The sequence below is a fragment of the Hemitrygon akajei genome, chromosome 18 (assembly GCF_048418815.1).
Source record: "Hemitrygon akajei chromosome 18, sHemAka1.3, whole genome shotgun sequence".
Classification (NCBI taxonomy): domain Eukaryota; kingdom Metazoa; phylum Chordata; class Chondrichthyes; order Myliobatiformes; family Dasyatidae; genus Hemitrygon; species Hemitrygon akajei.
This window is the reverse complement of record NC_133141.1, coordinates 66,822,657-66,894,745: the sequence shown is the minus strand read 5'-3', so window position 1 is coordinate 66,894,745 and position 72,089 is coordinate 66,822,657. Positions and strand designations below refer to the sequence as shown.

At 41.8% G+C, this 72,089-nt stretch overlaps 1 long non-coding RNA gene across 2 annotated transcripts; it reads left to right on the top strand.

Moving 5' to 3' along the window:
• The first annotated feature begins 27,668 nt into the window (after positions 1 to 27,668).
• LOC140741620 (uncharacterized) lies at positions 27,669 to 54,714 on the top strand. 2 transcript variants are annotated; one of them, XR_012102098.1, is made up of 3 exons: positions 27,669 to 27,791; positions 50,844 to 50,919; positions 54,576 to 54,714. It is a non-coding gene; the product is annotated as an uncharacterized lncRNA (long non-coding RNA). The 2 variants fall into 2 exon arrangements; XR_012102099.1 differs by lacking the exon at positions 27,669 to 27,791 and adding an exon at positions 50,206 to 50,569.
• The last annotated feature ends 17,375 nt before the right edge of the window (positions 54,715 to 72,089 follow it).

The following is a 72,089-nucleotide window of genomic DNA, read 5'->3' as shown; positions in this document are numbered from 1 at the left end:
AGTCTTGCACTTCACCTCATTGCCTGATGCCAGGGTATGGCAGTTGTGTGACTCACAGAGGTAGATGTCTTGGTGCGGGGGGGGGGGGGGGGAAGGGAGAGGAGGCTTGTTAGGGACAGGGAAGGAAGTGAATGAGGGGACCCAACACCTCTCAACATCCCCTCTTAAAATATGAGTTGGACCTGCCTTTTGCTGCCTGATAGCATCCTGCATTCCTCCTTATCTTCTCCAGCCCTCCCAGTACAGGACAAGGCATGTCATTCTCTCTTCTCCCCACCTCCCTTCAAGTAGAAGATAAAAAATCCTGATAACACACATACTAGGCTCAAGACAGCTACTACATTATTATAACACTTATGGTAAGATGGAGGACCTCACAATTGTTATGGCCCTTGCACCTTATTGCATGTTGAAATAATCAGTATGGCTGGTATGCAAATCATTGAGTTTCACTACGGTCTGTCTTCTACAGTCTGTGGTTTATGCTCTCTGGCTTAAGCTCTGCAGTTTGTGCATTACATGTAACAATAGTAAACCATTTTATGTGGAAATTGTGCAAGTAGAAGGCAGTTAATAAGTTCATCACAACATCATGGGCTGAGTAGCCTGTTCCTGCACTGCACAGTGTTCTGTAATTTGTTATATTTACTTGTGAGTGCTGCATTTCTGATGCTATGTGCCTGTGATGCTGATGCAAGTAATAAATGGATTCAACAAGTTGTTTGTCATGCCACGTCTCTTCCTCTGCAGTCACTCTGTAAGGTTGAAGGTTCTGGGTGTGAGGGGTGGGGGTGGATGGGCAGGGAGGTGAGAATGATTGATAAGGAGGTGAAAAGCGGGTGGTACTGGCAAATGATAGACAAGTGGAAAGAAATGGCAGGTTGTAGGTCAAATAGGTGGAGAAGGATGACTATGAATGATAATTGACTGGTTTTGGAGGATTTGAGAATATTATCAACAGGGTGGGAGTGGATTTGGTGAGTGGCAGACAGGTGCATCAGAAGGGGAGGGAATTATACATTGTAATGATAGGAAGGGGTGGGACCCAGGATTGATTGACAAGGGGAAGAGAAAAGCCTGGGGTTTGTCACGAATGTGCAGAATGAGGGGTGGGGTGTATTATTGATTGATAGGATGAGGGGTATGGCTTGGTGTTAACCCAAAAAGTGTGAGTTGAGCAGACATATCTTCAACTGACAAATAGGGTGAGGAGGGCTGCACCATAATGCATAGGAGCTGAATTAGGCAATTTGGCCCGTCAACACTGCTCCACCATTCCATCATGGTTGATTTATTATCCCTCGTAATCCCATTCTCCTGCCTTCTTCCCATAAACTTTAACTGGCCAAGAACATAACAGACTCTGCTTTAAGTATACTCAAAGACTTGTTCTCCACAGTGGTCCATGGCAATGAATTCCACAGATTCACCACCCTCTGGCAAAAGAAATTCCTCCTCATTTCTGTTCTTCTGAGGCTGTGATTTCTGGTTCAAGATTCACCCACCGTAGGAAACATCCACTCCATCTTGGCCTTTCAATTTTTGATAGTTTTCAATGAGATCTACCTCATTCTTCTACACTCCAGCAAGTACAGGCCCAGAGCCATCATACGTTTACACTTTCATTCCTGGAATCATTCTCATGAACCTCATCTGGACCATCTCCAATGCCATCACATCTTTTCTTAGATAAGGGGCTGAAAACTGTTCACAATACTCCAAGTATGATCTGACCAATACCTTATAAAGCCTCAGCTCTTTTATTCTAGTCCTCTCAAAATGATTGCAAACATTGCATTTACCTTCCTTGCCACTGATTCAACCTGCAAGTTAATCTTCAGGGAATCCTGCACAAGGACTCCCAAGTCCCTTTGCACCTCTGATTTTTCAATTTTCTCCCCTTTTAGAAATAGAATACACATTTGTTCCTTCAACCAAAGCTCATGACCATACACTTCACTATGCTATATTCCATCTGCCACTTCTTTCCCCATCTCCCAATCTGTCCAAGTCCTCCACAGACTCCCTGCTTTCTTAATACCACCTGCCCCTCAACCTATCTTTGTATCATCTGCAAACTTGTCCACAAAGCCATCAATCCAGTCATTCAAAATATAATGTAAAATAAGCGTTCCAATACTGACTCCAAACAGAATAGACCCCCTTTATTCATAACCTTTGCCTCCTGCTAGTCAGCCATTCTTCTATCCATGTTGGTATCTCTCCTGTAATATAATGGGCTCTTGTTAAGCAGCTTCGAGCGAGGCGCCTTGTCAACAGCCTTCTGAAAATCCAAGTAAACAACATCCACTGACTCTCCTTTAAGCAACATTTCCACTTAAAGAAACCAAGTTGACTTTGGCCTAATTTATCATGAACTTCCAAGAACCCCAAATCCTTGTCCTTAATAATGGACTCCCAATATCTTCCACTGAAGTCAGGATTACTAGCTATAATTTACTTTTTTCTTCCTCCCTCCGTTAAAGAGTGGAGTGACATTTGCAATTTTCCAGTCTTCCAACCATTCCAGAGTCTAGTGATTCTTTAAGATCATCACTAATGCCCGCCTAATCTCTTCAGCTACCTCTTTCAGACCCCTGGGGTGTAATTAATGTGTGGCTGAAGACTTTCTGGAAGAAGTGTTTGGTGTGTTTGAATGATCGTAGAAATACAAGGATAAATCTCTTTAATAACACTGTTTCTTATACAGACCTTACACTGGTATCTGAGGATCTCACAAGTGTGTGCAACTTCCTGGAAAATAACAGTCGTTATCCCTCTATTGAAACCTGGTAAGGATCAAATCAGATCCTTCCAGTTAGAGACAAGAGAAAATCTGCAGATGCTGGAAATCCAACCAACGCACACAAAGTGCTGGAGGACCTCAGCAGCCAAGCAGTATCTATGGAAAATAGTACAGTCAACATTTCAGGCCGAGACCCTTCAACAGCCTTCCAATTATAGACATAATTTCCTAATTTCACATGCATGTAATATAACGGAATGAATGGTGAGAGCAAGGCTTTCTTATTTTGAGGAGAATAGTGGAAAATTAGCTGTATACCAGTCTGGGTTTTGTTTAGGGAGAATGGCCATGGACGGTGTTAAATTTGGAATCTGATATTCATAAAGCCCAAGTTAATAAAGTACAGTGATAGCAATATTCATTGATGCAGAGAAAGTTTATCATATGTACACAAGGGTTGTTACCTACAAGGGGTGATTGATAAGATTGTGGCCTAAGGTAGAAGGAGTCAATCTTAGAAAACCTATTACATTTATTTTTCAACATTGACACACTTAGTCCAGCGGTCATGGAGCATACGGACCTTGGACCTCCAGAAAGTGTCCACAGATGGGTGATTGATAAGTTCGTGGCCTAAGCCAGAAGGACATGAGTTATACAGCTCTCGTTACATGCACATACAGGTCAACTCTTTGAGTGATTATGCAGGAAGTTTGTAGTTAATAACTCATTCTCTTCTACCTTAGGCCACAAACGTCAAACACCCCCCCCCCCCACACACACTGGAAAAGACAGAAGCAGGTGGTAGAATGTTGAATTTGATTCAAAATTTTTTACGTGATAGGAAGATACAAGTTAGGTTGGGAACACATTCCCTAAGGAATATGAGGTTGAGAATCAGACTCCATAGGGGACTCTGTTTAGTCCACTACTTTTTAATATTATGATTAATGATATTTTCTTAAATGATAGCTCAGATATTTCCACACCATAATATGCTGACAATGGTGCAGTGTGGAAGAGAGGTAGGAATATAAATTACATAGTTTGAAAAATGCAGGCAGCTACAAATGAAGAAGAGGAATGGGGGATGTCAGTGGGGGTTAAAATTTTGTGTTGCAAAGACTTGCATTAATTTTTCCCTAAAAGGAACATGACACGCACAATTGATCTCAATTTACGTATATGGTAAATTTCATAAACTAGTCAGTGATAAAATTTCTTGGTATGTGGATGGGCACAAGGCTAGCGTGGAAGGTACATGTGAATAAAATTCTAAAGATGTGTAAATAATGTCCTTAATGTACTCGGGTGCATAGTTGGGTGTGATGAGGGAGCGAATAGGAGGTCACTTTAACAAATGTATATTGCTTTAATCACATCTGTCTTTGATTATGGGTATACTGCTTATGGGTCAGCCTCACCAGCAGTCTTAAAGCCCCCGAGATAAAGTTCAAACTCAGTTATGTTATGGTGCTGTTAAATCATCTCCAATTTCCACATTACTGGTGGAAATGGGTGAAGTACCTTTACCTCTATGCAGGTTACAGTTAGCAATGGTTTATTGGTTTAATATATGAGGACATAAAGTTGGTCCTCCAATATTGCCAACATTAGTGGAGTGTTGGATGCACTACTTTCATCAGTTCTTCAGTTTTGGGTGGCTGGGAAATGAATGGGCATAAAATCTTGGGTTGTTTAATGTGAAGTATGGTCGCAGTGTACCCCTTTCTGTCACTCCTCCATGGTTTGTCCCTTTTCCTGTAGCTGATTTAAGCCTTCAAGAAAATTTCAAGTTGAAGAATGATGCAACAATATATACAAGACAGATACTATAGCTTCTTATGGAACTAAAGATTGGCTCAAAAGATCCAGTGACAAGTAGTTCAAGTGCTTCTGTTGTATGTTCTGAAATTTCAGGTGATTATTGAGAAAAGATTATCACGCAAATATCAGTATTGATGTCTGAGATGGTTGCTATCATTTTAACCTTGGATTGGTCGAAGAAGTATGTCCTGATTTTGAACTTCTCTGCTCTAATATGTTCACAGTTTTGACATCTATTAGAATAGGTATTTTAATTTAAAGGCCAGACATTCTTCTTGAGACTGGACAGCATCTGTTGAGACTGCAGGGTCTTGGCTTGAGTATTACATTTCTTATGGGTCCCTGCCCTTGTTGTGGTTGAAGGAAAATGAGGTGGCAGACATTCTAGCCAAGCAGTCACTTTAAGTTAAGCATGTAAATGTAGTGGTGCCTTTGCTTAAAGGAGAGGTAAAAGTCATAATTGAAAGTCTGTTTGATCACTGTAGCAATAAAATTGGGAAAAGGAAAAAAAGGGTGGCATTTGTATAAAGTTGAATGGATGGTAGGAACTCAACTTTGAGATGGTTATAAAAGAAGGGAAGAAGTTATACTAAAATGTTTACTATTCTGCCCTTTGGGCAATTCGTTTGTGTTTTTACAACGTGATTAAGCACATTCAGCTTTTATTTTGAAATGTCAGTTTTAAGTCTGGAATCCCTTTTTACCAGGTGTCTCCAGAGATGTGGCTCATTAGCCCCTCACTAACAGCCACCTGACTCAGCGGTGAAAAAAACCACATTTGTCAGACTCTGTACATCTCGGGTCGATATGACTTGGGTCCCACCAAACCCGGGAAGTTGGGATGTTTCACACATCCGAACCCGGATCTGTGTGAATACTGTGTTAGTACTGCTCCCATGCAGTTGACCATTGGCAAGAGATAACAGACCGTACACTGAATACAATTAGAAAGTGTATTTATGAATGTTAATATAACCTAACCATTATAAAGAAGAATGAAGAAAAGGAAAAAAACAAAAGGACTCATCATAATTGAAACAGTCAGATGTGCACAAGTTTGGAGCTCAAATCTTCCAAAAGCTGATGTGTCCGAAGTACCCAAAACGCCAGCTCCTATTCACTGTTCACCGGTATAATTTCCCCTCTTGGAACCCTTCAAATTGCACATTCCCATTTGATAGAATCCTATGGCCAATTCTCTCGAGCTTCTCTCTCTATCTCGCGCCAAATAGTGTTCGACCCACCAAAATGCCCGTTACCAAAAATGTCTCCACCCAGTGTTTTCTAGAACCTTCTCACAATTCCATCATTCTGATTGGATGACACTACATTCCTAAGCATGAACAGCACGACCCCTTACCTTTAACGGTAACCCAAACACTATCAGCAGAACATACTGCTTCTACAGAACACCATTGAATGAAATGCTCTACAACATGAGCAATAAAATCTCAACCAGGGTGCTACATTCTCCCCCCACCAGAAATAGTCATGTCCTCATGACATTGAAATTTACCAACCCATTAATAATAACAGTTTTCACAAGAATTTTGTGATGTCATGACCTCCAATCCATTTGTAAATGGTAGTGACTTATCTCACGAGGGGCATAGAAACAACAGTCAGTTCCCACAGTGTGTCATAGGCCAGCCTATCTGTGGAGTTTCCTGACTCTTTGAGACCTCATTATCCCACCTTCTGCTTCTTCAGTTTCAGCAACTCCTTGGGATTTTCCCTGTCTACTTGGAGATGCCTCCCCCTATCCATTACTCTTGCTTTCTGGCAACTCAGGTCCCCCTGCCACTTGACTGAGAGCTTCATCCCCAATTACATTGGAGCCCAGCCTCCCTTCATTGTCCAGCTGCAGGTCTGTCTGTCCACTGCTAGTTCCCCCGACTACATCCGAGTCAGCGGGGATAGGTTCAGGAATCTCTTCATCAATTATTGGGGAATTTGCATAACCCTGTTTCCTCATCCTCTCGTTCTGTACAGTATTCAATAGTTAGGTCCCTTTTAGGTCTCTCCACTGATTGTCTTTTGGTTCTCTCACTTCGGCACAGTGTCCTCCTGCTAGGTATAGAGACCACGTCAGGCTCTGGGTCAACATGTACCTCTTGTCCTAGAAGTAAAAGGAGGTTCAGATGGAGAATTCTGTCAGGCCCATTCTCATCTTTTGGCTTCACCCGGAAAACTGGCACATTTGGCAACTGACGCTCCACTGCATAAGATGTAGCCACCCAGCTGTCAGCCAACTTATGCTTCTCTGGTGGCCCCAAATTCCTTATTAGAACTCTGTCTCCAGGCATCAGTTGGGACAACCTCATCTTTTGATCATATCTCCACTTGTTTCCTTGATCCTGCTTGGTAGCAGAGACTTCTGATTGTTCGTAAGCCTTTTGCAATTCCTTCCTCATGTCAGACACATCGTTAAGATAGGTCTTCTGTGGCAAGTCTTCCCCACCAGTTCCAAAACGGAGTTCTTCAGGCAATCTCGTTTTGCATCCAAACATCAAATAATAAGGCGAGTATCCAGTAGCTTCAGTCTGTGTAGAGTTGTAGCAGTGGACCAGATGCCCAATATGCTGACTCCATTTGTTCTTCTCACTGATATCCAGGGTTCTGAGCATGTCTATCAATGTCCAGTTGAACCTCTTAAGCTGGGCATCTCCCTGAGGGTGTTAAGGCGTAGTCCTTGACTCCTCGTTACTGGCAAGCATGCCCAGTAACTCACGTATGAGCCTACTCTCAAAATCCCTTCCTTGATCGCTGTGTATCCATCTTGGAAGGCCATAATGAATTAGATACTTTTCCCACGATGGACACTCTCTGATCCTTTGAACGGAAGGCTTGAGTATATCTGGTGTCGTGATCAGTAATAACCAAGACGTTCACTCTATGGAGAGGAAATCCACATATACTAGATCAAGTGGCCCTGAACTCTGTAAATGGGGTGATAAGGGAGCAACCCTCATAGGCAGCATCTTCCTCCGTATACATCAAATGCACGACTTATGTACTGTTGAGGAGTACTTCCTCAACCTCAGGCTTCATTCGGGCCAGTAGAACTGATCTCAGACCAATCCATAGGTCTTATCAAACCCCAAATGACCTGAATCATCATGAAGTGACTTCAACACAATCCCCTGATGCTTCTCAGGCAAAACCAACTGGGACCACCCATGCCCGTCTGACCCTGTATAGAATCTGGTTCCTCAACTCCAGTTTGTTCCATTCTCTCAGCAGTAGAGGTATGGCAGGGTGTTTACAACTTGTTGTGATATCCCCTTCCACAACAAGATGACCAAACAGGTCTTATACAAGGGTCGTCTCGTTGAGCTGCTGCCCAGGGCTCAATGCAGGCAATTGTTTCATATTCAGAGCGGTCAAATTGTAGTAAGCCTATGGAATGGCTCAACCAGAAGCTCCCAAATGATCCACAGCTCGATATTGCCCCAGCTTTGCCTTTGATTTCCCCATGGCATAACACTGGTACATTGCTTTAACTCCAGATGCATGAACGCTCTCCCACTCTCTGTCCATTTCCGGCCCTTCATGTGAACGTAGGGACAATGAATCCGCATCACTGTTCCGGCTCCATAAGACATAGGGACAGAATTAGGCCATTCATCTCATCGAGTCTGCTCTACCATTCCATCATGGCTGATCCTGGATCTCACTCAAACCCCATGCACCTGCTTTCTCGCCATATCCTTTCATGCCCTGGCTGATCAGGAAACAATCAACTTCTGCCTTAAATATACGCATGGACTTGACTTCCACCACAGTCTGTGGCAGAGTATTCCACAGATTTACTACTCACTGGCTAAAATAATTCCTCCTTACCTCTGTTCTAAAGGGTCACCCCTGAATTTTGAGGCTGTGCCCTCTTGTTCTGGATACCCCCACCATAGGAAACATCCTCTCCACATCCACCCTATCTGGTCCTTTCAACATTCAGTAGGTTTCAATGAGATCCACCTGCATTCTTCTAAATTCCAGTGAGTACAGGCCCAAAGCTGCCAAATACTCCTCATATGTTAACCCCTTCATTCTCAGAATCATCCTTATGAACCTCCTCTGGACTCTCTCCACGACAACACGTCCTTTCTGAGAAATGGAGCACAAAACTGTTGACAATACTCTAAGTGCAGCCTGACAAGAATCTTCTAAAGGCTCAGCATTATCTCCCTGGTCCCTCTGCACCTCTGATGTTTGAACCTTCTCCCCATTTAAGTGATAGTCCACACTGGTGTTCCTTTTACCAAAATGCATTATATATTTCCCAACACTGTATTCCACCTGCCACTTTTTGCCCATTCTTCTAATTTGTCTAAGTCCTGCTGCAAATGCATTGCTTCCTCAGCACTACTTACCCCTCCACCTATCATTGTGTCATCAGAATCAGACTTTAATCGCCAAGTACCTATGCACATACAAAGAATTTACTTCCGGCAGATGTTGTCTCTCTGCTCATAACAATAATTATGATAAATATAAATGAAAATATAGATTATACATACAGGTAGTGCAATCCAAGTAATAGTTAGCCGACAGTTAACCGGCAGTTAACTGTTCAGCAAAGTGACCGCAGTAGGGAAAAAACTTCTCCAGTGCCTATTAGTCTTAGTCTGGAGGGATCTGAAGCGCCTACCAGACGGAAGCAGATCCACAAACTTTGCCACAGAGCCATTAATTCCATTATCTAAATGATCGACAAATTATGTGAGAAGCAGCAGTCCCATACTGACCCCTAAGGAACACCACCAGTCACTGGCAGCCAACCAGAAAAGGCCCTTCTTATTCCCACTCACTGCCTCCTGCCTGTCAGCCATTCCGCTATCCATGCCAGTATCCTTCTTGTAATGCCATAGGATTTTATCTTGTTAAGCAGCCTCATGTGTGACACCTTGTCTAACGCCTTCTGAAAATCCAAGTAAATAACATCCACTGCCTCTCCTTTATCCACCCTGCTTCTTACTTCCACGATGAACTTCACAGATTTCTCAAGCAAGATTTCCCTTCACAGAAACCACAATGATTTTGACTAATTTTATCATTAGTCTCCAAGTACCTCTCAACCTCATCCTTAATAATACACTCCAACACTTTCTCAGCCACTGAGGTTAGACTAACTGACCTATAAATTTCCTTTCTTTTGTCTTCCTCTCTTCTTAAAGAGTGGAGTGAAATTTGCAATCTTCCAGTCTTCCGGGTCCATGCTAGAATCAAGTGATTCTTGAAAATTCATTACCAAAGCATTGGTTATCTCGACAGCAACCTCTCCCAGGACTCGAATGCAGTCTATCTGGCCCAGGTGAGTTATTCACCTTAAGACCTTTGAGTTTGTCTCACACTTTTCCCTTTGTAATAGCAGGACCATCCGAAGGGCTTTTGCCCGAAATGTCAACTGTACACTTTTCCAGAGATGCTGCCTGGCCTGCTGAGTTCTGTCCAGGATTTTGTGTATGCTGGCTGACAGGTTTAAACCCTGTGCCCCGATCCTGAAATGGAACACCCCTGAAACCCTCTTGGCTAGCATCTGTGTGCAATACATATGGCAATCGGGGGTTTGCAAAGGCCAGCAGCTCCTTTAGCAACTGGAAGACCTCTTCACATTTTGCATCCCATCTTACTCCAAAAGGCTCGAAAGGGCTAAAATAAACTTTACCATCTTCTCCTTTCGTCTTCCTCCTTTTCTTCTCCAAGGGAGGGTAACCGGACAGAAGCTGATTCAATGGGTGGTTTACTTTGGAGTAGTGCTTCATGAATCTTCAGTCGTACCCACAGAATCCAAGGAATGAGCATAGAGCACTCACATTATTGAGCCTTGGCCATGTGGTCACTGTCTCTATCTTGGACGGATCTGTAACTACTCCACCCATGAGACTACACACCCAACCTAGTTGACAGATGTCTTGCAGAACTGGAACTTGTCCAGTGACAGTTTTAACCCTTCAACTTTCAGGCAGTCCAACACCCTCAGTAGACTCATCTCATGGACCCGAACACTATAAGATCATCCAGGTGCACCAGTACCTCAAGCAAGCTCATGTCCCCAGCAATCTTCTCCATGACACGTTGGAAAGTAGCTGGTGCTCCTGATATGTCCTGGGCATTCTTTCAAACTGAAAGAAAACAAGTGGACATATGAATGCCGCCTTCCCCTTGTCAGCATCACTCATGGGTATGTGTATATTATATTATCAGTATCTGATAATACCTTCCCATTCGTCTTCCTCAGCACCACTATGGGTGACGCATAGGGACTCCGTGACTCAGTGATAATCCTTGCTTCCTTCAGATTCTGCAGAAGGTGCTGAACATCCACCACCTCTGTTGGTGCTAATCACTGAAGGGGGTGTCCTCTGTCACTCAGATGCAGTGGCGAGTACTCTTGGAACAACCCAAATCAAACTTGTCAGTGGAAAAGAAAAGTTGACCTTTAACATCTTCTCTGTCATTCTTTTCCAACCCCCAGGTATGGGGAAGTCACCAAAGTTGAATGACTTGGCTATCAACTTTCCTGATACAGAAGTATGTCTCCTTCCTGATTTTCTCACAGGAGAACTAGACATTGATGTCACTGGAAAAAGATGTGCCAACGGTATCCCCTGTCTGAGGGTCACTTCTCTCTCCAAGGTGTTCCTGACAGTCACTGTCATCCTGTTTACCTGTACAGCTGATGACTTTTGTAGTTCAGGCCTCACCAGTACCCCAGCAAGTAAGTGTGACTCCTCTTCATGGCCTTGCAGAACATCCACCAGGAGGGCCTTGGCATCAGGCATTCTGGGAAATTTGGGGTTTCCCGTCACTCTAATGACGTCCTCAGGCCATAACACGATGGGTTTGGACTGGGAGTATCCCACCGTTCCTCATCTGTGGTTAACATCTGGCCTAGGATGGGCTTGCAGTTTCTCACAAACAGCTCTGAATACAGGGTGAATGGACAAGGTTCTCAGCAAACTCTCCAATTCTCTACTTTCAGGCTCTCGCTAGCCTTCTCACGATAGAAGTATTTGTTCCCACAAGAGTTGAAGCTTTACCCTTCTCAACTGAGTCCAGACAGACCAACACTAACATATTAGCAGCCTTCGCTATGTCAATATCTGCCTCCAGCTTCATTGACAAGTAGCCATCCTATGGGTAGTCATCAGTACTAAGGCCCCAAAGCTCCAGGGTACTGAGTGGTGTTAATGATAAATGCGTCAAATACCGGTTGTAGGAGCATCTGTACAGCATAGTAACCTGGGAACCTGTGCCAAGTATGGCTCAAGCACTGTGGAGTGTTCCTTGAAGCATTGATTGGAATGTGTTCCACCTGAGACATCAGGTTGTTCCCTTACTGGGTCTCTCTGGTGTTTCCCGACTTCCCTTTCTGTTTAAGTAACTATTGGTTCACTTTCTGAAGGTTTTCCCATCCTTCACACTCATGCTGAAAATGTCCCTCCTCACCACAGTTGTAACAGACAATGCTGGTCGCTCCCTTCTTCAAGGGATCCCATTCAGTAGCAGCCTGCTGTTTAACATGTCCCATCAGCCTGTCCGGCTCCCTATCTGCTTTGTCTTGCCTGGTGGCAGCACTAACCAATATCAACCTTGGCTCTCGAATCTTTTGTGAAATCCTTTAAAACACCTGTCTGTGTGACATCAGGGGTCATTTCAGCAACAGAGGCTACTACCGAGGATTGTGTCCTGCTGACGGAGGCCTTCTGCTCTTCCATCGTGTTTTCCTCCTCTCGTACTTCTCTGATCAGCTCAATAAACAAGGGAGGGGTAGTGTCCTCTGAGACGTTTGGAGGCTAAAAGCAATCATGTCATGTGACTGTGTGCCCTTCGCCACTTGATCCATCCTTAATTGATTCACATCAGCCAGTGGAATGGCCCCTTTGCACCACAAACCAGCTGTCTCTCTCGTTGAAAAATGTAGGCACAAAGTTGCTTATTTTGCTCCTGAAACATGTGCCTAAACCCATTCTTAAGCTCCATTGGTCTTCCTGCCGAGCCAAAAACGTTTTCTAACGCTTGCATGTAGCCCACTGAATTGGCAAATGGGTTCTCTGCCTTTAAGGAGCTCACCACCTTAGCAGCCAGACCTTTTAGACTCTCCACTAGTCAGTGTCTTTTCACATTATCGGAGTACTGTCACTCATTCAGCATCTGAGATGTTCTCTCCACTCGTCTCATATTCCCCCTCCCCCTGGGGGTGAGCTGCACTCCCGAAGGGTTGTTATCCCTTCGCTAACAGCCACTGGACTCATCAGCAATAAAACCACCTTTCTCATACTCTGTATGTCCAGGGTCTATATGACTTGGGTCCCACCAAACCCGGGAAGTTGGGATGTTTCGCTGACCCGAACCCTGATCTGTGTGAATACGGTGTAACTACTGCTGCCATGCAATTGCACATCATCAAGAAATAACAGATCGTACACCGCATACAAATATAAAGAAAATATATTTATGAATGTTAACTTCACCAAACGATTATTAAAGAAGAAAGAAAAAAGGATTAAAAAAAGGGCCCATCATAATTAAAACAGTCCATTGTGCACAAGGTTGGAGCTCAAATCTTCCAAAGGTTGATGTGTCCAATGTACTTGTATATGACCACGCACTTCCCTGCATACTGCTCCATCTGTCACTTTGCCCATTCCCCAATCCAAGTCCTTCTGCAGACACCCAGCTTCCTCTTCATAACCTGCCTCTACATCTATCTTTGTATTGTCTACAGACTTGGTCACAAAACCATCAATTCCTTCATCCAAAGCATTGATATACAACATGAAAAGAAGTGGTCCCAACACCAACTCCTGTGGCACAACTCTAGTCACCAGTAGTCAACCAGAAAAAAACCCACTTTATTCCCACTCTTTGCCTCCTGGTCATCAGCCAGTCCTCTATCCATGCTAGTATCTTTCCTCTCATACCATGGGCTCTATTCTGCTTGTTATTTCCAAAAAGAATTCCAATAAATTTGTCAGGCAAGAGTTTCCCTTCAGGAAGCCATGCTGACTTTGGCCTTCAAATATAACACCTTCAGTCCTGTATCATCATTTTTTTTGATTTTGGCCCCCTGTCACTCTGTACAATTGTCCTATCTTTGACTGCAATTTTTCCTTATCATCTGCCCGACCTTCCTCACAGTCTCACTACAAACTGCATCTAGTTGCACATCATGCGCCCTATCCTCAGCCCTATCACTCCAGTTCCCATACCCCTGCCAAAATAGCATAAACCTTCCCAAAAGCTCTCGCAAACCTGCCCACAAGGATATCGGTCCCCTTCAGATTCAGGGGTAACCTATCCTTTTTGCAGAACTCATGCTTTCCCCAGAAGAGATCGCAAAGATCTACAAATCTGAAACCCTGTCCCCTGCACCAATTCCTCAGTCACACATTCATCTGCCAAATCATCCTATTCTTACCATCACTGGCACCTGGCTCAAACAGCAGTCCAGAGGAGGTCCTACTTTTCATCGTACTGCCTAACTCCCGATATTCTCTCCTCACAACCTCCCTCCTTTCCCTACCTATGTCATTGGTGCCAATCTGTACCATGACATCCTGCTGTTTACCCTTCCTCATTAGAATGCCATGCACCTTATCCGAGATTACCCCGACCCTGACACCTGGGAGGCAACATACCATCCGGGTGTCTCTGTCACATCCACAGGATCTGCTTTCTTCTCCTCTAATTGTGGAATCTCTTCCCCTCTGAGCCACAGAGCCAGACTCGGTGCCAGAAACCTGAACGCTGTGGCTTCCCCCTGCTAGGTCACCCCACCCAACAGTAACCAGTGTACTTTTTAATTGAGGGGAAGACCAGATGGACACTCTGCACTGGCTGCCTATTCCCTTTCCCTCTCCCTCTCCACACAGTCAATCAGTTGTCTGCTTCCTGCAACTTAGGGGTGACTATCCTGTAGCTCCTATCTATCACCTGCTTAATCTCCCGTGTGAGCCGAATGTCATCGAGCTGCAGCTCCAGTTACTTCACACAGCCTCGAAAAAGCTGCAGCTTTGTGCACTTCATGGGGATGTAGTTATCAGGGAGATTAGAGGTCTTTCAATTTATCCACATCTTGGACAGGAACATACCACTACCTCTGGATTCATTCTCAGCACACTAGCTGGATACGAACAAAAAGAAAACTTACCAGAAACTTTCTCACCTAAGCCTGTTGAGCCAAAGCAGGACCACTCTAACACTCGCCCACTCCAACAATAGCCTGCACATCTATTGGCCATGCACTAATTTCAACCCACTGAGTGAAAGCTTAAGAATAGAAACTGATAAAATCCTGGGAGTTATAGAATGGTACACTCAACATCTGTGGTCGGTAAGTTGCCAGAGAGACAGTGAGCAAAGGGTAGTAGAGGTCGTTTATATTGACTTCAGTAAGTCCTTTCATAAGGTTACACATGGTACACATTTTACACATAGTAGGCCAAAGTCACCATGGTTTGTGGCCGAGTTTGTGGATGATACAAAGATAAGTGGAGGGGCTGGAAGTGTTGATGAAGCAGAGAGTCTGCAGAAGGACTTTGACAGATTGGGAGAATGAGCAACGAATTGGGAGGTGGAATGTAGTGTGGGGACGTGTGTGGCCATGCACTTTGGTAAAAGGAATAAAGGTGTAGACTATTATTAATCAGTGAGAAAATTCAAAAATGAGAGGTACAATGGGACTTGGGAGCCCGTGTGCTGGATTCCCAAAAGGTTAAATTTCAGGTTGAGCCAATGTTCTGTCCATTCTCCAATCTTTCCTCGAATACCATGGGCTCTTATCTTGTTAAACAGTCTCATGTGCAGCATCTTGTCAAAAGCCTTCTGAAAATCAATGTAAGCAACATCCATTGACTCTCCTTGTTCTCTTCTGCCTGTTATTTCCTCAAAGAATTCCAACAGATTTGTCAGACAAGATTTCCCCTGAAGGAAACCATACTGACTTTGACCTACTTTATCATGTGGCTCCAATTACACCAAAACTTCATCATTAATAACGGACTCCAACATCTTCCCAACCAGTGAAGTCAGGCTACCTGGCCAATAATGTCCCTTCTGCCCCTTTCCCTTCTTAAAGTATGGAGTGACATTTGCAACTTTCCAGTCTTCAGAACTATTTCAATATGTAGTGAATCTTGAAAGATTATTACTAGTGCCTCCACAACCTCTTCAGCTACCAATTTCAGAACCCTTGGGTGCAGTCCATCTGGTCTGGGTGACTTAGCTACATCAAACCTTTCTGCTTCCTAAGTAACATCACCTTAGTTATAACAACTATTTTCACTTCTTTTCCCTGACACTCTCAAATTACTAGCATACAGTTAAGTGCCTTCCACAGTGAAGACTGAGCAAAATATTTATTGTTTGTCTGCCATTTTGGTCCCCCAATACTATCTCTCCAGTGTTATATTCAGTGGTTCAATATCCACTCTCACCTCTCTTTTATGCTTTACAAATCTGAAAAAGCTTTTGGTATCTTCCTTTATACTATTGGCGAGCTTACCCTCATATTTTATCTTTTCTCTTCTTATGGTTTATCGAGTTGCCTTCTGTTTGTTTTAAAGGCTTTCTAGTTCTGTAACTACTCACTAATTTTTGCTATATTGTATGACTTCTCTTGTCACCACGTTGCCTCATCCTCCCTTTAGAATACTTCTTTTCTCTGAGATGTATCCATGCTACTCCTTCTGAATTGCCCCCAGAAACTCCTGGATTTAGGATCCGAGAGGTAATGTTGCAGCTATATAGGGCCCTGGTCAGACCCCACTTCGAGTACTGTGCTCAGTTCTGGTTGTCTCACTACAGGAAGGATGTGGAAACTGTGGAAAGGGTGCAGAGGAGATTTACAAGGATGTTGCCTGGACTGGTGACCCTTTCTATGGTTTCCACATCCTTCCTGAAGTGAGGCAACCAGAACTGAGCACAGTATTACAAGTGGGTCTGGCCAGGGTCCTCACATTACCTCTCGGCTCCTAAACCCAAGCCCATGATTGATGAAGGCCAATGCACCGCATGCCTTCTTAACCATAGAGTCAACCTGTGCAGCAGCTTTGAGCATCCTATGGACTCAGCACCAAAGATCCTTCTGATCCTCCACACTGCCAAAAGTCTTACCATGAATGCTATATTCTGCCATCATATTTGACCTACCAAAATGAACTACTTCAGACTTATCTGGGTTGAACTCCATCTGCCACTTCTCAGCCCTGTTTGCATCCTGTCAATGTCCCGCTGTAACCTCTGACAGCCCACAACACCTCCAACCTTTGTCATCAGCAAATTTACTAACCCATCCCTCCACTGTACAGCAAACAGTTCCTATAATTTAAATCTTAAAAAAATCATAGATTTGAGTTCAGAAGGGTCAGAATATGTAGGAATGTGGTTAATGTGAGGATTTCAACCTTTAAACTTGTTGAATCTTGTTTATATGTGCATGATAAATAATTTCAAACATTTATTTGTTTTAAGTCTTAAAGTAACACATTTTCTTAATGGTGTTGAATTGTAACTGAATATTGTGGTAACAGTTTTACCCTTAGGAACAAGAAGTTTTCTGAAATGGTTTAAACTGTGAATGCTTTGCATGCTTCAAGTGTGAAGTGTGGCCACATGTGAGTTCACTTAAGGGAGCAAGAGAGAGAGAGAGAGAGAGAGAGAGAGAGAGAGAGAGAGAGAGAGAGAGAGAGAGAGAGAGAGTGTGTGTGTGTGTGTGTGTGTGTGTGTGTGTGTGTGTGTGTGTGTGTGTGTGTGTGTGTCTGAGAGAGAAAGTGCAAAGGCTGTGCCTTTAAGAGGTTACATCGTGTTAATGTGTTGGGGCCCCCACACAGCAGCTTTAACTCTTTTCCTTGGTTCTTTGTAAACTGTGAGAAAGCTTTTCATACAACACACACAAAATGCTGGTGGAACACAGCAGGCCAGGCAGCATCTATAAGGAGAAGCAATGTCGACGTTTTGGGCCGAGACCCTTCTCCTTATAGATGCTGCCTGGCCTGCTGTGTTCCACCAGCATTTTGTGTGTGTTGTTTGAATTTCCAGCATCTGCAGATTTCCTCGAGAAAGCTTTTCACGGTGGGAATTGACTATTTATTTTAAGTTGTGCAGTTACTTGCAAGGAAGAAGAGGAGAAGTATGGATTTTTTTGTTTTGTCTGGTCTGTGTTTTTGGTCTCTGTTTCTCTTTTCTGTGGAATTGATTTTGGAGAAACTCAGATTCCATACTGGCCAGGCATACTCTGGGTTGAGATGGAAATTTGTGCATCTGTGTTCCAGGTATGAGATGCCCACATTTCTGAGGGAAATGGGCATTTGGGGGAAATTGTTCATTGGTAGATAATTAAATTGGAAATTTGGAATTAACAACTTTGGAAAGATTCCAGTATTTTGGGAGCAATTCTATAAGTTGCTGTACTAAGAAGACTGCTTTCTTTTATAGAACAAAAAAGATGTTACCTGAGACTTCTGACATATTGATTTAGAGTTTCAGATTCCTTGGAAAACAGTTTTGATGCAATCATTGTTTTGAATGCAGATTGCAAATGGAAGAAGGTAAGGAGTTTCCCCAGGGGATTGACTCTAATGCAATACGTGGATGCATTCCAGTTGACTTTCCCAAGCAAGGAAGCTTATGAGCAGGACTCCCCTGCCTTTTACAAAGACGAACTACGAAAGGTCAGAAAGTATTTAAGCAGAAGCTACAGTTTGCACAACCATTAGTTACTTACCCCCCCCCCCCCCCCAGGATACCAACCATTGAGTAAGACTGGGATTGAAGCAATAGTGAAAGCTCCACAGCCAACGGTTCACAGGTAACTGAAGCATTTCCTGTGGATGACTGGCTATTGTAGACAGTGGATTTTAGATTTGCCACTATTGTGAGGCCCCTCCAGAAAATATTTCTTCCCAGTCAACCAGAAGCTGAGGAAGCATTTGACCGTATAAAAGAGGCAATAATATCTGCCTCAGCCTTGGGCCTCCCAGACTACAGTAAGGAGATTCACCATAAGAATAGTTTTGCTCAGGTCGTTTTCACTCTGGACCATGGGGAAAGGCCGAGTTTTTTACTTCAGTGCTCAGACCCAATAGCCAGAGGTTTACTGGGTTGTGTTTCAATGGTGGCAGCCACTTGCCTTGCTGTTCAGCACATGCAGTCTCCGACTCTTAGTTATCTTACTGACTCGCTGCACCACGTAACACCTTACCCCCGTGAGGCAAACAAAGTAGAAAATCGAGTTATCAATAAACCCGAATGTTTGAATTACTCTCTGTGCAACTCTTAATCCGGCCACACTGTTCCCCATGGAGGAAGGTGGCAATCCATACTGGTGTGAAACTGTTACACAAGAAGTAATAAAACCCCGTTTCGATCTTACTGATACTTCTATAGTTAATGTTGATTTAATTTTCTTTGCTGATGGTTCAGCTTTACGTAATGGTATGGGAAGACCATGTGCAGGATGTGCAATCGTCTCCCTCACCCATGTTGTGGAGGCAGCGGCACTTCCCAAGTGTACTTCAGCACAATAAGTGGGCTCTTTGTGCTTACCAGGGCTTGTATACTTGCTGTAGGCCAGGCCATCAATATTTATACTGACTCGCTGTGCCTTTGAAATAGCACATGATTATGGACAGATCTGGAAATTACAGGCAGTTTTTTGTAGTGGGGTGGGGGGGAGGGTTCTTTATCAAAAATTCAGTGCATATATAAAACTCATTGGCATCATAACTGAAGCCTAAGCAGGTTGTGATTATTAAATGAACAGCACATACTGGACAAATGAATGAGGGCAATAAAGCGGCAGATTGCACTGCAAAAGAGACTGCAATTAGACCCACCCTTGTTGTGCCAGAAACAAGTGGCCCCACGCAGTTGGCCCTGATGACACCTCCCACTGTTGAGGGCATATGAGCATACCAGTCCATTGCTCCATTGACCAAAAGGATGAAGTGGGAAAAGCTGGGGTGTAAGCACCACGATACGATGTACTCTTTGCCATGGTGAAGACGGCCACTCCCACAGTGCAAAGTGACAGATGGAATATTGTGCAGGGAAGTGCATGGTCATGCAATTTGGCAGAAGAAATAAAAGTGTGGACTATTTTCTGAATGAGGAGGAAATTCCAATATCAGAGAAGCAGAGAGACTTGGAAGTCCTTGTGCAGGATTCCCTAAAGGTTAATTTGCAAGTTGAGTCAGTGGGAAGGAAGCCAAATTGAACGTTTGCATTCATTTCAAGAGGACTGGAATTCAAAAGCAAGGATGTATTGCTTTTTTTTGTAATTTATTTTTTTACTGAAGTTCATCATCAAACAAACGTGTCCATAACATGTATTTCAGACATTGTACATATATATCATATAGTCATAGTTGCCACAAATCTCCACATAATATTTATCTGAGGTATACACTTAAAGAAAATAGAGGAAAGAAAGAACAAGTGAAAGGAGAAAACGATGTACAAGTAGGGAGTGATCTTTTTTTTACAACATATTCATTGACTTGTGAGAATAAAATCAGGCCTATGAGGCATTATGTAGTTAAATCATTTTCCCAGTATGAATCAAAGTGTTCCAACTTGTGATTAACAGATGCTGTTATCTTCTCCATTTTGCAAATGTCCATTGTAATTTCCATCCATGCATTTAAAGTTGAGCTCTCCTGTGATAACTATCTCCTGGTAAGAGTCTTTTTACCAGCCATCAGCAGTATATTCATTAAATATTTATCTCTTTTCAACCTTTCTTGAGGTATATACCCAAAATATATGGTCTTACTCTCTAAGGGTATTTCACATTTAAAGATGTCTTGTAGGGCATTGTGTATCCCCCTCCAATAGTCTTTGATAACGGGGCATTCCCAGAAAATATGATAATGGTTTGCAATTTAATTTCCACAATTTCTCCAGCAAACAGTGAGGTTACTATCATAATGGGATTTCTGAGAGGGTGTAATAAAATATCTTATCAAGTTTTTCCATCCGAACTCCCTCCATTTCAGTGAACTGGTACACCTCCATTGATACCAGTCGCTGGCCCCTCACCTGTTCAATATTGCAGCCAGTTCTCCTGCAAAGGGATACAGATCATTGACTCAGAGTTTTACAGCTTGGAATCAGGCCCTTCAGCCCAAAATGCCTCCCTGAGCTAGACCCATCTGCCAGTTTTTTGCCCAGATTCCCCTGAATGTTTCCTACCCAAGTACCTGTCCAAATGGCATTTAAGTTGTGGTACAGAAAGGTGCTGGGAAAGTGCCAGGTCATGAAGGATCCCACCAACCCTGCTCATGGACTACATGTCCCACTCCCATTAAGTCACATATAATCAATATATGTATATAAACTATCTTATGTATTTATATTTTTTTAATTATTGTGTTCTTCATCGAATTGTGTTTTTTGTGATGTACTGGATGAGAGGTAACAATTGATTTGTTCCCTTTACACTTTGGTACTGGAAATGACATTTTAAAATCTTGACTCTTGAACCTCTCGTCAGGAGCTGGTTCTAGATACCCATCAGCATCACCTTGAACCTGTGTCGTCTACTCTCAGATTCCCCTACCCTGGAGAAAATACTGTGACCTTAGCTAAGCCCCTCATAATTTTATAAAGATTCGTAAAGTCACCCATAAGTTTCCAGAACTCCAGGGGAAACAGTCTTGGTCTGTCCAGCCTCTTCTGATAACCCAGCCCCCACAATGCTCCCTCTCCAACTGACCATATTCGTTCTATAGCAAGGAGACCGGACTGTACTCAATACTCTGAATGTGGTCTCCAGAAGTGACTGGCATATTGCGGACAACACACCCACCTGGTGGGTCTCTGCTGGAATGACAGCTTCCTAGTGAGCAACACTCCCACCTGGTGGGTCTATACCGGAATGACAGCTTCCTACTGGACAACACTCCCACCTGGTGGTGTTCTGCCGTAATGACAGGTCCCTTTGGCTCACTCCCACCTGGTCTGATTCTAACACAATGACAGGTCCCCATGTGGACAACACTCAGGGACAAACACATTCTACTGAATTGAGGCAAAGCAGCAGTGAGGTCATAGACCCTATTGAAATTACAGAAGAAGAGGTGTTTGCTGTCTTGAAGCAAATTAGGGAGGATAAATCCCCAGGAACAAAGTGTTCTCTTGGACATTGTGTGGCAGCAAAGATACTGTATTTAAAATATCCTTACCAATGGGTGAGGTGCTCCAGGATTGAAGCACAACTAAGAAAAGCTCTGAGAATAACTGAGGAAATTTTAGGTTAGGCTGGTAAGCCTGACACCAGTAGTGGGTAAGTTAGACCATAAGACCATTCGACATAGGAGCAGGAATAGACTATTTGGCCCATTGACTCTTACTCCACCATTCCATCATGGTTGATATTACTCCTCTCAACCCCATTCTCCTGCCCTCTGGGATCATTCTCGTGAACCTCCTCTAGACCCCTCCAATGTCAGCACATCTTTCTTTGATAAGGGGCCCGAAACTGTTCACAGTACTCTGTGTGGTCTGAAATATACACAATAACATGGCATGCATGGCCATCTGTGACAAGGAATTCCACAGATTCACCACCCTCTGGCTGAAGAACTTTTTTCTCATCTCTATTCTAAATTAATAGCCCTCTTTTCTGAGGCTGTGTCCTCTGGCTCGAGACTTTGCCAGTATAGGAAACCTCCTCTCCACATCCACCCTATCTAGGCCTTTCAATATTCTTTCTTTCTTTTTCAATCTTTTTATTATTATTATTATTAATATCAACATAATAAGATTAATACATAGATAATAGGATTACAAACATACAAATTTAAACTGAACATGAAAGGATACATAAGCAATAGTTTCAATATAAATGAGTCTTCCCAAATCATAGACGATACAAGTAACATATAAACAAAGCAAACCTAGGTATATCATAATATATATTTAAAAAAAAGAAAAGAGATAAAGAAAAAAAAATTTTTGCTAGAAAAACTAATCTAACAACCTAATAACTAATAAGGGAAAAAAACGAAAAAAGGAAAAAAAAGAAAAAAAAAGGCGGTTTATAATATCCAACAAAAATACAAAATCATCAGTGTCGTCAACTCCGATCCTCTCAACATATGTAAAATCAAAACTGGAAAAACAAATAGGCTTGGAACAGGGTCACATTACATCATATGAAAATATTGAATAAATGGTCTCCATATCTTTTCAAATTTAATAGAAGTATCAAATACAACACTTCTAATTTTTTCTAAATTTAGACATAACATGGTTTGAGAAAACCAATGAAATACGGTAGGAGGATTAATTTCTTTCCAATTCAACAAAATAGATCTTCTAGCCATTAATGTAAGAAATGCAATCATTCGACAAGCAGAAGAGGATAAATGGACTGAGTCCATCATTGGTAAACCAAAAATTGCAGTAATAGGATGAGGTTGTAAATCAATGTTCAATACCGTGGAAATAATATCAAAAATGTCTTTCCAATATTTTTTCCAAAGCGGACAAGACCAAAACATATGAGTTAAAGACGCTATCTCAGAATGACATCTGTCACAAATAGGATTTATATAGGAATAAAAATTAGCCAATTTATCCTTGGACATATGAGCCCTATGCACAACTTTAAACTGTATTAATGAATGTTTAGCACATATAGATGATGAATTAACTAATTGAAGAATTTTATCCCAATTCTCAATAGGGATAGTAAGGTTAAGTTCTCTTTCCCAATCATTTTTAATATTATAGAAGGGCTCTGAACATATCTTCATAATTATATTGTAAAGTTTTGATATTACCCCTTTCTGAGAAGGATTTAGTTCTAGCAAATTCTCCAAAATACCCGAAGACACAAGATTTGGAAAGGTAGGAAGTACAGTATTTAAGAAATTCCTAATCTGTAAATATCTTAAAAAAATGAAATCTAGGCAAATTATATTTATTAGATAATTGTTCAAAAAACATAAAACAATTATCCAAAAATAAATCGGAAAATCGTAGTAATCCTTTAGTCTTCCAAGCTGAATAAGCTTGGTCTATAATAGAAGGATAAAAAAAGCAATTGGATACAATAGGAATATTTAAAACAAACTGAGTCAACCCAAAAAATTTCCGAAATTGAAACCATATACGTAAAGTATGTTTAACTATCGGATTGTCAATTCGTTTCTGCAATTTAGAAAGAGCAAAGGGAAGAGAAGACCCTAAAATAGAACCCAATGAAAATCCTTGTACAGATTTATTTTCCAGGTTCACCCAATGAGGGCTAAAAGATAAATCCCAATCCTTTAACCAACATATCAAATATCGGATATTAACTGCCCAATAATAAAATCTAAAATTAGGCAATGCCAATCCACCTTCCTTCCTTGCCTTCCGTAAATATTTTTTACCTAATCTAGGATTTTTATTCTGCCATATATATGAGGAAATTTTTGAATCAACATTAGCAAAAAAAGATTTCGGAATAAAAATTGGTACCGCTTGAAATATATATAAAAACTTGGGTAAAATAACCATCTTAATAGCATTAATCTGACCTATCAGAGATAAAGCTAATGGTGACCATTTAGTAAACAAACATTTAATCTGATCGATTAGGGGTAAAAAATTAACCTTAAATAAGTCTTTATAGTTTTTTGTGATTTTAATCCCTAAGTAAATAAAAGAGTCATTAACTAATTTAAAAGGTAAATTTCCATAAATTGGAACCTGTCTATTTAAAGGAAACAATTCACTCTTATTAAGATTTAATTTATACCCGGAAAAATTACTAAATTGAGCCAACAATTATATAACTGCAGGAATGGATTTCTCAGGATCAGAAATAAATAATAATAAATCATCTGCATATAATGATAGCTTATGCCTATCCGTCCCACGAGTAATGCCAAAAATGTTCGGTGATTCTCTGATAGCAATAGCCAAGGGTTCTAAAGCAATATCAAATAATAATGGACTAAGAGGACAGCCTTGTCTAGTACCCCGAAATAAACGAGAAAAGGGAGATCTTTGATTGTTAGTAAAAACCGAGGCTACTGGAGTATGATATATCGGTTTAATCCAGGAAATGAATGTCGGACTAAAATTAAACTTCTCAAGCACAGTAAATAAGTATGGCCATTCAACTCTATCAAATGCTTTCTCCGCATCTAACAAAATGACACATTCTGAAGTGCTATGTGAAGGAGTATAAACAATATTCAATAATCTCCTAACATTGAAAAAAGAATAGCGATTTTTAATAAAACCAGTTTGATCTTCCGAGATAATTTGAGGTAATACCTTCTCCAGCCTGGATGCCAGTAACTTGGAAAAGATCTTGGAATCTACATTCAATAAGGATATTGGTCTATAGGATGCACAGTCAGTAGGGTCTTTATCTTTCTTCAATATTAAAGAAATGGAAGCTCTATAAAAAGATTGTGGCAGATTACCCAATCTAATTGCTTCTTCAAAAACCCTGCATAACCAAGGAGAAAGAGTAGAGGAAAAACACTTTAAAAATTCCACTGTATATCCATCTGGACCCGGTGCTTTCCCAGAATTCATAGAGGAAATAACGCCTTTAATTTCTGCATCCGTAATAGGAGTTTCAAATATTGAAAGATCATCTGATGATAATTTTGGAAAATTCAATTTCCCAAGAAAATCATACATGAGGGAATTCAGAATGATACAGGGAGGTATAAAAATCTTGAAAAGATTTGTTTATCTCATCATGGTTAACTGTCAGATCACCATTCTGCTGACGAATCTTAATAATTTGGCGTTTAACCAAAGCATTCTAGCTAACAGTTTACCTGATTTATCACTATGTATATAAAAATCAGATCTGGTTTTCATTAATTGATTTTCAATCGAAGATGTAAGTAATAAACTATGTTCCATTTGAAGTTCAACCCTTTGTTTGTAAAGCTCCTTACTAGGAGCAGTCGAATATTTCTTGTCAATCTCTTTAATTTTATTAACCAATAAAAGAGTTTCCTTCTTAATGCGTTTTCTCAAACCAACGGAATAGGAGATAATCTGTCCACGTATATATGCTTTAAAAGTGTCCCAAAGTGTTTCGCAAGAAATGTCATCCATGGGATTAGTTGAAAAGAAGAAATTGATCTGTTCCTTCATAAACTTAATAAAATCCGGATCTTGCAGTAAGGTAGAATCAAATCACCATTGTCTAGCACTAGAGGCTGTATCCGTAAATTTAATAGAAAGTTTTAATGGAGCATGGTCAGAGATGGCTATAATATCATAATTACAACCAATTACCAATGGAATAAAACAAGAGTCAATAAAAAAAATCAATTCTCGAGTAAGAATGATAAACATGTGAGAAAAATGAAAACTCTTTGTCCTTAGAATGCCGAAATCTCCAAATATCAAAAATTCCATTATCAGTCCAAAAAGAGTTAATATAAGTGGCCGACTTATTAGGTAAAGTCTGAGTAGATGTAGATCTGTCCAACAAAGGATTTAAACAACAATTAAAGTCACCACCCATTATTAACCTATATTCATTTAGATTAGGTAGAGAAGTACGGTAAATAAGGACTTAAAAAAATCAGGATAATCCACATTTGGAGCATAAACATTAACCATAGCAACCTTTTTGTTAAAAAGTAACCCAGTAATTAACAAAAATCTACCATTCGGATCCAAAAAAATATCGTGTTGGACAAATGCAATAGAGGAGCCAATAAAAATTGAAACTCCCTTTACTTTAGCATTCGAATTCAAAACCTAAAAAAACGATGCTTGTCCTCTTTCCTCACATGAGTTTCTTGTACAAAAATAATATGTGCATTCAGTCTTTGGAATACTTTGAAAATCTTTTTCCGTTTAATCGGATGGTTTAAGCCATTAGTATTCCAAGAGACAAAATTAATGGTCTGAGCCATATTTCTGAAATCAACCCTTTGGTATATAAAGGGTTAACCAAATTATGAACTCATGCACCCAGAAGAGGAACAAAAATAAGGGGCGGACCCGGAAGTGATGACATCGTGGACATTTGAGTAGTTTAAAATCAGCCCAAATGAAAAAACTAAAAAAAACTGATAAAAAGAACATTAGATTTAGAAAAAAAACCCACCCCCCACCCAAGAAGAGAAAGCCGCTCCCCAGCCAGGAGAAGGCTGGGAAGAAAGAGGAATGAAACTAAATCTACCCCCATATCAGCAGAAGGCAACTCCGTATATAAAGGAAAAAAAAGATCCACCCAAACTCTAAAAAAAATGATCACTATACTAAAACCAAACTTCTTAATATAATTGCTAGTAAAAAAAAACAAAAAGAATATAATCACTAGTAACTTATAAATCGGGTTAAAACCCAAACAAACCAAAAAAAAATTTAAACTGTGATAAGAGATGCATTATAGGAAGAAGACGAGAGAAAAAAAAATGGTGAAATCAAAAAAAAGCCAAAAATATTTTAGAGAAGAAACCGCCATCTTAGTAAAAAAAAATTCGCCTTCGAAGGATTAATAATAATGACCAAAGATAAAGTACAGTGGTTAAAGTAAGTAAAATAAAAAGATTAGTACATCGAAAAAAAACTTTAATTGGAGTATAAAATATAGAGTAAACCTACACCAATAGCCAGAAACAAAATCTGGTTTTGGGAACAAAAACTATCTTGTAACGATCAAAATCACTCATTTATTAGAGACGAGAATCCGAAGTAGTGGGGTAGTTCTCATTCAGAAAGCTTCGAGCTTCAGATGTAGAAAGAAAAACACGCCGTGGTGCATTCGGAGGCAAGATTATGAGCTTCGCAGGGTATAAGAGCGCAGGTTTTAGATTTTTCTCATAACATTCAGACATCAGAGGTTTAAAAAGAAGCCTTGCCTTCATTACTTCTGGACTAAAATCCTCCATTAACCGAAACTCAAATTCTTGGAATTTGACCATCCCTAAACGCCAAGCCACACAAATAAGTTGCTCTTTAATATGCACATAGTGAAATCAGACAATTACAACCGGTGGTTTAGCTGAAGAACTTGATGATCGACGCATAATTCTGTGAGCGCGATCAAGTAACAGAGGACTGTCTGGGAATACATAAGGGAACGCATCCTTTAAAAGTTGAGCAAAATACTTCGAGGGGTCCCCTTGTTCAATACCTTCCGGGAGACCAAGTATGCGTAAGTTCTGTCTTCTGGACCGGTTTTCAAAGTCGACACTCTTGGCTTTAAGTGTTTCCACCTGTTTAATCGTCGAAGGTAATTTCTGCTCCAGTTTTTCAATTATCAAGTCTCGCTTCCGAGCGTCCTCTTGCAAAGTTGCGATTAGAGCTTGCTGCTGGTTAACTACTGAATCCGTCTTATCCATATAATCCTGAAAAGCCTTTATATCTTGTTTGAAAATTTGTCATTGTTCTTCAAATTTTTCATTTAAAAGCTCCAATAACATTTCATAAGTCAATTCAGTGCGCTTAGGATCGGTCTTTTTCTTCTTTCTGTTCCCGTTAGAATCTTTCCCAGGTTATCGCCCTTTAGATCTCAAAGACATTTCTGTACTCATTTCTTCAAAATTCACAATAGACTCTTAAAGATAAGTCCAAAAATGTAGCAAGAATCTTTTGGTGTAGGTAAAAGTAAGTTAAATAAGGGTGATCATAGGTTAAAAAAAGTAAAGGTTATGGAGCGAATCTGAAACAGTGCTCACTCCATGAGCATCTCCTGCTGACCCCAGGCCTTTCAATATTCAATAGGTTTCAATAAGATCCCCCCTCTCTCATTCTTCTTAGCTCCAGGCCCAGACCCAGAAACATCAAGCACCTTAACCCTTAGTCCAAACACCTTAACTATGTTAACCCTTTCATTCTGGGATCATTCTTCTGAACCTCCGCTGGACCCTCTCCAATGCCAGCACATCTTTTCTTAGATAAGGAGCCTAAAATGGCTCACAATACTCCCCGTGTGGTCTGATTAATGTCTTATAAAGCCTCGGCACTATATCTTTGCTGTGTATTCTAGTCTTCTTGAAATGAATGCTAACATTGCATTTGCCTTCATACCACCAACTCAACCTGCAATTTAACCTTTCGGGAATCATGCACGAGGACTCCCAATTTCTTTTGCACCACTGATTTTCGAATTTTCTCCCTGTTTAGAAAATAAGTTATTGGAAGATATTCTACCAGCCTGGATATATAAGTATTGGGATAGACGAGAACTGATTAGGGATCATCAACAGGACTTTGTGTGTGTTTGGTCATCTCCAACCAATCTTATTGATGTTTTCAAGGAAGCTAGCAAGAAAGTTGATGAAGGCAAGGCAGTGGATGTTGTCCACACGGTCTTTGATGAGGACCCACGTGGGAGGTTGGTCAGGAAGGTTCAGTCGCTTGGCATTCAGGATGATGTAGTAAATTGGATTAGACATTGGCTTTCTGCGAGAAGCCAAAGAGTGTTCGTAGACGATTGCCCCCTGACTCGAGGTCTGTGACTGGTGTTGTGCCACAGGGATTGGTTGGTTGTTGTAATCTGTATGAACAATCTGGATGAGAATGTGGAAAACTGAATCAGTACATTTGAGGATGACACCAAGATTGGGGGTGTAGTGGACAGTGAGGAAGGGTGTCAAAGTTTGCAGCGCGACCTGGACCACCTGGAAAATGGACTAAAAATTATCATATGGAAGTTAATGCAGACAAGCATGAGTTGTTGCACTTTTGGAAGCCAAACCAGAGTAGGACTTGCACAGTGGATGGTAGGGCACTGAGGAGTGCAGCAGAACAGAGGGATCTGGGAATACAGTTCCTAATTCCTTGAAAGTGGTGTCACAAGTACAGAAAGCTTTTGGCACATTGGCCTTTATAAATCAAAATATTGAGTACAAGAGTTGGAATGTTTTTGCGGAAGTTGTATGAGATGTTGGTGGGGCCTAATTTGGAGTGTTTTATGCTGTTTTGGGCACCTAACCTAACAACAGGAAAGATGTCATCAATTTTACATGGATATTGCCAGTACTTGAGGACCTGATTTATAGGGAAAGGTTGAATATGTTGGGATTTTATTCCCTGGAGTGGAGGAGAATGAGGAGAGATGGGGCGCCACAGTAGCAAAGCGGATGGTGCGACATTATTACAGCTCGGGCCTTCAGAGTTCGGATTTCAATTCCGGCACAGTGTGTATGTCCTCCCCGTGAAATGTGTGTATGTCCTCTGGGTGCTGCGGTTTCCTCGCACGGTGCAAAGATCTACTGGTTGGTAGGTTAATTGGTCATTGCAAATTGCCCCGTGATTAGTCTTGGGTTAAATCGGGGGTTGCTGGTGGTGCAGCTCAAAGGGCTGGAAGGCCTATTCTGCGCTGTATTTCCAAATAAAATAAAATGAAAATTTGATAGCGGTCTCTAAGATTATGAGGAATACAGAAAGGGTTAAGGTTAGGAGCAGAATGAGGCCATTCAGCCCATCGAGTTTTCTCTGCCATTCCATCATGGCTGATCCCGGATCTCACTCAACCCCATACACCTGCCTTCTCACCATATCCTTTGATGCCCTGACCGATCAGGAAACAATCAACTTCCACCTTACATATACCCACGGACTTGGCCTCCACTGCAGTTTGTGGCAGAAAATTCTATAGATCCACTACTTCCCGGCAAAAAGGAATTCCTCCTTACCTCTGTTCTAAAAGGTCACCCTTCAATGTTGAGGCTGTGCCCTCTAGTTCTGGATACCGTCACCATCCTCTCCACATCCACCCTATCTTGTCCTTTCAATGAAATCCACCTGCATTCTTCTAAATTCCAGTGAGTACAGGCCCAAAGCTGCCAAACACTCCTCATATGTTAACCCCTTCATTCTCAGAATCATCCTCGTGCACCTCATCTGGACCCTCTACAATGACAACGCGTCCTGTCTGAGATACAGGGCCCAAAACTGTTGACAATTCACCAAGTGCGGCCTGACTCGTGTCTTATAAAGGCTCAGCATTATTCCCTTGCTTTTATATTCTATTCCCCTTGAAATAAATGCCAACATTGCAATTGCTTTGTTTACCACATACTCAGCCTGTAAATTAACCTTCTGGAAAACTTGCACGAGGACTCCCAAGACCCTCTGCATCTCTGATGTTTGAAACTTCTCCCCATGTAGATAATAGTCCGCACCATTGTTCTTTTACCGAAAGGGACTCTCATACGTTTCCCAACACTGTATTCCATCTGCCACTTTTTTGCCCATTCTTCCAATTTGTCTCAGTCCTGTTGCAATCACATTGCTTCCTCAGCACTACCTACTCCTCCACCTATCTTCATCGCATCCACAAACTTTGCCACAAACCTATCAATTCTATAATCCAAATCATTGACAAGCAATGTGTAAAGTCGCAGTCCCAATACTGACCCCTGAAAAACACCATTAGTCACTGGCAGCCAACCAGAAAAGGCCCCTTTTATTCTGATATGGACCATGAATTCTGACTGCTCACCCTCCCTTTGCAGCATATTGTGGACACATTCATTAACATCCTGGACACTGGCATCTGGGAGGCAAAGTACCATCCGTGTCTCCTCTTTCCATCCACAGCATCGCCTATCTGTCCCCCTGACTATAGAGCCTCCTATTACTGCTGCCATCCTCTTCAGTTCCTCTTCTGAGCCACAGGGCCGGACTCAGTGCCAGAGGGAAGGCCACTGCTGCTCGCCACTATCTGACATTCTCCCTTCCCTCTCCTGACAGGCACCCATTTACCTTTCTCCTGTAGCCTTGGGGTGACGACCTCCCTGTAGCTCCTGTCTATCACAGCTTCACTTGCCCTAACAAGCCGAAGGTCATCGAGCTGCAGCTCCAGTTTCCTAACACGGTCTCGAAGGAGTTGCATCTTGATGCACCTGGTAGAGATGTGGCCATCGGGGAGGCTGGAAGTCTCCTGGAAATCCCATATCTCAAGGCCATTCTGACACCAGTGGGACACATCATAATTAGATACAATATCACAACAGGATTTAAATTCTGGTCATTTGGAGACCAGAGGCAGAACAGCCACTTCCAGCGTGACTGGAGGATGGGTTGCTGATCTTGAGGCTGGTGCAGACACAATGTGTGAAAATGACTCATTATGGGCTGCAGATTTCACTGATACTCCGACAATGTTGTTGAGATTTGCCAGGTCCCCATGTGACAAATCTGGTTCTTGGATCTTCCTGCTCACTGGCTTTCCCGATGGTACAGCACTGATCGAGTCAGGATCTGGTCAATTTGAATCTACCAACTAGCAGACCAACAATGGGCTGAAAGGTCTGATCTTGCAGTCAGGAATCATTTCCTCTTTGGGATTTATTCATGGCCTCAAATTCTTTTCATGGACTGCATCTTCTGTGTAAAGGGGAAGGAGGAAAACTGGACCAGGTGGAGAGACTGCATGGGTGAGGAAACTCCAACAACAGCGAGACAATCAATTCCTTCCATTCCTTCGGGAGGCAAGGTTTAGAAGGATTGTCTTTGGGAGGGATGATAGATCAGTTGTTGAGATTTTGGGGGTCAACTCTGGGAAAATAGATGTAATTACTGCTTGGGGCCCACTGTATTTAGTGATCCTGGGCCTTTGCTAAGGGTCTGCTCCCAGGGTGATGTCAACAATGAGGTCAGACTCACCCCTTGAGCCTGTCTGAAGATGAAGTCCAATCTCCAAATGCAGACCGGAAAATCTGCTGCTTTTAATACTCAGGATTCCTTTAGCTTAAGCTTCCTCATCAAATCTGGTTCATTACACTACAGCCAATCCAGAATTGTTTTTCCCCCAGTGGGCTCAAACACAAACTGCTCTAAAAAGCCTTCCCATAGGCATTCTACAAATTCCCTCTCTTGAGATCCAGCATTGACCTGATTTTCCCTGTCAAGCTACATATTGAAATCCTGAGAAGGACCAACATCCTTGTGGGCAGGTTCACCAGAGCTGTTGTGGAGGGTTTCAACTAATTTGGCATGGAGATAGAAACTGGAGTGTTAGGGCTGGGGGTGGGACAGTTGGTATACAACCCAATGTCATGTGTAGTGAGACTGTGAGGAAGGACAGGCAGATCGTAGGGCAACATTGCAGTTAGTGGGATGAGTTAAAGTGTAGCAGGGGTACAAAATTGAAAAGGGTGATGAATATGGGATGAAAGGTGTTATATTTCAATGCACGCAGTACACGGAATAAGGTAGATGATCTTATCGCACCGTTAGAGATTGGTAGGTATGACGTGGGTATCATAGAGTCATGGCTGAAAGAAGATCATAGTTGGGAGGTTAACAATGAAGGATACACATTGTATCAAAAGGACAGGCCGGTAGACAGAGGGGTAGGGGAGGCTCTGTTGGTAAAAAAACTGAAATCAAAGCCTTAGGGAGATGTGACATAGGAATGGAAAATGAAGCCTTGTGGGTAGAGTTAAAGACCTGCAAGGTAAAAAGACACTGTTGGAAGTTATGTACAGGCTGCCGAACAGTAGACAGGATGTAGGATAGAAATTCCAACAGGTAAAACAAAAGGCGTGTAATAAGGACAATATTACGAAAGCAATGGTGTCTTTCAATATGCAGGTAGATTGGGAAAATCAAATTGGTGCTGGATCCCAACAAAGGGAATTTGTAGAATACCTACAAGATGGCTTTTTAGAGCAGCTTCTGGTTGAGCTCACAAGGAGAAAAGAGCAATTCTGGATTGGGTGATTGGGTAATGAACCAGATTTTGTTAGGAAGCATAAGGTAAAGGAACCCTCCGGAGCTAGTAATCACAATATGATAAAGTTCACCATGGAGTTTGAGAAGGAGAAGATACAGTCAGATGCATTAGTATTAGAGTGAAGTAAAAGAAATTACAGAGGCATGAGAGAGGAGCCGACCAAAGTTGATTGGAAGGGGATGCTGAGTGGTTGTAGGTAGGACCTATGGAGAGGTAGGTGAAAGGACACAGGAAACTGGGTGACAGTCAGGAGGGTGAACAGCCAATGCAGAATACCCCTGTGGCCACCCCCCTCAACAACAGCTAATTCACTTTGAATTCAGTTGGAGGGATGACCTAGCAGAGGAAAGTCACAGCAGTCAGATCTCTAGCACTGAGTCTGTCTCTGTGGCTCAGAAGGAAAGGGTGGACAAGAGGCAAGCTGTGGATATAGAGGGTTCATTAGTTTGGAGAACAGAAAGAAGGTTCTGTGGTTGAGAGTGAGATTCCAGGATGGTATGTTGCCTCCCAGATTCCAAGGCATCTGACATCGAGTCCTCAGCATTCTTAAGTGGGAGGGTGAGCAGCCAGAGGTCGTGGTCCATATAGTTACCAAAGAGGGGGAGGGTGAACCTTCTGACCCCAGAAAGGATGGGAAAAATGGTCCTGAGTTGAGAGAGGTGGTTTCACACCATCTCCATGACTCAGTTAACCCGTGGAGGGGGAATGGTTGTGGCTATTGAGTTAATAGCAGGAAGTGGATGGGACACAAATGTTATCCACATATTCCATGGGGAGGATGTACAAATTCCTTAGAGACAGCGTTGGAATTCAACTCCGAACTCTGACAGCCTGAGCAGCAATAACGTCGCACTAACCACTATGCTACTGTGGTGCTCCATCTCTCCTCATCCTTCTCCACTTGAGGAAATAAAGTCCTAATATATCCAACCTTTCCCACTAATTCAGGTCCTCAAGTACTGGTAACATCCTTGTAAAATTTATCTTTCAATCTTATTGACATCTTTCCTGTTGTAAGGTGATCAGAACTGCACAAAATAGTCCAAATTAGGTCTCACCCACAATTTATACAACTTCAGCATAACATCCCAACTCCTGTACTCAGTGCTTTGATCCATCAAAGCCAATGTGCCGAAAGCTTTTGTTACGACCCTCTCTATCTATGATGCCACTTTCAAGGAATTATGGATCTGGATTCCTGGATCCCCCTGTGCTACCACACTCCTCAGTACTCTTCCACTCGCTGTGTAAGTCCCACCCTGGTTTGTCCTTGCAAAGTGCAACACCTTACACTTGTCTGCATTACCCTCCATCTGATATTTTTAGCCCATTTTCCAGGTGTTCCAGATCCCACTGTAAACTTTGACACCCTTCCTCACTGCCCACTACACCCCTAATCTTGGTGTCATCCTCAAATGTGCTGATTCAGTTTACCACATTCTCATCCAGATTGTTGATGTCCATGACAAACAACAACCATCCGATCCCTGCAGCATAACACCAGTCACAGGCCTCGAGTCAGAGAGGCAATCATCGACGACCACCCTTTGGCTACTCCCGGAAAGCCAATGTCTCATCCAGTTTACTACCTCATCCTGAGTCCCAACCGACTGAACCTTCTTGACCAATCTTCCATGCAGAACCTTGTCAAAGACCTTGCTAAAGTCCACGTAAACAACATCCACTGCCTTGCCTTCATCAACTTTCCTGGTAACTTCCTTGAAAGCATCAATAAAATTGGTTAGACACGACCTAACACACACAAAGTCCTGTTGACTCTTCCTATTCATTCCTGGTCTATCGCAATACTTACATAGTCAGTCCATTCTAATAGCTCCCAATAACTTATTTTCTTAATAGGAAGAAAATTCAAAAATCAGTGGTGCAATAAAAACAAAAATTGGGAGTCCTCGTGCATGATTCCCTAAAGCTTAAGTTGCAGGTTGAGTTGGAGATAAAAAAGGCAAATGCAATGTTAGCATTCATTTCAAGCGGACTAGAATACAAGAGCAAGGCTGTCATGGTGAGGGTTTACAAGACATTGGTCAGACTACACAGGAAGTATCGTGAGCAGTTTTAGACCCCATATCTAAGAAAAGAGGTGCTGGCAGTGGAGAGGATCCAGAGGACGTTCACAAGAATGATCCCAGGAATGAAAGGGTTAACATTAGGAGTGTTTGATGGCTCTGGGTCCTGGCCTGGAACTAAGAAGAATTAGGGAGGGGGATCTTATTGAAACCTATCGAATATTGAAAGGCCTAGACAGGGTGGATGTGGAGAGAAGGTTTCCTATGGTGGGGAAGTCTCGGACCAGAGGACACAATCGCAGAATATAGGGATATTAATTTAGAACAGAGATGAGAAAAAAGTTCTTCAGCCAGAGGGTGGTGAATCTGTGGAATTCCTTGTCACAGATGGCCATGCATGCCATGTTATTGGGTATATTTCAGACCACACAGAGTATTGTGAACAGTTTCGGGCCCTTATCAAAGAAAGGTGTGCTGACATTGCAGAGGTCTCGAGGAAGTTCATGGGAATGATCCAGGAAGGCAGGAGGATGGGGTTGAGAGGAAAAATAAATCGACCATGATGGAATGGTGGAGCAGAATTGATGGATCGAATGACCCATTTCTTCTCCTATGTCTTATGGTCTAACTTACCCACTACTGATGTCAGGCTTACTGGCCTAAAATTTCCTTAGTAGTTTTTCAAGCCTTTCTTAAACAACAGAACAATTTTAGCTGTGCTTCAGTCCTCTGGCACCTCATCCATTGGCAAGGATGTTTTAAATACAGTATCTCTTCTGGAGAAGATAGAATTTCTGCACAAGCCTCTCACAATGTCTGAAAGAACACCTTGTCAGACCCTGGGGATACATCCTCCTTAATTTGCTTCAAGACAGCAAACACCTCTTCTTCTGTAATCTGAATAGGGTCCATAACCTCACTGCTGCTTTGCCTCATTTCAGCAGAATGTGTTTGTCCCCGAGTGTTGTCCACATGGGGGCCTGTCATTGTGTTAGAATCAGACCAGGTGGGATTGTTAGCCATGGGGACCTGTCATTGCGGTGGGCTACCACCAGGTGGCAGCGTTCTCCGTTGGTACCTGTCATTGCGGGAAGACACCACCAGGAGGGGGTGTTGACCACAGGGAAGCTGTCATTGCGGGAAGACACCACCAGGAGGGGGTGTTGACCACAGGGAAGCTGTCATTGCGGGAAGACACCACCAGGAGGGGGTGTTGACCACAGGGAAGCTGTCATTGCAGCACAACACCACCAGGTGGGAGTGTTGTCCACAATATGCCTGGCACTGCTGGAGCCCACATTCAGAGTGCTGTGCAGTCTGGTTTCCTTGTCCTAGAAATGATCTGATAAGCTGGAGAGGGGGCAAACCTGATTCACAAAATGTAACTGGGTCAGGGTTGGGGCTGGGTTATGAGAAGAGGCTGAGACTGTTTCCCCTGGAATTCTGGAAGCTGAGTGGTGACCTTACGGATGTTTATAAAATTATGAGGGACTGAGATAACGTGGGTGGTCACAGTCTTTTCCCCAAGGGAGGGGAGTCTGAGAGTAGAGAGCACAGGTTCAAGGTGAAAGGGGAAAAATTTAAAGGGGACCTGAGGGATAGGTTTCCTACATAGAAGATGGTGGGTATGTGGAATGAGCTGCTCAACTAGAGATTCATGATTCAGGAGTTTAAAACATTATTTCCAGGACATAAGTATAATGAACAAAATAGTTGTTACTCCTCATCCGATGCAGCACAAAAATGAAATTATATAAGTAACACAATAATAAAAAAAACACCAATAACTATAAATACATAAGATAGTTTGAATGCATATATTGATTATATGTCCATATAGTGATGCTAGGCACAGGAGTGTCTGTACAGCAGGTGACTCTGACAGGAAATGATAAAGTAGTGATGGTTGGGGGTGTGGAGGGGTGGGTTAGTGGGTGGAGGTGTTGATCAGCTTTACTGTTTGGGGCAAGTAACTGTTTCTCACTCCCCATTGAGAAAATAGTCTACACTTTTATTCCTTCGACCAAAATGTATGACCATACACTATCCAACACTGTATTTCATCTGCCTCTGCCTCTTCTTTGCCTATTCTCTGAAGCTATTTAAGTCCTTCTATGATCTCCCTGTTCTACAACACCACTTGATCATCCACTTATCTTCATATCAATCGCAGACTTGGTCACAAACCCATCAATTAATCATTCAAACCATTGACATATAATGTAGAAAGAAGCAGTCTCAACTGCAGTCTCCAGCCCCTGTGGAGCACCACTAATCACTGACAGCCAACCAAAAATGGCTCCCTTTATTCCCATTCTTTGCTTTCTGCCAATTAGCCATTGCTTTATCCATGCTCGTATCTTCCCTCTAATACCATGGGATCTTATCTTGTTAAACAGCCTCATGTGTAGCACCTTGTCAAAGACATTCCGAAAATCCAAGTACACAATATCCACCAATTATCCTTTGCCTATCCTGCTTGTCACTCCTAAAACAATTCCAACAGATTTGTCAGGCAAGATTTTCCCTTGAGGAAACCATGCTGACTTTAGCCTATTTTATCATGTGCCTCCAAATACCTGGAAACCACATCCTTAACAATCAACTCTAACATCTTCCCAACCACTGAGGTCAGGCTATCTGGCCTCACTTCTGCCTCCTTCCCTTCATGAAGAGTGAGTGACATTTGCAATTTTCCAGTCCTCCGGTACCATGCCAGAAACTATTGACTCTTGAAAGATCATTACAAATATCTGCACAATCTCTTCAGCTACCTCTATCACAACCTGGGGTGTAGTCCATCTCGTCTATACTGATCTGCCTTCAGACCTTTTAGCTTCCTAAGCACCTTCTCACTAATAATTGCAACTACACTCACCTCTGCCCCCTGACAATTCCAAACTTCCAGCATACTGCTAGTCTTACGCAGGGAAAAGCGATGCAAATGCTTATTCAGTTCATCCGCCATTTCCTTGTCCCCCATTACTACCTCTCCAGCATCATTTTCCAGCAGTCCAATATCAACTCTTGCCTCTCTTTTACTTTTTCTATATCTGAAAAAGTTTTTGGTATCCGCTTTGATATTATTGGCTAGCTTACTTTCATATTTTATCTTTTCTCTTGTTATGGCTTTATTAGTTGCCTTCTGTTGTTTTTTTAAATTTCCCAATCCTCTAACTTCCCACTGAAGTTTGTTCTATTATATTCCCTCTCTTTTGCTTTTATGGTGTATTTCACTTCTCTTGTCAGACAGGGATGCGTCATCCTGACTTTAGAATACTTCTTCTTTGGGATTTATCTATTCTGCACCTTCTAAATTGCTCTCAGAAACTCCATCCTTTCCTGATTTTCTGCCATCCCTGCTACTAACTTCTTCCAATCGATTTTGGCCAGCTCCTCTCTCATGCCTTTGTAATTCCCTCTACTCCACTGTAATACTGATACATCTGACATTAGCTTCTGCCTCTCAAATTGGAAGGTGAATTCCATCAAATGATGATCACTAGCTCCTGAGGGTTCCTTTACCCTAAGCACCCTCATCAAATCCAGCTTATTCCACATTATCCAATCCAGTGTAGTCTTTCCCCTGCTCGATAGTCATCTCACAGGCATTCCACAAATAATCTGTCTTGGGATCCAGTGCTAACCTGATTTTCTGTACCTACCTGCATATTGAAAACCCCATGACTATTGTAACATTGCCATGCCTTTTCTATCTCCCATTGGAAATTGTAGCCCACGTCGTGGCTACTGTTCACAGGCCTGTGTATTACTCCATCAGGAACTTTTTACCCTTACAGTTTCTTAACTATGCCCACATCTTCTGATCCAATGTCACCTCTTTCTCAGCATTTGATTTCATTTTTTTTACCAACATAGCCATGCACCCCACCCCCCGGTCCACCAACTCTGCCTACCCGCCTGTCTGTTTGATGCAATGTGTATCCTTGGATGTGAAGCTCCCAACGATGATCTTCTTTCAGCCACAACTCAGTGATGCCCACAACATCATACCTGCCAATCTCTAACTGTGCTACAACATCATCTACCTTATTCCATATAATGTGTGCATTCAAATATAACACGTTCAGTCCTGTGTTCATCACCCTTTTTGATCTTGTCCCCATATTCCACTTCAACTCATCCCACTTGAGTTCAGTTTTTCCCCATCATCTTCCTGTCCTTCCTGACAGTCTCACTACACACTGAATCTGCTTGTATACTGACCTCCCCGTCCTCAGCCCTATCACTCCAGTTTCCATCACCCTCCCAAATTAGTTCAACCCCTGCCCAACAGCTCTAGCATACATGCCTGCACTCCTTTCTGCCCCCAGAGACTCTCACATTTCTGGCATTCGGCTGCTGTCTACCACAGTGAAGACTGACACAAAGTATTTATTAATTTCCTCCACCATTTCTGTGTTCCCCATTACTACTTCTCCAGCATCATTTTCCATTGGGCTAATGTCCACTCTTTCATCTCTCGTTTACTCTTTATATGTCTGATAACACTTTTTGTATCCTCTGTTATATTATTGGCTGGCTTAACTTCATATTTCATCTTGTCTCTCCTTGTGTTTTTTAGTTGCTTCCAAATCTTCTACCTTCCCATTAATTTTTGCCAGATTATATGCCCTCCTTTTTACCTTTATGCTGTCGTTGACTTCCCTTGTCAGCCAGGTTTGTCTCATTCTCCCTTTGGAATATTTCTTCATCTTTGAGATGTATTTTTTCTGTGCCTTCTGAATTTCTCTCAGAAACTCGAGCAATTGCTACTCTGCCATCATCCGTGTTGGTATCTCTTTCCACTCAGCTTTGGCCAGCTCCTCTCTCATGCCTCTGTAAGTCATTTTACTCCACTGTAATGCTGATACATTTGATTTTATCTTCCCATTCTCAAACTGCAGGGTTAATTCTATTATATTATGTTGACTAGGGGTTTCTTTACCTTAAGCTTCCTCATCAAATCTGGGTCATTGCAGATTTGCCGTTCCCCTAGTAGGCTCAATGACAAGCTGGCCTAGAAACCCATCTTGTAGGCATTCTATAAATCCTTTTTCTTAGGATCCAACACAAACCTAATTTTCACAATCTACCTGCATACTGAAATCCCCTCATAATTATTGTCACATTGCCCTTTTGGCATTCTTTTTCTATCCTGTACTTTGTATTCTTCATCCTGACTACTGTTCAGAGGCCGGTTTATAACTCCCATCAAGATCTTTTTACCCTGACAGTTTCTCAACTCTACCCACAAGGATTCCACGTCTTCCAATCCCACGTCACCTCTTTGAATGGATTTGACTTCACTTTTTTTACCAACAGAGCCACGCCACCCCCTCTGCCTACCTGCCTCTCCGTTCAGTACAATGTGTCTCCTTGGATCTTAAACTCCCAACTATGATCTTCTTTCAGCCACGACTCAGCGATGCCTACAACATCAAACCTGCCAGAGTCACAAGGTCATCTACCTTATTCCGTATACTGGTTGCATTCAAATATGATGCCCTGGGAAAGGTTTCACTGCGAATGCAATGGTCTTTCTGTCGAAACAGTGTTTGGCTTATGGTTAGAGATAACAGGTGCTTTGGAATGTGTGTTACGCCTGTGCCCCCTCCTTTTTGAGAATCACAAGATCGCTATTAATTCAGGTCAGGAGACCCAGGAAATGAGAGAGAGACGGTTGGAATGTCTTGGCCCCTCGGCGATACAAAGCTACGGGAAAAGGCCATTGTCTCTTGGAGACGGAATTGTGTATTGAGTACGGTGCTATTTATTTGAAGCCCTCAGGGAATGACCAAAAGTGGGCTGGTTGAGGGGAGGCATCCCTCCACCCTAATTGACATCTGAGACCCTGTGAGTCAGGATAAAAGGGGGTCTGGGGGAACAGCCCCTTCAGACGCACCAGAGGAGAAACACTGGATATCCCGTGACAGCGTTTAATAACGACAGCCGGTGGAAGGTCCACGTGTGTCCTTTCCCGTTGCCCGGGATTGAGGCCTTACCACGGAAGACGGCTTAGCTAAAGAAGAGATCACCACCGACGACATTTCGAAGGATCGCCATCATAACAAGGGAAAATGGGCAAGTTCTAAAAACATCGTCTCTCTCTCCAACCAAAAGCTGCAGCTTGGATGAACTAAAGTGACTTTTATATTTCCATCGGACAATACATTATCCCCAGACAACGATAGAGCTATTTCTTATTGATTATTATTATACCCGCGCTTTTAGATTTAGTATTGACGACGTATATTATCTGTATGTTTGCATTGATATTATTTTTGTGTATTTTTATCAATAAATACTGTTAAAAATAGTACCATCAGACTTCAACGGACCTCTCTATCTTTGCTGGTAAGTGACCCAGTTACAGGGTATGTAACAATTGGGGGCTCATCCGGGATTTGACACCAAATTGGGAGGCCAGTGAATCGGGCTTGTAAGTCCAAACTTGGATCTGGTTACGTGGGTAGCCAGATGGGAAACCAGCAAAGATGGACATGGGTGAATTTATAGAAAACCCAACTCTGGAGGTGCTAGAGGCAGCCACCAAATCAGACTTGATAAATATGGCGAAGGGGTTAAACCTCGCAGAGGTGAGGTTGTCAATGAAAAAGTGGGAGGTGCGAAGGGCCATAACTCAGTATTATATTGAGAAGAAGGTGTTTGCAGCTGAGGTATTGGAAGATATCCCTGAAAAGGTACCAGCTAGTGGGATGGCTCAGTTAGAGTTGGAGAAATTAAGGTTGGAACATGAAATTAAATTAAAGCAGCTGGAAGCAGCTGAAAAAGAGAGAGCAAGAGCTGAAAAGCAACAGGAGCATGAGCTCCAGCTAAAGGAGTTGGAGCAGGACAGGGCTGAGAAACAAAGGGAGCATGAAATTCAGTTAAAACAGCTGGAAGCAGCTGAAAAAGAGAGGGAGAGAGCTGAGAAAGAAAAGGAAAGAGCCGAGAAGGAGAGGGAGGCAGAGAAACAGAGGAACCATGACTTGGAGATGGAGAAGTTAAGGCAAGAGTGAAGAGATCAAGGGTCAGACCGAGAGAAGCAGTTTAATGCTGTCGGGAGTTGAGGTTAGTACCTCCGTTCGAGGAGACGGATGTTGATAGTTATTTCTTGCTTTTTGAAAAGGTGGCAGTGAATCAGAAGTGGCCCAAAGAGCAGTGGGTGGCGTTGTTACAAAGTGTGTTAAAAGGTAAGGCACAACGAGCATATACGGCGTTGTCCATGGAGGAGGAAGAGGCGGAGAGTTATGACCAAGTAAAAGCGGTCATTCTCCGGACTTATGAATTGGTACCTGAAGCGTATAGACAAAAGTTCAGAAATTTAAAGAAAGGGTGGAATCAGACGTATGCAGAGTTTGCCTATGAGAAGGGTGTGCTCTTGGACCGTTGGTGCACAGCAGAGATAGTGGAAGAGGATTTTTGGCATCTCAGGGAGTTAATTCTGATTGAGGAATTTAAAGGTTGTGTTTCGGATGATATCCGGATGTATTTGAATGAGAAGCCGAATAAGTCCATCTCCGAATTTGCTAGGTTCGCAGATGAATATGCCCTAACCCACAAGACAAAGTTTTCCTCAAATAAAAGTTCCCAGAGAGACCGTGAGAACGATAGAGGAAGCCCGCCGGCTGAGGCAGAGGTCCCGCCGGGAGCTAGTGGTAAGGTTGGGGAGGAGAGCCAAGACGGCCAGAGATTTCCTGGCTTGACCTGTTTTAATTGTGGAAAGGGGGGACATATTGCATCTAGGTGCTTTACTCCGAGGAGGGAGACAGGAAAAGGGAAAGCAGCAGTCCCTATCGGATGTGCCATGGTAATCAGTAAATCGACAAGAGATCCCCGGGTAGACAGAGTACGAGAAGGGTCTGAGACTTGTATGTCAAACGAAACTGTGTCTGTGAGGGAGGGAGACACACCAGATCCAGTACGGATCTGGAGAGACACGGGCGCTGAACTGTCATTGATTAGCAGTAAGGTACTGGATTTTGGTCGCAAGACGGGAATGGTAGCTGTGAAAGGAATAGGAAAAGGGACGGAAATGGTGCCCTTGCATAGGATCATTATGAATTGTGAGCTAGTCTCTGGACCAGTTGAAATGGGGGTGCCATCAGAATTCCCGAGAACTGACGCCGACGTCCTTCTGGGTAATGATTTAGCCGGTGGTAAGGTTTGGTCAGCAATGACGCTGACGAGACAGCCTGTGAGTGTTGAGGTCCTGCCCCTAAATCCAAAGATCTATCCTGCATGCGCGATCACTCGCAGCCTGTCGAGAAAGGCAGCTGAGACAGAGAGCAGTTTTAATCCGGCCGGTATCGAGTTGGCTGAGACGTTTTTACCGACCCTGTACCACGAGGGTTTAGAGGGTGGTAAAACTAAGAGTAGTAAAGTGAAAGAGAGTAAGGGAGAGGAGGTAGATCAGCCCTTAGCGAGGAGAAAAGTTCTAGAGGCACGAAATAAAGATGAGAAACAGATAAAGCTGTTAAAAGGTCCAGGGTTGGACATGGATGATCTGTCTGGTTTGGCAGAACTGTTTGAAGAAGTGGAAAATTCTAAAGGTGTTCCCGATAATGAAATGAGGGCAGTCCTAGATGAAAAGGGTGCCCTTACCTTGAAGAAGTCTGCTGGGTTGGCAGATGAGGTTGTTTCAGCCCACGGGGTTGAGTTTACTCCGGAAGGGAGTTGCCCAGAGAGTAGCTGGGAGGATCAGGGGAATTTAGAATTTGGACCGGGTACGGGTATTGAAAGCCTGGAAGAGGCAAATGTCCCGTTTGAGTGTGTCCAAGATGTGGATGCACGTGGTACTGAACCTAGTAATGGAGCTCAGAAAAAGTCTGAGGTATTTGATTCAGTTGAAAAGGAATGCAATCCTTATGGGTCAGATGGACTTGGTTCAGTGAAAAAAGGGTTAACCTTGGTAATAGTGGGAAGTGAGAATTCCCAGGTGTTTGTGCTCGAAGGTGTGTTAAAAGTTAGTGGGGAGATGAATATTATTATTGAAGGAAAAGGGAAATATGTGGTTCCCAAATTGAATGAAGAAGATTTAAAGGCTGGACTGATATCAAAGGCAGCCACCAGGCTACAGAGACAATGGCGTGGTACCACAAAGCCTGTGAATCAATTACAGGTTGAGTTGGAAGGTAACGGGGCCCCACACGCTATTGTTATTCCAGAGTGTGGTGTAAAAAGGCAGAATTTGAAATGCTGTTTGAACAAAGAGTTTAAACTGAAAACTAATAGCCTCAAGGGTCCTGAAGGGAAAACTAGCAACTTGCGTAAAATTAAAGAATTGGGTGGAAATTCGGGAAATGGTCTAAGTTTGGAACACATTGTTGATAAAATAACTCCTATGAAAGGAGCGGGTGAAAGCCTATTTCGCCAGGGTGTACAAGCTCCCCACGTGGGAATTAACCGGAAAAGAGGCGAGGGTTAATGGAGACGCCATTTTTAAATAGCAGAAGCCAGTTTTACGGGATTTCGACAAAGCATGTGAATAATAAAGACAACCCCATGGAAGCTTGACTGTTAAGTTTGAAAGTAACATAAAGATTAGTATTTTGCATGAACTTTTGTAGTATACACGTAAGCTAAGATCACAACTCTTTAGTTTTGTTTGCTGAAGGAAAAAAAATAGGTGGTTATTAAATTGGAGTCTGATGCTACAAGACTTTAGTAAGGTACAAGATGTTAAGATATTAAAGGAAGTGACAATGTAATCGTTACCTGTTTAGATGCTGAATTGAATGTATAACTGTATTACTCTGTAGTGAAAAAAAAGCTTTTGTATTGTGTTAGATTCTAAAATCCTGTAAGACTCTGTATTACTTCGTTTTTACCGATGGTAAAAACACGTTGAAGAAAGAGGGTGTCACGCCTGTGCCCCCTCCTTTTTGAGAATCGCAAGATCGCTATTAATTCAGGTCAGGAGACCCAGGAAATGAGAGAGAGACGTTTGGAATGTCTTGGCCCCTCGGCGATACAAAGCTACGGGAAACGGCCATTGTCTCTTGGAGACAGAATTGTGTATTGAGTACGGTGCTATTTATTTGAAGCCCTCAGGGAATGACCAAAAGTGGGCTGGTTGAGGGGAGGCATCCCTCCACCCTGATTGACATCTGAGACCCTGTGAGTCAGGATAAAAGAGGGTCTGGGGGAACAGCCCCTTTAGACACACCAGGAGAAACGCTGAAAATCCCGGGACAGTGTTTAATAGCGACAGCCGGTGGAAGGTCCACGCGTGTCCTTTCCCGTTGCCCGGGATTGAGGCCCTACCACGGAAGGTGGTTTAGCTAAAGAAGAGATCACCACCGATGACATTTTGAAGGATCGCCATCATAACAAGGGAAAATGGGCAAGTTCTAAAAACATCGTCTCTCTCTCCAACCAAAAGCTGCAGCTTGGATGAACTAAAGTGACTTTTATATTTCCATCGGACAATACATTATCCCCTAGACAACGATAGAGCTATTTCTTATTGATTATTATTATACCCGCGCTTTTAGATTTAGTATTGACGACATATATTATCTGTATGTTTGCATTGATATTATTTTTGTGTATTTTTATCAATAAATACTGTTAAAAATAGTACCATCAGACTTCAATGGACCTCTCTATCTTTGCTGGTAAGTGACCCAGTTACGGGGTATGTAACATGTGAAACATCCAGTCTGGGGAGCAGGTTTTTTATTTGTGTGTGCCTGCCACCGGTGTGAGCTGGAGTCTGTATTCGGAGGGAGATGAAGGGAGAAGACACTGGAGAGAACTGGTCGTAGGATTCGACCCGGTGGAGGACCGTGATGCGATGGAGCAGGATGCTGAGGTTTACTGAGGATCGGTGAATAGAACTTTTGGAAGAGCTGAGCTTCAACTTGTGCACATTTGACTGTTTAATTATAATGGGCCCTTTTTGTTTTTTCCTTTCTTCTCTTTACTAACCCTTCAGTTAAGTTAAGTTTCATAAATATTATTCCTCTAATTGTATGCGGTGTGCTGTCTGTTCGTTCTTGGCACCGAGTTGTAACAGGGGATCACATTACACAGCATCCAACCAAACCGGGGTCTCAACCTCATGCATTTGGCAGGACCGGAGTGTGTTTTCCCTCGACTTATGCAGCCCAAGGAAACCGGGGTTGGTGGGGGGAGTGGTGTTCACAAACATAACACCTTCAGTCCTGTATTCAGAACCCTTTTTGATTTTGGCCCTCTGTTACACTTTAACTCATCACATTGACTGCAATTTTGCCCTATCACCTGCCTGTCTTTCCTCACAGTCTCACTACACACTGCCCTCCTCAGGCGTATCACTCCGGTTCCCATCCTCCTCTCAAATTCACTTAAACCCTCCCCAAAAGCATCCATTTGAATGGGTCGGGATCCATCTCGGGTTCATTTTAAAACAATATTATGTTTTGTAAGTTCAGAACATTAAACTAATTGAAAGGAAGACATGGGAATCTGAAATGCCGGTCTAACTTTGATTTTACTTTAGGTGAGGCACACATATCATTGTGGCATGATGATGTTTGCAATATAACCCATAATGAATTATTTAAATGAACAAGAATGCTTAATCAAACAATAGAAGACCATAAGACCATAAACCATGAGCCATTTGGCCCATTGAGTCTGCTCTGCCATTCAGTCAGGGCTGATCCTTTTCTCTCCTCCTCAGCCCCACTTCCTGGCCTTCTCACCATGACCCTTGATGCCGTGTCCAATCAAGAACCTATCAAGCTCTGCCTTAAATGCACCCAACGACCTCCACAGCTGCCTGTGGTAATAAGTTCCACAAATTCATCACCTTCTCTGCATCCCTGTTTTGAAAGGGCACCCCTCTCCCCTGAGGCTGTGCCCTCTTGTCCAAGACTCTCCCACCACGGGAAACATCCTTCCTCCATCTACTCTGTCTGGGCCTTTCAACGTTTGATAGGTTTCAATGAGGCCCCCCTGCATTCTTCTAAATTCCAGCAAGTACAAACCCAGAGCCATGAAACTTTCCTGGTATGATAACCCTTTCATTCACGGAATCATCCTTGTGAACCTCCTCTAAACCTTTTCCAAAGCCAACACATTTTTTCTGAGATGAAGAGCCCAAACCTGTTCACAATACTCAAGGTGAGGCCTCACCAGTCCTTTAGAAAGCCTCAGCGTCACATCCCTGTTCTGTATTCTAGACCTTATGAAATGAATGCTAACATTGTATTTGCCTTCCTTACCATCGACTCTACCTGCAAGTTAACCTTTTGAGGTGTTCTGACAAGGACTCCCAAGTCCCTTGGCATCTCAGAGTATTGAATTGTCTTCCTGTTAAGAAAATAGTCTGTACATTTATTTCTACTACCAAAGTGCAGGACCATGTATTTTCAAACATTGTATTTCATTTGCCACTCTCTTGACCATTCTCCTAATCTGTCTAAGTCCATCTGCAGCCTACTTGTTTCCTCAAAACTACCTGCCCCTCCACCAATCTTTGTATCATCTGCAAACTTGGCAGCAAAGCCATCAATTCCATCATCTGAATCATTGAAATACAGCATAAAATGAAGCGGTCCCAACACCGACCCCTGCGGAGCACTAGTCACTGGTAGTAAACCAGAAAAGGATCCTTTCACTCCCACTCGCTGCCTCCTACCAATTAGCCAATGCTCTAACCATGCCAGTAAATTTCCTGTAACACCAAGAGTTCTTAACTTGGTAAGCAGCCTCAGGTGTAGCACCTTGTCAAAGGCACTTCTGAAAGTCCAAATATACAACATCCACTGCATCCCTTTTATCTATCCTACGTGTAGTCTCCTCAAAGAATTCCAACAGGTTTGTCTGGTAAGATTTTCCCTTCAGAGAACCATGCTGACTTTGTCCCCAAACACTCCATAACCTCATCCTTTACAATTGACTCCAACATCTTCCCTACCACTGAGGTCAGGCTAACTGGTCTCTAATTTCCTTTCTGCTGACTTCTTCCTTTCCTAAAGAGTGGAGTGACATTTACAATTTCCAGTCCTCTGGCACCATGCCAGAGTCCAATGATTTTTGAAAGATCATTACTCATGCCTCCACAATCTCTACAGCTACCTCTTTCAGAACTCTAGTGTGCAGTTCATCTGGTCCAGGTGACTTATGTACCCTTCACTCTTTCAGCTTTTTGAGCACCTTCTCCTTTGTGATAGTAACTGCACTCGCTTCTCTTCCCTCATGCCCTTCAACATCTGGCACACTGGTAGCATCTTCCACAGCGAAGACTGATGTAAAATATTAATTTAGTTCATCTGCCATCTCCTTGTCCCCCATTAATATTTGTCCACCCTATTTTTTTGCATACTTGAAAAAGCTTTTACTATCCACTTTGATATTGTTTGCTAGCTTGCTTTCATATTTCACCTTTTGCATCCTAATGATTCTTCTAGTTGCTCTCTTATGGTTTCAAAAGTTTCCCAGTCCTCTGTCTTCCCACTAATTTTTGTGTTGTTGTATTCACCCTCTTCTGCTTTTACATTCGTTTTGACTTCCCTTGTCAGCCATGGTTGTACTATTTTGCCATTTGAGTATTTGTTTTTGGAATACATCTATCCTGCACCTTCTTCATTTTCCCCAGAAACTCACGCTATTGCTGCTCTGCTGTCATCCCTGCCAGCATTTCATCCAATTTACTTTGGCCATCTCCTCTCTCATACCACTGTAATTTCCTTTACTCCACTGAAATACTGTAGGTCAGACTTTACTTTCTCCCTATCAAATTTCAAGTTGAACTCAATTATATTGTGATCACTGCCTCCTAAGGGTTCTTTTAACTGAAGCTCTCATTCACTCCAGTTCATTACATAACACCCAATCCAGTATTGCCAATCCCCGAGTAGACTCAATGACAAACTGCTCTAAAAATCCATTTCATAGGCATTTAACAAAATGTACCACCTCACACTTCTCTGGGTTGAACTCCATCTGCCACTTCTCAGCCCACTTCTGTATCCTATCAATGTCTGTCTGCAATCTTCAACAATGCTCAACATTATCCACAACACCACCAACCTTTGTGTCGTCTTCAAACTTGCCAACCCACCCTTCCACCCCCACATCCAGGTTGTTAATAAAAATCACGAAAAGTAGATTTTCTTCCCACCTTTATCTCTAATCGGTCCTATCTTCACTCCTGTCAACCTTTTATTCTTCACATATTTGAAGAATGCCTTGGGGTTTTCCTTTACCCTGCTCGCCAAGGCCTTCTCATGCCCCCTTCTTGCTCTCCTCAGCCCCTTCTGAAGCTCTTTTCTTGCTACCCTATATTCCTCAATAGACTCATCTGATCCTTGCTTCCTAAACCTCATGTATGCTGCCTTCTTCCATCTGTCAAGATTCTCCACCTCACTTGTCACCCATGGTTCCTTCACCCTACCATTCTTTATCTTCCTCACCGGGACAAATTTATCCCTAAAATCCTGCAAGAGATCCCTAAACATCGACCACATGTCCATAGTACATTTCCCTGCAAAAGCATCATCCCAATTCACACCCGCAAGTTCTAGCCTTATAGTCTCATAATTTGCCCTTCCCCAATTAACACTTTTCCTGTCCTCTCTGATTATATCTTTTTCCATGATAATGCTAAGGGTCAGGGAGCGGTGATCACTGTCCCCCAGATGCTCACCCACTGAGAGATCTGTGACCTGACCCAGTTCGTTACCTAATACTAGATCTAGTATGGCATTCCCCCTAGTCGGCCTGTCAACCATGGTCCATGAAAAACGTTGTCTCATTTTTACTATTCACTGTACCAGCGGTTATGGTCGAAATGACAATAAAAGTTGACTTGACTTGACTTGACTTGACTTGACTTGAACATACTGTGACAGGAATCCGTCCTGGACGCACTTGACAAACTCTGCTCCGTCTAAACCATTGGAACTAATCAGGTGCCAACCAATATTAGGGAAGTTAAAGTCACCCATGATAACAACCCTTTTATTTTTGCACCTTTCCAAAATCTGCCTCCCAATGTGCTGCTACCAGGGGGCCTATAGAATATTCCCAATAGCTCCGCCTACTGTCTAATGGAGTGACACACAGATCTGTGTGGCTGCAATTAATTCTTCCTTTTCCCCAGTTTAAACTTTGAATTTTTAACTTTTATTTGTCAGATCTTAGAGGGGAATAGTTGTTACTACGTCACAATCTTTAAGAAGTGGAAAGCAGCTTCCTGAATCCAGCAATGGAAAGGGGAAAATGTCAGAGGAAACACCAGCCTGGGTCGAACGTTTAGAAAATTCGCTGATGGGTCTTGATAAGAAGATAGACAATAACACGGTAAAACTTGATGCTCCCTCTTCTGAGATGAGATCGTTACAAGAGAGTTTTCAATTTGTGCAGGAAAACATTATTTCTCTGAATTCTGAACTGAAAGAGGCGAAGTGGCAAATTGCAGAAATATCAGCGCGTTTGGAGAAGTTGCAACAGAAGTTTGTCGATGTGGAAGCAAGATCTCGTCGGAATAATATTTGAATTGTTGGATTGAAGGAAGGATCTGAGACTGAAGATTTATTAGACTATTTTGCTAACCTGTTTCAATCTCTGTTTTCAGATATTTTATCTCAACCTCCCGACATCGAAAGGGCATTTAGAAGTTTTACTGCGACATCTCGCCAAGATAGACCAAGGTCAGTTTTAGTCTCCTTTCTTCATTTTAAAGTTAAAGACCGAATCATAAAATATGCAAAGAAACAAAAAGTTTTTAAATTTAAAGGTTCCGAGCTTCGTTTTTATGAAGATTACCCACGGGAGGTTATGGCTCTGCGGTCTAAATTCGTTCCAACTATGAAGATAGCCTATGATAAGGGATTATTCCCATCACTTCAATATCCAGCTCGATTAAAATTAATTCCCAAAGATTCGACCCCACGTGTTTTTCTGGACCCCAAAGAGGCATTGGATTATGTTAACTCTATTCTGGTTGTAGCCAAGGTTTGAATGGTTTTAGGTCTGCTGAATAATCGTTCTTTCGGAAAGAAGATAAGCTTTGAATATTTTTGATTTGCTTAAGATGTCCTATAACTGATCAACCATTTAAAGAAGATGTGAACCTTTCGATGTGAATGATGAATGACTTTTCATAATCTGTTTGGTCTACTGAGTGAATTAAGACAACGGATAGACTGTTTGATTATCTGTTTTATTATTTGTTTTATTCTCCTTTTTCATTAATTAAGTGATAGTTTTCATAGTTCATAAGGTTTTTTTCTTATATATAGTTGGGAGTGCTTAGTTGATAGATAATTAATTTTTTCTAAGAAACAGTTTTTCATTGGGCGTGTCAGTTAAGTGGAAAATGGTACTGATTTTTCTTCACCAGAGATTACGTAGGTATTTTTCTCTTTGTTTAATTTTTAGCTTTGGCGTCCTTGGAGATTGTTTTGCATTCCCCAGTGTGTTCTTAAGGATTAAGTATGAACACTTTTTTCTCTGAACTTTTATGCTGGATATGGGGAGCTAGATGATGTAGAGAGAAACGGAACAGTGCTGGCCTTTTGGTCCATATTGTTCTGCTTGCCTTTCAACTTACTTCATGATTAATCTAATGCTTCTGTCCTCTAGAGAATTCTATTTGTCTTTCACTATGAGCCTATTTAATTTTTTGAATGTCCTTGTTGTGTCTGCCTCTATGACTACCCATGATAGATCTTTTCACGTACCCACTGGTCAATGAAAACAAATATCTCTGAGATCCCTATACTTTCTTCTGATCACCATAAAATTGTGTCCTCTTGTATTAACCATTTCAACTGGGAATCTGTACCATGTTTTAATGATTACCCAGCCTTACCAGTTTCCATTGTTCCAGCACAATAATACTCTGTAAAGTAATGGAAGGCACCAAAGTATATTGATATTTCAATTACATATATATCAGTTAGAAGCAAGGCCTGTAAATGGGCAGAAGAACCAGTTAACATGACTTGATATGATGGTGTGTTGCTTTGTAGTGTTAGGCTTTTTATATCTAGCAAAATATTTTTTCTCTTTGCAGGGCTTTTCGATTTTAGAGCCATATCTTATCTTTTTTTGTAACTGGGGGGAGGAATTAAGGAAAGCTTTTTAAAACCACTATTATAAAATGGGCAGCTTGCCCACTTGGGGAGGCATTTCGGCTTTTTTTGCCTAATTTCGGGCTTTTTGGGGTGGTGGGAGGATTGATGTTAGTTTTGATTTACAGGATTAACTGTAGATTAATTTTAGTTTTCTTTTTGGTATTTTTTCCCATTACGGAGCTCCGGAGCATGTATATTTTGTGTATTGTTGTACTTATCACCGCCAGTTTGGATTAGCCTGCGCGGTATGCGTCCATTTATGTGCTAAATAAAAAAAAAAAAATTATGGCAATTAAACAGATAAATTGGAATGTATGTGGTTGGAATAATCCTATTAAGCGAAAGAAGACTTTTAAAATCATTAATCGATTCCAACCCAAAATAATTTTTGTTCAAGAAACGCATATCAAAACGGGCGATCAAAATAGATTTTTTTTAATGTGGAAGGGCCTTCAATTTCACGCTACTTGTCAAAATAAAACAAAGGGAGTATCTATTTTTATTAAATCTAATATTTTATTTATCCAAGAAGATATTGTGTCAGATATTAATGGTAGATTTTTAATTGTTAAAGGAACAATTTGTAATAGAAAAATTGTTCTGGTTAACCTATATGGAACTAATGTAGATGATCCTTCTTTTTTTAAAAATGTATTTGCTTTATTGTCGGACTTAAATGAATATATGTTGTTAATTGGTGTTGGTTTTAACTGTTGTTTAAACCCTTTGATTGACAAGAGTTCAACTAATCAGCGGCTTCCAAGTTGTTCTGCATCACTTATTAATTCTTTTCTAATTGATTTTGGCCTGGTGGAAATTTGGAGACATTTACATCCGAATGATAGAGATTATTCTTTTTTTTCACACATTCACAAAAAATATTCGAGAATCGATTAGCTTATGGTTGATCCCCAATTTTTGTCCAAAGTCCAGAAATGTGAATATGATGCTATAGTTCTTTCGGATCATGCGCCTTTAAGTTTAGCTTTTGAATTGAATGATGTTGCTATTGCAAATTTGCCTTGGCATTTTCCAGAAAAATTATTACAACGTCCGGACTTTGTCAAATTTATTGAGACTCAGATAAAAGATTTTTTTCTTTTTAACAATATAGAAGATGTATCAAAATTGATTATATGGGATACATTTAAAGCATATTTGCATGGTCAGATAATTTCCTATTCAGCTAAGCTTAAGAAACAGACAAAAACAGAGTTAGATAAAAATTTCCAAACAAATTAGAGACTTGGATAATATTTATGCAGTCTCTCCTAACATTGATTTATTTAAACAAAGAGTTGAACTCCAATCACAATATAATTTATTATTAACTTATCCTATTGAAAGAAATTTACTTAAATTGAAAAGTCAATTTTATGTGTTTGGAGATAAAAATAATAAGCTATTAGCATCTCAATTAAAAGCAGCTAGAGCTAAAAGACAAATTTTAAACATTCGTAAGGGAGATGGTAGTTTAGCATGCAATTATGAAGATATTAATAAAAATTTTCAAGACTTTTATATTGAACTTTATAAATCTCAGTTTCCAGTTGATTCTTCTAAAATGAATGCTTTTTACAAAAGATTCATTTTCCTCAAATTTCTGTTGAAGATCAATAAACTCTTGATGCTCCTATTCCTGAAAGTGAAATTTAGAAAGCTATTTTTTCAATGCAATCTGGTAAAGCTCCTGGACTGGATGGTTATTCTGTAGGATTTTATAAAACATTTGAAAAATTGCTCTCTTCATATATGTTGGAAATGCTTAAAGATTCTTTTTTGATAGGAGAGTTACCTCCCACATTTTATGAAGCTTCTATTTCTTTAATTCTTAAGAAAGATAAAGACCCTACTGACTGCGCTTCATATAGACCTATTTTATTATTAAATGTGGATGCTAAAATTCTTTCAAAAATAATGGCTAATCGGCTGGAAAATTATTTAGCTAAAATTATTTCTCAAGATCAAACAGGATTTGTAAAGGGCTGTTATTCCTTTTCTAATGTTTGGAGATTGTTAAATGTTATATATTCATCCTTCTCTAAGGCTCCCCAATGTGTCATTTCTCTTGATGCTGAAAAGGCATTTGATAGAGTTGAATGGAAATACTTATTTAATGTTTTAGAGAAATTTGGCTTTGGTATTAATTTTAATAAGTGGATTAGAATAATATATAAAAGTCCTATTGCTACTGTTATTACTAACAATTGCAGATCTCCTTTTTTCAGCTTTCACGGGGTACGAGACAAGGATGTCCGTTAAGTCCTTTGTTATTTAATTTGATGCTGGAACCCTTGGCTATTGCACTTCGAGAAGCTAAAGATATTCATGGAATTTTTATAAATGGGACTGTTCATAAGATCTCTCTTTACGCTGACGATCTCTTAGTTTATATTTCGAATCTTGAAGAATCCATTCCTAGCTTATTGAAACTATTAAATGATTTTGGAAAGTTTTCAGGATATAAACGAAACCTTCATAAAAGTGAATTATTTCCCCTAAATGATTCTGTTTCTATATATGATGACATTCCTTTTAGAGTTACGGACTCATTTAAATATTTAGCTATTATTATCACTAAAAATCATAAAGACATTTATAAAGCTAATTTGGTTCCTTTAGTGGATTTTATGAAGCAATTATTTTGTAGATGGAATCCACTTACACTTTCGTTAGTCGGCCGAATTCATGAAGTTAAAATGATGATTTTACCAAAATGGTTATATGTATTTCAAAATATCCCTTTTTTTAACTAAGAAGTTCTTCGATCAGGTTGACTCCATTATTTCCTCTTTTGTTTGGAATAAGAAAAGACCAAGAATGCTAAATATCATTTACAAAGATTAAAAAAAGATAGAGGTCTTGCTTTGCTTAATTTAAGAATGTATTATTGGGCTGTTAATATACGTTATATGTGTTTTTGGTTATATTGGGCTGATAGAGATGAACGACCTCTGTGGGCTGATTTGGAATTGAATGCTGTGAAACAGTTTCATTTAACCTCATTATTAAGAGCTTCTTTGCCTGTACAACAGGCCAAAACTACTAATTTAAATTTATATCCTGTGATTAAGCAGTCATTACAAATTTGGTTCCAGTTTCTTAAGTTTTTTAATCTTAAAAAATTTAAACTTTTTGGTTTAATTTATCAAAATTATTTATTTAAACCTTCATTAAGTGATCGTACTTTTCTTTTTGGGGGGAATAAAGGGGTTTATTCCTTCATGGATTTGTTCCAAGTTGGCCAACTGATGTCTTTTGAGAAATTAGTAACTCAATACTCTCTCTCATGTTCACATTTCTTGCAATATCTTCAGGTCAGACACTTCTTTCAAAAATACTTAAGTAATTTTCCATATATACAAGATTCTGACCTGTTAGATATTATTTTTAAAATTAATCCTTTAGTGAAGGGTTTTATTGGGAAATTTATAATTTATTGTTACAGCAACACAATTACCCTTCACTTAAGATTAAGCAAGATTGGGAGAGAGAGCTTAACATGACTTTGATAGCAAAAGATTGGTTGTGGATTTTGAGGTTGGTCAATTCTTCTTCGATTTGTGCCAATCACTCTTTAATTCAATTTAAAATTGTACATCATTACTATTTGACAAAGGAGAGACTGTCTAAAATGTTTCCTAATGTTGATAGTCAGTGTGACAGATGTAAAACGGAGACAGCCACATTGACACATATGTTTTGGTCGTGTTCTGTATTGAAACATTTTTGGAAGTCTATTTTCTCTACAATTTCTAAAGCTTTAAAAATTAATTTACAACCTAATAAATTAACAGTTTTATTTGGTATAGTCCCTCAATATATTAATTCCAAGTTGTATAACTCTGAGTCTATAATCTCTATCCCTTTGCGGGAGAACTGGCTGAGATATTGGATTCATCATTCGTATGAATGAGGTGAGGAGCCAGCAGACTGGACGGTAGCAAATGTTTCTTGATTTAAGACCATAAGACATAGCAGCAGAATCAGGCCATTTGGCCCATCAGGTGTGCTTCACCATTCCATCATGGCTGATTTATTATCCCTCTCAACCCTATTCTCCTGCCTTCTCCTTGTTACTCTTGATGATCTAGCTGAAGACATTTTTCCACCTCTCTGTTTTAAATGGATGCCCCTCTAATCTGAGGCTGTGCTCTCTGGTCCTAATCTCTTCCACTGTAGGAAACATCCACTCCACATCTAGGCCTTTCAACATTTGATAGATTGAAATAAGATCCCCCTCATTCTTCTAAACTCCATGGAGTACAGTCTTCGAGTCATCAGATACTTCTCATATATTAACTCTTTAATTCCTGGGATCGTTCTTGTAAACCTCCTCTGAACCCCCTCCAATGCCAGCACATTTTTTATAGGGGCTGAGAACTGCTCACCATACTCCAAATTTGGTCTGACCACTGCTTTAAAAAGCATCAGCATTACATTCTTGCTTTTGTATTCCAGTCCTCTCAAAATGAATGCAAACATTAAATTTGGTTTCCCTATCATCAACTCAACCTGCAAGTTAACCTTGAGGGAATTCCTCACAAAGGCTTCCAAGTCTCAACACCAACTCCCGTGGCACACCACTAGTCACCAGCAGTCAAGCTGTCCCCTTTTAATCCCATTCTTTGTCTTCTGATCTCTGCCAATCTTCCATCCATGCTACTAGCTTTCCTGCAATACCATGAGCTCTTGTTAAGCAGCCTCATGTGCTCACCTTATCAAAGGCTTTCTGAAAATCCAAATAAACAACATCCACTGACTCTCCTTTGTTTATCCTGCCTGTTATTTCCTCAAAGCATTCCAACAGATTTGTCAGGAAACATTTCCCCTTAAGGAAACAATGCTGACTTTGGCCTATTTTATCATGTGCTTTCAAGTACCCAAACTTCATCCTTAATAAGAAACTCCAACATCTTTCCAATCTCTGAAGTCAAACTAACTAGACTATAATTTCCTTTCTTCTGTTTCCCTCCCTTCTTAAAGAGTGGAGTGACATTTGCAAATTTCTAGTCCCCAAGATCTATTGATTCTTGAAAGACCATTACTCATACCTCCACAATCTCTTCAGCTACCTCTTTCAGAACCCTGGGTTTAGTCCATTTGGTCCAAATGGTTGATCTACCTTCATCCTTTTAAGCTTCCCAAACACCTTCTCCTTAATAGTAGCAATGACACTCCATCAGATCATAAAACATAGGAACAGTCTTGGGCCAATTGGCCCATTTCATCTGCTCCACTATTTCACCATGGCTAATCCTTTTTCCTTCTCAACCTGTCTTCTCTCCATAACCTTTCATGCCTTGATAATCAAGAACCTATCAACCTCCACTTTAAATACACCCAATGATGGGGTCTCCACAGCCACATGTAGCAATGAATGCCACAGGTTCACCACTAAAGAAATTCCTCCTTATCTCTGTTCTAAGTGCTATTCAAAGGCTGTGCCCACTGGACCAAGACTCCAGCAATATAGTAAACATCCTCTCCACATCCACTCTATCTAGGCCTTTCAACATTCGATAGGTTTCAATGAGACCCTCCTCCCCCCCCCCCCCACCTCATTCTTCTAAATCACATAAGAAATAGGGACAGGAGTAGGCCAACTGGCCCGTCGAGCCTGCTCTGCCATTCAATAAGATCATGGCTGATCTGGCCATGGACTCATCTCCACCTACCTGCCTTTTCTCCATAACCTGTAAGTCCCCGACTGTGAAAAATCTATCCAACCTTGTCTTAAATATATTTACTGAGGTAGCTTCCACTGCTTCACTGGGCAGAAAATTCCACAAGTTCACCACCCTCTGGGAAAAGCAGTTCCCCCTCATCCCTGTGCTAAATCTACTCCCAAATCTTGAGGCTATGTCTCCTAGTTCTAGTCTCACCTGGCTCTATCTTACCTATCCCTTTCATCATTTTATATGGTTCTATAAGATCTCCTCTCATTCTTCTAGATTCCAGCGAGTACACTACCAGGCGACTCAGTCTGTCCTCATCTCTGGAATCAACCTGGTGAACCTCCTCTGCACCACCTCTAAAGCCGGTATATCCTTCCTCAAGTAAGGAGACCAGAACTGCATGCAGTACTCCAGATGCAACCTCACCAGTACCCTATACAGTTGCAGCATAACCTCCCTGCTCTTAAATTCAATCCCTCTAGCAATGAAGGCCAACATTCCATTTGCCTTCTTGATAGCCTGCCGCACCTGCAAACCAACCTTTTGTGATTCATGCACAAGCACTCCCAAGTCCCTCTGCACGGCAGCATGCTGCAATCTTTTACCATTTAAATAATAATCTGATCTTCCATTTTTCCTTCCAAAGTGGATGACCTCGCATTTACCAACATTGTATTTCATATGCCAGATAGACCCTTGCCCACTCACTTAACCTATCTATATCTCTCTGTATACTCTCTGTATTTTTTAGTGATATACATCATTAATGTATATTATCAACAACTGTGGGCCCAGCACTGTGTCACACCGCTCACCACTGGTTGCCAACCAGAGTAACACCCACGCATCCCAACTCTCTGTTTTCTACTGGTCAACCAATCCTCTATCCATGCTAATACATCACCCCCAACTCTATGCATCCTTATCTTACGGAAGTCTTTTATGCGGCACCTTATCGAACGCCTTCTGGAAATCCAAGTAAATAACGTCCATCTGTTCCCCTCTATCCACTGGGCTCATTCTATGCTCAAAGAGTTCCTGTAAATTTGTCAAACAGGACCTGCTTTTGCTGAATACATGCTGCATCTGTCTGATGGCTCAGGGCCTGTACTCCCTGGAATTTCTCACTCCTCTTGTGATAACCTTTTCATTCCCAGAATAATTCCCATGAATGCCCACTGAACCCTCTCCAGCACATCCTTTCTTAGATAAAGGGCCCAAATTTCCTTGCAGTACTCAAAGTGAGGCCTCACCAGTGCTTTATACAGCCTCATCATTACATCCTTGCTTTTATATTCTAGCCCTCTTGAAATGAATGCTAATATTTCTGTACCTTCTTCACTACCCACTCAACCTTTAGGGAACCTTACACAAGGACTTTCGAGTCCCTTTGCACCTCAGATTTTTGAATTTTCTTCCCCTTAAGAAAATATCAGCACTTTTATTCCTTCTACCAAAGTCTACACGTCCCGACACTGTATTCCACATGTCACTTCTTTGCTCATTCTCCCAATCTGTCTGTCCTTCTGCAGACTCTTCATCAACACTACCTGCCCCTCTACCCATCTTCATATCATCCGCACACTTGCCCACAAAGCCATCAATTTGTTCTCCAAATCATTGACAGATAAGGTAGAAAGAAGCAGTCCCAACACTGACCCCTGCAGAACAACACCATTCACTGGCAGCCAGCCAGAAAAGGCTCCCTTTATCCTCACTCTTTGCCTCCTGCCAATCATGTATCTATGCTCATCTCTTTCCAAAATTACCATGGGATCTTATCTTATTAAACAGTCTCATGTGCAGCACCTTGTAAAATCCAAGTATACAACATCCACTGATAATCCTTTGTCTATACTGCTAGTTATTTCTTCAAGAATTTGAACAGATATGTCTGTCAAAATTTCTCTTCAGGAAGCCATGCTGGCTTCAGACTATTTCATTATGTGCCTCCAAGTACCTTGAGACTTCATCCTTAAGAGTCGACTCCAACATCTTCCCAACCACTGAGGTCAGGCTAACTGGCCTATAAATTTCCTTTCTTATGCCTCCCTCCCTCCTTGAAGGGTGGAATGACATTTGCAATTTTCAAGTCCTCTGGTACCATGCCAGAAACTATTGCTTCTTGAAAGATTATTCCTAATGTCTCTTCAGCTACCTCTTTCAGAACCTGGAGTGCAGTCCATATGGCCCAGGTGACTGATCTATCTTCAGACATTTCATCTTCCCAAACACCTTCTTCTCAGTAATAGCACTGTGCTCACTTCTGCCCCCTGAAACTCTCAAACTTCTGGCAAACTGCTAGTGTCTTCCACAGTGAAGAACAATGCAAAATACTTATTCAGTTCATCTGCCATTTCCTTTGTCTGCATTACTACTTCTCCAGGATCATTTTCCAGTGCTCCAATGTCTATTCCTGCCTCTCTTTTACTTTTTATATGTTGTGGCCCAGGGAAAAGTACAGACAGACAGACAGACAGATATGCTTTATTGATCCCGAGGGAAATTGGGTTTTGTTACAGCCGCACCAACCAAGAATAGTGAAGAAATATAGCAATATAAAACCATAAATAATTAAATAATAGTATGTTAATCATGCCAAGTGGAAATAAGTCCAGGACCAGCCTATTGGCTCAGGGTGTCTGACACTCCGAGGGAGGAGTTGTAAAGTTTGATGGCCACAGGTAGGAATGACTTCCTATGATGCTCAGTGTTACACCTCAGTGGAATGAGTCTCTGGCTGAATGTACTCCTGTGCCTAACCAGTACATTATGCACACTCAGGACAACAACTACTTTTTCGGGTTTTAATTCCATTATCTGTTTTAGATGTTTATGTGCCAGAAGAGGGTCTTAAAACAAAACAAACGACTTTACAATCAGGTCCTGCCGTTATAATCTCCATTTAACCTTCGATCCACACACTTGTGTCTCAACCTTGTGTCTTTAACTGCGTATGCAGTATAAAAATACAAAGAAAATCGCACAAAACTGATATGGTACTAATACGGTAGTGGCAATTCTGAAGGAACACAATACAAACAACATTAGAATCCCCCCCAACCCTGGACCTTATACATTGCAGTGAAAAATGTAAGCGAATACATCTCATCTAGGATGTCTACTACTCTTTAGTACACACGTGCTGAACTCCCGAACAGAGACTAAACATTCACGTTACGCTGTTACATGCACAATCAGTCATGATACAATAAAGTTAGACAAAAGGTACGCTTTGGCACAACTTTCACACGATATTGCCTGGTAGTTAAATTACAGGAAGACTGACCTGCTTGGCTGGTGAGGAACTTTGCAAGCCACGCTATCCAGCATCGAGTCCTTTACTCTGAAAATCTAAAGCATCCACATGTAAAACATGTCAAATTACCGATATTCTCAATTCACCAACAAGCATAAACAAATTCACATGGATATTGTAAATTAATGCTCACCTTTCCTCACCATGCCCAGCATCTCTGGGGGAACTTGATTCCAACGCCCCACCAGCTTCTGCAGCAGAAAACAAAATGGTCTCCCCACTATCCTGCGCGTGTGTAATGACATCACCATCTCCACTTAAAGGCACGGACACCTATTCTAGCATTACCCGGATGAATGCCTGAGTACACCTTTAACGATACTGAATAAGATTCGACGGTCACCTGCTTACATTCTCCCCTGCATTCAAGTAATCGTCCTCGATTACTCACTCACTACTTTTAACCTCCTTAACTGCTTCTCTAAAGAGAACTGAACTAAGACTAGCCAGTATCTCAGACACTGCTGCCGGACTCAGCAAGGACTGACCTTGGTTCGTGATGTGGGTTAGGGTGCTGTACAGCATTTACTCATTTACTCCTGCGGGGTGCTGCCCCAGGAGGGCTACCAACCTCCGCCCCTGCATTAGCAGTTGTCGGCTCCCCAGTCTCCTTCCCAGAAGGTGTCACATTTTCAGAAGATATGCTGTCTAGGCTAGGTTCAAGGCTCTGTACACCCTGTTCTGATATATCTTCTACCACTATCACACCATTTTCTGAATCCTCAGAATCTGATTCCTGCCCCAGGGGTGAGCTGGCCTGAGTTACTGGAGTTTGCTGTCTCCTTTGGGGAGCTGGAGTGGGATGGTTCTCACAGGGCCTGATGTCCACCCTATATATCGAAGAGTTTTTGGTATGGTCTTTGATATTATTGCTAGTTTGACTTCATGTTTCATTTTTTCCTTCCTTATGGCTTTATTAGCTACCTGCTGTTGTTTTTAAATCTTCCCTATCCTCTAACTTCCCACTAATTTTTGGAACATAGAACATAGAAAACAGGCCCTTTGGCCCACAAAGCTGTGCCGAACATGTCCCTACCTCAGAAATTACTAGGCTTACCCATAGTCCTCTATTTTTCTAAGCTCCATGTACCTATCTAAAAGTCTCTTAAAAGACCCTATCTTTTAAAGACCACCACCGTTGCTGGCAGCCCATTCCACACACTCACCACTCTCTGAGTAAAAAACTTACCCCTGATATCTCCCCTGTACCTACTCCTCAGCACCTTAAACCTGTGTCCTCTTGTGGCAACCGTTTCAGCCCTGGGAAAAAGCCTCTGACTATCCACACAATCAATGCCTCTCATCATCTTGTACACCTCTATCAGGTCACCTCTCATCCTCTGTCGCTACAAGAAGGAAAGGCCGAGTTCACTCAACCTATTCTCATAAGGCATGCTCCCCAATCCAGGCAACATCCTTGTAAATCTCCTCTGCACCCTTTCTATGGCTTCCACATCCTTCCTGTAGTGAGGCGACCAGAACTGAGCACAGTACTCCAAGTGGGGTCTGACCAGGGTCCTATATAGCTGCAACATTACTTCTCGGCTCCTAAATTAAATTCTTCAGTTCTACGATTGATGAAGGCCAATACACCATATGCCTTCTTAACCATAGAGTCAACCTGCTCTATTATATGCCCTTAATTTTGCTTCTGTGTTGGCATTAATTTCCTTTTTTAGCTATGGTTGCCTATTTAGTCCATTGTAATACTGATACATCTGACTTTAGCTTCTCCCTCTCCCTATTCTTACAATAGAATTGTAAGATCAATTCTATCATATTATGATTACTGCCTCCTGCCGTCATCAGCTCCTGGACGGTGGCTCCATCTTCCTCTCACCCCAACCCTTCCCTCTCCACTGACACTACCAGACTCCATCCCCCCTCCCACCTCTGATCCCAGCTCTCATCCGTGCTGGGTCTTTACCATCCCATCTGACCTTCAACTCTCTGAGGCAGAGCGCTCTGTCCTCAGTGAGGGCCTCACCTTTGTCCCCCTTCACCCACACATCAGTGAGTTCTGTGTACGCCATGATGCCAAACTCTTCTTCCGCCGGCTCCGTCTCCGAGCTTACTTCTTTGGCAAGGACTCTCCCACCGCCACCAATGACCCCTTCTCCCGTCTTCAACCCTCCTCCTCTTCATGGACACCCCACTCTGGTCTTCTGCCTGCTCTGGATCTCTTTATTGCTAATTGCTGACGGGACGTCAACCATCTCGACTTCACCACACCGTGTTCCAATTCCAACCTAATTCCTTCCAAACGCTCTGCTCTCCGCTCTCTCTGCACCAATCCCAACCTCACTATAAAACCTGCTGATAAGGGGGGAGCTGTTGTAGTCTGGCGTACTGACCTCTACCTGGCTGAGGAACAGCGACAACTCTCTGATACCTCCTCTTATTTACCCCTTGATCATGACCCCACTAAGGAGAACCAGGCCACTGTCTCCCATACCATCACCAACCTTATCAGCTCTGGGGATCTCCCATCCACTGCCACCAACCTCATAGTCCCCTCACCCCGCACTTCCCGTTTCTACCTCCTACCCAAGATCCACAAACCTGCCTGTCCAGGTAGACCGATTGTCTCAGCTTGCTCCTGCCCCACCGAGCGCATGTCTGCATACCTTGACACTGTCTTATCCCCCCTTGTTCAATCCCTTCCCACCTATGATTGTGACACTTCTCATGCTTTGAACTTTTTTGATGATTTTAAGTTCCCTGGCCCCCACCACCTTATTTTCACCATGGACATCCAGTCCCTATATACCTCCATCCCCCACCAGGAAGGGCTCAAAGCTCTCCGCTTCTTTTTGGATTCCGGACTGTGGTAAACTATGTGTATACCTGTCTGGACATGCCCCTCTGCTGACTGCTCCTGTGGCTCCTCCCACAGACCCCTGTATAAAGGCGATTGGAGGCACTGCTCCTCCCTCAGTCTCCAGGATGTTGTGGTTACGTTTGCAGCTAATAAAAGCCTATCTTTTGCTTCCCGTCTCTGAGAGTTATTGATGGTGCATCACAGACCTAACCAGTTCCCCTCTACCACCACTCTCCTCCATCTAGCGGAATTAGTACTTAGTCTCAATAATTTCTCCTTTGGCTCCTCCCTCTTCCTCCAAACCAAAGGTGTAGCCATGGGCACCCGTATGGGTCCCAGCTATGCCTGCCTTTTCGTTGGCTTTGTGCAACAGTCCATGTTCCAAGCCTGTACTGGTATCCATCCCCCTCTTTTCCTTCGCTACATCGATGTCTGCAATGGCGCTGCCTCCTGCACGCATGTTGAGCTCGTTGACTTCATTAACTTTGCCTCCAACTTTCACCCTGCCCTCAAGTTTACCTGGTCCATTTCCGACACCACCCTCTCCTTTCTTCATCTTTCTGTCTCTATCTCTGGAGACAGCTTATCTACTGATGTCTACTATAAGCCTACAGACTCTCACAGCTACCTGGACTATTCCTCTTTCAAAAATGTCACCCCCTTCTCGTAATTCCTCCGTCTCCGCCGCATCTGCTCTCAGGATGAGGCTTTTCATTCCAGGATGAAGGAGATGTCTTCCTTTTTTAAAGAAAGGGGCTTCCTTTCCTCCACCATCAACTCTGCTCTGAAACGCATCTCTCCCATTTCATGCACATCTGCTCTCACCCCATCCGCCCGCCACCCCACTCGGGATAGGGTTCCCCTTGTCCTCACCTACCACCCCACCAGCCTCCGGGTCCAACGTATAATTCTACGTAACTTCCGCCACCTCCAACAGGATCCCACTACCAAGCACATCTTTCCCTCCCCTTCTTTCTGCTTTCCGCAGGGATCGCTCCCTACGTGACTCCCTTGTCCATTCGTACCCCCCATCCCTTCCCACCGATCTCCCTCCCGGCACTTATCCTTGTAAGTGGAACAAGTGGTACACCTGCCCTTACACTTCCTCCCTCACCACCATTCAGGGCCCCAGACAGTCCTTCCAGGTGAGGCGACACTTCACCTGTGAGTCGGCTGGTGTGGTATACTGCGTCCGGTGCTCCCGGTGTGGACATTTATATATTGGTGAGACCCGACGCAGACTGGGAGACCGTTTCACTGAACACCTACGCTTGGTCCGCCAGAGAAAGCAGGATCTCCCAATGGCCACACATTTTAATTCCACGTCCCATTCCCATTCTGATATGTTTATCCATGGCCTCCTCTACTGTCAAGATGAAGCCACACTCAGGTTGGAGGAACAACACCTTATATTCCGTCTGGGTAGCCTCCAACCTGATGGCATGAACGTTGATTTCTCTGACTTCCGTTAATGCCCCTCCTCCCATTCTTACCCCATCCCTTATTTATTTATTTGTTTGTATGTCTATTTATTTATTTATTTATTTATTTATTATTCTTCCCCCCCCCCCCTTTTCCCTCTCTCCTTTTTTTCTCTCTCTGTCCCTCTCACAATCACTCCTTGCCTGTTCTCCATCCCCCTCTGGTGCTCCCTTCCCACTTTCTTTCTCCCTAGGCCTCCCGTCCCATGGTCCTCTCCCTTCTCCAGCACTGTATCCCTTTTGTCAATCAGCTTCCCAGCTCTGAGCTTCATCCCTCCCCCTCCTGTCTTCTCCTATCATTTTGGAATTCCCCCTCCCCCTCCTACTTTCAAATCTCTTACTATCTCTTCTTTCAGTCAGTCCCGACGAAGGGTCTCGACCTGAAATGTTGACAGTGCTTCTTCCTATAGATGCTGCCTGGCCTGTTGCGTTCCACCAGCATTTTGTGTGTGTTGCTTCCTGAGGGTTCCTTTACCCTGAGCTTTCGAATCAAATCCTGCGTATTACACAAATTCCAATCCAGAATAACATTTCCTCCACTGGGTTCAACAACAAGCTGCTCTGGAAAGTCATTTCATAGGCATTCTGCAAATTCTCTCTCTTGGGATCCAACACCAACCTGATTTTCCCAAACATGTGCAAATTGAAATCCCCTATGACTAACATAACATTGACCTTTCTACATGCCTATTTTATCTCCCGTTGTAATTCATATTTCACACCCTGGCTACTGTTAGGAGGCCTGTATATAATTCCCATCAGGGACTTTTTACCCTTGCAGTTTCTTAACTCTGCCCACAAAGATTCTACATCTTCTGATCCAATGTCACCTCTTCCTAATGATTTGATTTCATTTTACCAACAAAGCCAGCCCCTTTGCCTACCTGCTTGTCCTGTTGATACAATGAATATCCTTGGATGTAAAGTTCCCAACTATAATTTTCTTTCAGCTGCGATTTGGAGATACCCACTACATCATACCTGCATTCTAACTGCACTGCAAGATCATCTCCATTATTCCATATACTGTGCATAGTCAAATATAATACCTTCAGTCCTGTATTTATCACCCTTTTCACTTTTGTCCCATGTAAAACTTCAACTCATCCCACTGAGTTCAATTTTGCCCTATCATCTGTTTATCATTCCTGAGAATCTCACTATACAATGCACATGCTTGTATACCAACCTCCCCTTCCTCACCCCATCAGTCCGCTTCCTATCCCCCGCCATGTCAGTCAATCCCTCCCCAACAGCTCTAGCAAATCTACCCACACTCATTTCTGCCCACTGACACTCTCTCATTTCTGGCATTCTGCTTGTGTCTTCCATAGTGAAGGTTGATGCAAAATACTTATTAATTCCCTCCGCCATTTCTGTGTCCCTCATTATTCCCTCTCCAGCACCATTTTCCATTGGGCCAATATCCACTCTCTCATCTCTCGTTTACTCTTTATATCTCTGATGAAACTTTCTGTATGCTCTGTTATATTATTGGCTAGTTTACCTTCAAATTTCATCTTGTCTCTCCTTAAGGTTTTTGTCAGTTGTCTTCTGCTGGTTTTTTTTAACTTTCCAGTCCTCTGCCTTCCCTCTAATTTTGGCTGTTATATGCTCTCTCTTTTGCTTTCATGCTGTCTTTCACTTCCCTTGTCAGCCAAGGTTGCCTCATTCTCCCTTTACATCTTTGGATGTATCTTTTCTGCGCTCTCTGAATTTCTCCCAGAAACTCCAGCCATTGCTCTTCTGCCATCAGCTCTGCTGGTGTTCGCTTCCAATCAACTTTGGCCATTTCCTCTATCATGCCTCTTTAATTCCCTTTACTCCTCTGTAAAACTGATATATTGTGGCGACCCACTTTCTGCGCAGGCGAACTGGCTCACAAATAGCCAGCGTGCGGGGAGAGACTTTGGTAATGCACCTCTGACGTCATTTCCGCCCAGAGGGTGGGCGCTAGGGATTAAATGCCCTATACAGTTGCAGCATAACCTCCCTGCTCTTACATTCAATCCCACTAGCAATGAAGGCAACATTCCATTAGCCTTCTTGATAGCCTGCTGCACCTGCAAACCAACCTTTTGCGATTCATGCACAAGCACTCTCAAGCCCATCTGCACAGCAACATGCTGTAATTTTTTTTATTAGTTTTTTTATACGTTTTCTACATAACTACAGATTTTAAAAAAACCCAAATCAAAATGAAGGACATTGATACAGTGCAAAAAAAAAGCATACAATAACAATCTGACACAGAGAAAGATAATTGAAAAAGCACCCAAATTGAAGACAAGTAAAATTAGTGTCCTCCCCAAGCCCCACAACACAAAACAAAAAAAGGAAACTCCAGAATATAAATCAGGACAATCAAACCCTCAAACTGTGAATACACTTAGCAACAGAAGATATTAATGCCTACTACCAGAAGAAAAAGGAGCTGAAAGCAAGAGATCAAAAAAAAACCTTAGTTAGGAGGAAGGTTATGAAAGTACTCAATAAAAGGTCCCCAGACCTTATGGAACTTTAAGTCCGAATTAAGAATTGAATAATGAATTTTTTCAAGGTCCAAGCAGGCCATAATATCATTAAGCCATTGAGCATGCGTGGGCAGGGCAACATCTCTCCATCTAAGAAGGATTAAACGTCTAGCCAGGAGAGAGGCAAATGATAATATTCAACACTTAGACGAACTCAGACGTAATTCTGTCTCACCCCAGAAACCGAACAGAGCAATTAAAGGGTTTGGTTCTAGGTGGTGATTCAGAATATACGATAACGTTATAAAGACATCTTTCCAAAATTTCTCCAAGCTAGGACAAAACCAGTACATATGAATGAGAGAGGCCTCGCCCCTTTTGCATTTATCACAAAGCGGACTGATGTTAGGGTAAAATCGAGATAGTTTAGATTTAGACATATGGGCTCTATGAACAATCTTAAACTGTAAGAGGCAATGGCGAGCACAAAGACAGGTTGTATTAACCGATTTGAGAATCGAGTCCCAAGTCTCATCAGATAAGGAGGTATTTAAATCCTGCTCCCATGCCATTTTAATTTTATCCACAGGGATAATTTATCTTGAATACTTGATATTAAACCTTTACCTAGTGGATTAATGGAAAGGAAAAAGTCCATAGCATTTTTCTCAGGCATTTCAGGGAAGTTAGGAATTAAAGGAACAATAAAGTGTCTAATTTGGAGATATCTAAAAAAATGAGCATTGGGCAGATTGAACTTAGCAGAGAGCTGTTGGAAAGAAGCGAAGCGATTATCAATAAAAAGATCTTCAAAATGTCTAATGCCCTTCCTATACCAATCATGGAATGCTGAGTCATACGTAGTGGGTAGAAAAAGGTGATTATGTACGACAGGGCTGGAAACGGAAAAACCATGGAAACCATAGAATTTCCTAAACTGAGCCCAAATACGCAAAGTGTATCTAACAAGAGGATGAACTATTAATCTGGACAAACTACTAGGGAGTACATAGCCAAGAAGTGCAGAGATAGATAGTTCTTTAGTGGAGCTCAACTCCATTGCCACCCAATTAGGGCACTCGGGTTGGCCATGGAAAAAAGACCAAAAGGTAGCACAACGTATATTGGCTGCCCAGTAATATAAGTGAAAGTTAGGTAAAGCCATGCCACCCTCTTTTTTAGGTTTTTGGAGATAGACTTTATTAATTCTAGAGCGCTTATTCTTCCACAGATATGACAAAATAATAGAGTCTAAGGAATCAAAAAAAGATTTAGGAATAAAAATTGGGATTGATTGAAATAAGTATAAAAGTTTAGGAAGAACATACATTTTAACAACATTAATACGACCTACCAAAGACATAGATAGAGGTGACCATTGTACCAGACTCTGTTTTATACTATATGCAAAGTTGGCAAAATTTTCACAAAAGAGATCTTTAAACTTCCTTGTGACTGTAATCCCAAGATAGGTAAATTGATTATGGACTACTTTAAAAGGGTGATCACGAAATGTTAATACTTGTGCTTCTTTATTAATTGGGAAAAGTTCGCTCTTATGTAAATTAAGTTTATAGCCAGAGAACTGGCTAAACTGGTCAAGAAGTGAAAACATTGGAGGTAAGGATGTAGACGGATTTGAAAGAAAAAGTAATAAGCCATCAGCATAAAGAGAAACTTTATGCTCAACACCCCCTCTCCAGATCCCGGTCAATTCAGGACAATTTTGAAATGCTATCGCCAAAGGTTCCATAGCCAAATCAAAGAGAAAGGGACTTAAAGGGCATCCCTGACGGGTACCACGTTTGAGGTTAAATAACTGGGATTTCTGAGAATTAGTTAAAACAGAGGCAGTAGGACACAATTACAGCAATTTGATCCTTTGACCGAAGTCAAATTTTTCTAAAACTGCAAAAAGGTAGTTCCACTCAATACGACCAAATGCTTTCTCCGCATCGAGAGAAATAACACATTCAGGAATCCCAGTTGGAGGTGAATATAAAATATTGAATAGACGCCAAATGTTAAAAAAAGGAGACGGTTTTTAATAAAACCAGTTTGGTCATCAGAGATAATAGAGGGAAAACAGTTTCTAATCTATAAGCCAAAACTTTAGCCAAGATTTTAACATCAACATTAAGCAAAGAGATCGGCCTATACGAGGAACACTCTGTTGGGTCTTTACCCTTTTTTAATAAAAGAATAATAGATGCCTCATTAAAAGAGGGTGGCAATTTGCCGCAATTAAACGAGTCAGATAATACTGAGAGTAACTGAGGAGAAAGAAGTGAGGAGAATGATTTATAAAATTCTACGGGGAACCCATCAGGTCCAGGGGATTTCCCTGAGGACAATGCAGAAATTGCAAGAGATATTTCTTCTGATGATATAGGCGCATTAAGTTTGGCTTTAAAATCAGATGAAAGTGAAGGAATATTCAGATTATTTAAAAATTGATCAACAGAGATATTGTCATTCAAAGACTCAGAGGAGTAAAGTCGAGAATAGAAATTTTTGAATGCATCATTAATTTCTAAATGATCCGATGTAAAGTCTCCGTTCTCCTTCCGGATCTTTGTAATATGTTGTTTGGCTTTGGAACACCTCAGCTGATTGGCTAGAAATTTACCAGATTTGGCACCATGAATGTAAAAGCGACTCTTACTTTCGAGAAGTTGGCATTCGACAGGTTGAGTAGACAAAAGATTGAATTTAGCTTGAAGTTCTACACGCTTCTTGTATAGTTCAGGATTCTTAGTTTGAGCATACAGTTGATCCAATCGTTTAATCTGGTTAATGAGGTCTAATCGATCTGCACAGGACTTTCTATTAAGATTTGCTGTATAGGAGATTATTTGACCCCTCAGATATGCTTTCATGGCATCCCAGACAATCTGGGATGACACTTCATGTGATGTATTAGTGTTAAAATAAAAGGTTATCTGATCCTTAATAAATTTTAGAAAATCATCATCCGATAATAAAGTCGAATCAAACCGCCAGTGTTTATTCCTCTGAGGGAGACCAGGAAAGTTTAAAGAGAGAGTAATTGGGGCATGGTCAGAAATCAGTATACTCTGATAATCACAAGAATGGGCAAATGGAATGAGTTGTTTATCGAGTAAGAAGTAGTCAATTCTAGTAAAGGTATGGTGAACATGTGAAAAAAAAGAATAATCTCTCTCAGTAGGATGAAGAAAATGCCATATATCAGAGATACCATAATTAGAGAGAAACGATTGGATAGCTAAGGCAGATTTAGTAAGTGGTCTAGTAACAGAGGACGATCGATCCAAATTAGGATCTAACCAGCAGTTGAAGTCACCACCCAGTATAAGAGAGTATGAGTTTAAGTCTGGTAGTGAGGAAAAAAAAGTTCAAAAAAATTAACATCATCAAAGTTGGGGGCATACAGGTTTGCTAGAACAACTTTAGTATTATATAGTTTACCAGAAACAATAATAAAACGGCCATTTGTATCAGATATCTTATTATGGAGTTCAAAAGGAATATTTGAATTAATAAGGATGGAGACCCCCCAGCTTTAGCGGCAAAGGATGAATGAAAATGCTGACCCGCCCACTTTGACAAAAGCCGGGAGTTATCAGAACAACGAATATGAGTTTCTTGAAGGAAAGCAATGTCAGCTTTGAGTTGTTTAATATGCGAGAGTACCTTCCTTCTTTTAACAGGATGATTCAATCCCTTTACATTCCAACTCACAAATTTAAGTGTACTAGCAATTATCAATTGTTAATGCATAAAAGGCAGCAGGCATACAAAAAGTCAAGCAATACAATATCAGTCTGGGGGCAAAGATGTAAACATAGATTCGTAGAATCAAAACATAAACATGTCCTGAGTAACAAAGAAAAGCAATAGAAACAGTGAGTGATGTTAAAACTGGAAAACCCACCCCAGCCTCGCAACCCACAGCTAGATGGCTACCAAAAAAAGCAGCTAGCTCTA